The 54,079-nt window shown below is 35.9% G+C and overlaps 8 protein-coding genes across 9 annotated transcripts; 1 reads left to right on the top strand and 7 right to left on the bottom strand.

Annotated features, from left to right (window-relative positions):
- Nucleotides 1-1,418: 1,418 nt before the first annotated feature.
- Nucleotides 1,419-2,149, bottom strand: LOC132793073 (uncharacterized). The gene has a single exon (XM_060802731.1). The coding sequence runs from the start codon at nucleotides 2,101-2,103 to the stop codon at nucleotides 1,495-1,497; it is 609 nt and encodes a 202-aa protein (XP_060658714.1). The 5' UTR covers nucleotides 2,104-2,149; the 3' UTR covers nucleotides 1,419-1,494.
- A 16-nt stretch (nucleotides 2,150-2,165) lies between these two features.
- LOC132793071 (dihydropyrimidinase-like) lies at nucleotides 2,166-6,361 on the bottom strand. 2 transcript variants are annotated; one of them, XM_060802728.1, is made up of 11 exons: nucleotides 6,282-6,361; nucleotides 4,657-4,810; nucleotides 4,454-4,594; nucleotides 4,345-4,394; nucleotides 4,007-4,281; nucleotides 3,798-3,944; nucleotides 3,507-3,745; nucleotides 2,957-3,192; nucleotides 2,762-2,862; nucleotides 2,361-2,703; nucleotides 2,166-2,301 (listed from the first exon to the last, which is right to left on the bottom strand). In XM_060802728.1, the coding sequence occupies exons 2-11, from the start codon at nucleotides 4,797-4,799 to the stop codon at nucleotides 2,222-2,224; spliced, it is 1,755 nt and encodes a 584-aa protein (XP_060658711.1). In that variant the 5' UTR covers nucleotides 4,800-4,810; nucleotides 6,282-6,361; the 3' UTR covers nucleotides 2,166-2,221. The 2 variants fall into 2 exon arrangements, with proteins under 2 accessions (XP_060658711.1, XP_060658712.1); XM_060802729.1 differs by having other exon boundaries at nucleotides 6,289-6,352.
- A 5,821-nt stretch (nucleotides 6,362-12,182) lies between these two features.
- LOC132792585 (proteasome subunit alpha type-7-1B) lies at nucleotides 12,183-13,287 on the top strand. The gene is made up of 3 exons (XM_060802015.1): nucleotides 12,183-12,412; nucleotides 12,464-12,693; nucleotides 12,751-13,287. The coding sequence occupies exons 1-3, from the start codon at nucleotides 12,311-12,313 to the stop codon at nucleotides 13,184-13,186; spliced, it is 768 nt and encodes a 255-aa protein (XP_060657998.1). The 5' UTR covers nucleotides 12,183-12,310; the 3' UTR covers nucleotides 13,187-13,287.
- Nucleotides 13,288-17,155: 3,868 nt separating this feature from the next.
- Nucleotides 17,156-19,932, bottom strand: LOC132791809 (centrosomal protein of 164 kDa-like). The gene is made up of 2 exons (XM_060800891.1): nucleotides 18,861-19,932; nucleotides 17,156-18,808 (listed from the first exon to the last, which is right to left on the bottom strand). The coding sequence occupies exons 1-2, from the start codon at nucleotides 19,663-19,665 to the stop codon at nucleotides 17,274-17,276; spliced, it is 2,340 nt and encodes a 779-aa protein (XP_060656874.1). The 5' UTR covers nucleotides 19,666-19,932; the 3' UTR covers nucleotides 17,156-17,273.
- Nucleotides 19,933-22,356: 2,424 nt separating this feature from the next.
- LOC132792356 (5-hydroxytryptamine receptor 1A) lies at nucleotides 22,357-36,237 on the bottom strand. Its single transcript, XM_060801685.1, has 9 exons — nucleotides 36,142-36,237; nucleotides 33,254-33,482; nucleotides 33,056-33,181; nucleotides 31,012-31,128; nucleotides 26,858-26,930; nucleotides 26,305-26,738; nucleotides 25,888-26,019; nucleotides 25,641-25,766; nucleotides 22,357-24,634 (listed from the first exon to the last, which is right to left on the bottom strand). The coding sequence occupies exons 1-9, from the start codon at nucleotides 36,168-36,170 to the stop codon at nucleotides 23,876-23,878; spliced, it is 2,025 nt and encodes a 674-aa protein (XP_060657668.1). The 5' UTR covers nucleotides 36,171-36,237; the 3' UTR covers nucleotides 22,357-23,875.
- Nucleotides 36,238-46,491: 10,254 nt separating this feature from the next.
- On the bottom strand, nucleotides 46,492-47,148 carry LOC132791127 (dynein light chain roadblock-type 1). The gene is made up of 2 exons (XM_060799933.1): nucleotides 46,988-47,148; nucleotides 46,492-46,929 (listed from the first exon to the last, which is right to left on the bottom strand). The coding sequence occupies exons 1-2, from the start codon at nucleotides 47,026-47,028 to the stop codon at nucleotides 46,623-46,625; spliced, it is 348 nt and encodes a 115-aa protein (XP_060655916.1). The 5' UTR covers nucleotides 47,029-47,148; the 3' UTR covers nucleotides 46,492-46,622.
- A 367-nt stretch (nucleotides 47,149-47,515) lies between these two features.
- Nucleotides 47,516-48,390, bottom strand: LOC132790382 (leucine-rich repeat-containing protein 40). The gene is given in 2 exon segments (XM_060798879.1): nucleotides 47,516-47,762; nucleotides 47,764-48,390. Coding segments are annotated over 2 exon segments (720 nt in total). The 5' UTR covers nucleotides 48,295-48,390; the 3' UTR covers nucleotides 47,516-47,573.
- A 682-nt stretch (nucleotides 48,391-49,072) lies between these two features.
- LOC132792651 (uncharacterized) lies at nucleotides 49,073-50,535 on the bottom strand. Its single transcript, XM_060802088.1, has one exon. The coding sequence runs from the start codon at nucleotides 50,428-50,430 to the stop codon at nucleotides 49,225-49,227; it is 1,206 nt and encodes a 401-aa protein (XP_060658071.1). The 5' UTR covers nucleotides 50,431-50,535; the 3' UTR covers nucleotides 49,073-49,224.
- Between the last annotated feature and the right edge of the window lie 3,544 nt (nucleotides 50,536-54,079).

Genomic DNA, 54,079 nt, shown 5'->3' on the forward strand with positions numbered 1-54,079 from the left:
TTAAGAGCAATTGCCAACAAACTAAGAAAACCAAATAATTTCTCTGTAGTGAAATAAGGCAAATAAATATAACCACAAATTGTGCAAAAACTTAAAAACTTTGTAGCCACTGGCTAGCAAGTTTTTATTGTATTGTGAAGTGAGAGGTAGTCGAGTGAGAGAGTTTTGCATAGTGAAATATTTGTTGGTAACACCAATCATTTCGAATTGAAATTTAAAAAATGCATTCAAAAAAAGACTTCAAAGAAGCATCGATTCTCACTTGATACTCTCTGAATTCCATACATACTAAATCTGTGAAGCTCTCTTGATTTTGGTCTGGCGAAAACTAGTTGACTTAAGCAAGTGCACAAATACAAGACAGTAAATGTGTGCCCTCATCGATATCCAATACAAATAAAACTCGGAATGTGTTTAAAGGTAAATAAAAGTATGAAAAATGTGAAACAAACCAAATAATAATAAACTTCAGCACCATTGGGATCTGTGAGCGAAGTGGGAATTGTTGTTCGCAATCAAGCAAAAGCCAACATGATAAAGGGAAGCGAGACAGCGCTTGAGGAGTTGGTTAGAGATAGTAGAATGGAAGGGAGGTTGTGGGCTAGAAGGAAACTTATAAGTCTCGGACAGAGAGTCAGAGTGCGCAAAACGGGCGACAAACTTTGTCCAGGCAAAAGTGCTTGGAATGCAACAATGAATTCCTTAAGATGTATTGGATTGCAGACAATCAGACTCCAGACAGCAGATTACAGCCTGCAGACTAAAGTAAATTCAAAGTGATGCCTCATGAAATAAAGTTAATAAAGTGGATAGTGCAAAACACGCTCCATATGCAGACGTTCAGTGAATTACTTACAACTGAGTTTGTCTTGAACAAAAAGACAGAAAAGTAAAAAAGAAAAACAACCATTGCAATAGGAAATGTTTCGGCAACAACTTAAAAGTTGATGACCAGACCAGTTGATTCACCAGTCAATCAAAATGCTTCAGAACCGGCAATAAGTTGCTTCAAACTTGGGCGACTTGCAGTCGACTGACTTCCCACTTAGATGGATGGATTACTTTAAATGCCAGACACATAACAGCATCGCAGCATATAATGCAACATGCATACTAAGAATCTCGGATGTGGTTATCAAAGTCGCTAGCAATGTAAACGATTAGGATTATGCAATTTGTACTTGGGCATTGGCAATCAGAGTGTGCTCATTATATAAATATTTTATTCCTGGTCTCCGTAAAGAACAATTGTATTGGAAGTCAAAGTTTTTGTCAGATTATTACTCCTGATTTGTGTTTAACCTATGACATATTTTATATAGAACATTATTACTTCGTCCGCTAAACAAGTTTCCAATTTCAATTGGTAACACACATTAGAAAATGGTGAAATTATTATTAAATAATAAAAGAAAATGTTTGAAAATCCTTGGAAACTGTAATTTATTTATCAATGTTAAAAAGCTCTATTGAGTTACCAATTATAGTTAATGCTTATACACCGGTACGATGGAACCAACCATAGCGCCAGCTGGTTGCTTCGGGATAGTTGTATCTTTTATCTGGGGAGCGGTCATAGCGCGTCTCTAAGTATGTGACCCGATGTCCATTCCGTAGCAACTGCAGCTCATCATTTGGTACAGACTTCATGGGATTGCGGCAGTCAGCAAAGTGGCGTTTCTCTTCCCGGGATAGATCATAATCGAAGATTTTGGAGGAGGAAGGTCGAAAGACGCGAGTGGTGGACACAAAGGGACGAGAATGTTTGTTAACTGTAACAGTTCCCTTACGGCCATTTGATGCTGAGCAACCTAGCTTGGAATTCAATTGGACGTTACGTCCAGTTGAAGGCGGGGATTTGTTCAGCAACTTTTGTGTATTTTGTTGATCGGGTTTGGCTGAGTGCTGCGTTGACTTTGGCTCCACCTTCTTTGCATTGGACTGATTTGGAGACGGCAGCAATCTTACTCTGGCTGTTATTTTGGCACACTTGGCTTTACAAGTTGCTGTTGATGTGCTTCTTGGCGGGATTGCTTGGGAGGAAAAGCTGCTACGTCCATTTTGGAATTTCGTCGTTACTTCTTTATTTTGAGATTTAAACATTGTTCGATTGCTTGGATGTGTTTAACATATGTTGTATTCATACAAATGAAATAGAATCTCAATATTTTTTAAAGATTTATTTTTGCCATAAGAGTAAACAAATATATGTATTTGGTAACTACCAAAAGCCGGAAGATTTACCCCCTGGTGGATTGTGTACTTTGATAGAGGAACGAACTCCTGCGGTGTCCAGTTCCTCTGCAATAAAGTGACATTTTTTTACTTACTGTATTCCCAATAATTCACAACAAACTCACGGCTAATCGAGAATGAAGATTCCTGCAAATCCCGTTTACCATCAACACGCCCACGGCTTCCTTCAGGGGTGGTGGGAGTCGTTTTTCCGGAGAACATAACGGCAGGTGGTAGCTGAGAAGATACCTGAGCATCCAAATCGGCAACCCGACTGTTCCCATTGCTATTTTTCTGGTCCACCTGCTCCTCTTCCACCTTGCCCTCAAGACTATCATAAACAAATGCAGGTCTTAGGGGCGAGGGAATAAAACGCCCGAATCCTTCTGCGACACGAACTGAACCATTCTCAACGCAGATGCGTCCTCGTACCAACACATACTCTGGCACACCATGCACTGTCATACCCTTGAAAATAATAAAACAATTAGGAATCTGATTTGTTTAGTATTAAAGTGTGTGTTACCTCAAAGATATTAAAATCGCATGCATGGTGATGGGTATCCTTAGAAATGGTGCGTGTGGCCTGAGGATCCCAAATAACGATATCAGCATCGGAGCCAACAGCTAAAAGATAGTCGAAAATTTGTTATTAACATTTCTAATTAAAGGAAAAAGTTAACGGAGTATATATATGTATATACATATATAAGAATCATACCAATTCTTCCTTTTTGCGGATATATATTAAATATTCTTGCCGCGTTTGTACTAGTTATGGCGACGAATCGGCAGGGATCGAGGAGTCCACTGTGCACACCTCTTTCCCATACCAGCGACATACGATCTTCAACCCCGTTGACTCCATTCGGTATTTTCGTAAAATCGCCAAGGCCAAGCTCCTTCTGGCTCTTGTTGAAGGTGCAGTTATCGCTGCCTGTGGTTTGCAGATCATCGCTGTGAATATTCGAAATGATAAATTAATACAATTTAATAGTCAAACCAAATAATAAACTCGGCGTGAATTGGAATGTGTTAATATGAATGGGAATGGAAAGTAAATTATACAGTACGTACATACTATGATGAACTCTTCTGTGAGTGCGGCAAAGGATTTTCTGAACATTTCGGTATTTCAGACATAGTCGTTGCAGTAAATAGTGAATCATGATCTTACGTAAATGTTATAACAAAATGTTAACTGTAGTTAGGTTAACGTGAGCCAAAGTTAGTTCGAGTGAAAAGCTTAGGATTCCTTTGGACATCCTCACCTGGCCAATAATTTCATCATAAACTCGGGAGTTGTTTTGTCGGGTCTCAAAGGAGGACTGAGCACATGGGCAGCCGCATGTCCAAAGTGTTGGCAACGATAATGAGTGCCATCAGTTCCAAGCGCTGCCGCAAGGGTTTCACCGAATATGTATTTCTTGTTATAACGCTGACGAGCCCGGGCTAACTCGATGCCAGCCGATTTGCTCATAACGTGGACCACATAGAGTGGACAATCGACCTAAGAGGGATATGAATTGAACTCTTGTATCTTTGAGTTGCAACACACTTACTTGATGAGCCAAAATGCAGGCACGATGCACGGCTTCAGCCTCAACTTCCTCTTGACGCGATAGCTCGTGTCCTTCTGGACCTGTGACACCCTCGGCAAGTAAACGCGCGGCGTTCTTGGCGATAATATCTCCGTTCTCAGCATGTACCTGATGGGTATATGAAGTACTTTTAGTCGTAGTATATTTTGCTAAATACATCATTCACTTACCATGGCTACAGCTTTTAGTTCTCTAATGCGCTCGAATACATCCAAGAGATCTGAATCATTGAGCTGATAGAGACCCTTATAGGCCATGAATGTTTTAAAGGAATTGACGCCAAGCTCATTGCAAAGTATGCCTAACTCTTTGGACACCGATTTGGACCACCAAGTTATACCGACATGGAAGCCATAGTCACAACAAACCTTTGGATCGGCCCAAGAGCGCCACTTGTCATAGGCTTCAAGCATGGACTCGTTTTTATTTGGCAACACGAAATCAACTATTATAAGCCAAATTATTATTACAATTTCTAGTGTATATAGTGAAGTTTATATGCTCTTACTTATCATAGTTGTGCCACCAGCCACTGCAGCCTTTGTTCCATGATAGAAGCTATTTCAAAGGAAAATATTCTTAGGATTGTAAACCAAATAACTTTAAGGAGTACTTACTCATCTACAGCCACCGCATTGCCGAAGGGAAGCTGCATATGAGTATGAGGATCAATTCCGCCCGGGATAATTAATTTTCCACTGGCATCGATCGTACGCACTCCGCCGGGGACGGTTATATCTGCGGCAGGACCTATAAATCTGTACGAAACACATTATTTAATAAGATAATTGCTGAATCTTTGGATTTGTTGTTTATTTACTTTATGATGCCATCTTCAATGTAGACATCGGCTTTGAATGCTTTGTCATGATTGACAATCTCGCCGTTTTTAATGTAAACTCTGTTCTGAGCACTTTGCAAGTGTATCGGCACTTTTTTGACCGGGTTCGGACTACTCGCCATTATTCTTGACTCTGAAATTTACAAAAAAATCCGGTTTTTAGTATTTCGAATCATTAACTGGTCAACATTGAAAATTAATTTGTTCTTTTCGTGCTATTGTCGTTACTGTGATCAAAGTGCATAAGTTTTAGTTAGCTTGACCTGCTTGACTATATTATAGAATCATTCGTGATAACGTTGATTTTTCTACGATATTTGCCTAAACTTATTTTTGCAAACATTAACTTAAAAATAAGTTTTAGAGAAAGCTGAGGCAATATTTTATTCTGAGCAAGAATGTTTCTTGCAAAAACAATTTTTTGTTTTTAAATAAGTTTTGGCTCTCTAAGTATGTGTATTAAATTACGCATGAGGCTTTTTCTTTTTATTTTGAAGTGATTATTGTTTTATGTAGTAGCTTAACCCAGAAAAGGTCCAATCTACTCAAGCTTAATTTTACAAAGATTGCAGTCCTTTAAATTTTAGTTTTTAAAAATATGCATTGAAAGAAATGTAAAACATGTGCAGAACTGCAAACGTGGAAAATTAATTTCATTTTAATTTTTTTTGTCGATGTGGGACGTCTGGCGGAATTGTATTTTTCGGCATTGCTCTATATTGCAGAAACATAACATACATATATTATATACATATACATATGTATGTAGTATGTATTCGTAATAACAAGTGTTTGCATATGTATAAATAATCCCAAATTCAATCCAAATCACAAGTGTAAATTTGTTCAGTCATAGGTAGCATTTTATTAGATATTTGAGCATATAAATACATACAAATAAATATATGTATAGAGATATATAACATATGTACGTAGATAGATAGATATACTATGTATATAAATATAGAAATTTATTTGTATATACTTTTATTATGCTATTCCAGCTATTTAAAAAACAAGCGTAAAAAGTTTGTTTATACGTCAATAAATACACATGAACATAACAATTTCGGTATGGCTAAGCTCAAGAGCACTACAATAACAATTCTGGAAATATTGTGTATAAAAATATCTTACAGTACGAAAATGGAACTAATTTTCACAGTGCGACCCCATGCGAATGGCTTTGAAAACCACACGCAAACGTATATGCATCCATACGTAACATATAGTATATAGTATGTAATAAATACCTATGCATTTGCCCATTCGTTTGTCAAGTAATTGCAAAAAAATGGTTTTTCGCACTGATTTGAGCAAAACAAATTTTCTTTTGCTCATAAAGATTAAAGTGTATGACATACATTTATAACACTATGTATTGAAGCTATATATAACATACATATGTTTGTGAACACCAATAAACAATTTTACTGCGTCTATATATGCACGCATAGAAGAACTTTGTCGTATATATACTTTAATATACTATGCACATATAAAATTGATTGCGAAATTGATTAAACTACACTATAAAATGCACAGTAAATCATAATTAAAATTCATAAGTAATTAATTGCAAAAGATATGTTTTTAAAATTTACCGTTAACCTCTTATGATATTTTTTGATATGGATATTGCTGTGCACACCTCCACTTCGCTTTAAAATATGAATCAAATAAGACTAGAAGTGAAATGTTATTAACAGAAAACGATATTGTGCTCTAGGGGAACTGTTAGCCCTCTGTTAAATAGAGTGATCAACTCAACGGCGATAAGTCGATAATTTATCGAATTCAAAAGCTAAATTCAAATGTTATGAGGTTTATATTATGTGTAAACATTCTTCTCGTTAATCATTGTAAATGCCATTTTACATGTTACCGCAGAACGATAATCTCGAGAGAAGACAAGATTTACTTTTATATTCAATTTTGGTGGTAGTGTGAAAATATAAAGTGGATTATAAAGCGATAGCAGCCAGGCCACAGATACATTTTCCTTCAGTTTTTGTTAGCTGTTTTCATTCCATTGTTTGTTTATTTGTGCGCACAGCTTGAATCCACACAGGAAGCACAGAAGCACAAACTCAGCCAAGAACTATGGACCGCACGTCTGCCATAAAAACATCGCAGATATGTCGCCAGCCGTGAAATGTTTATATGCATGCGGGTCGGGTGTCGCCGTGTGTCCGACAGTTGCAATTGCTATGTTTGAATATAAAAAGGAAACTACATAAATGTAATGTGTTGTCGTCGTATTGATAGCTACCGAATTCCAAATCCAAATCCCATTCCATGCCATGTTTCTGTTGGCATTCAGTTGTTGCCAATAGCTTTAAAAGTTCTAGCAATTAATCTTTAAATAAGCTTTACTGACATTTTATTAAGGCAATGATTTAGTAGAATGCAATTAGTTTTTTTTTTCAATTACTTTCTGCGCTCAGGAGCAGAAATTCATTGAGGAAATTTAGATGTCGTCGCTGCTGTTGTTTTTGTTTTCACCTGTTCTCCTAGTAAATATAGAGTCATCATAAATTAGGAGTTACGTTTATTCTGTTCGCTCTTATTTTGTCTCAACGAGCGCAAAGCAATTTATGGTCATTCGAACGCAGCTTTAGCATTGCAATAGCAGCATAAAACTGTTCCCTTCTCTCGATTGCTTGCAAGTATTAAATAATAAATGTACAGAGAATTACTTAGCTGATTGTTAATTAAATTTCTATGTAGTTGCTTTTATTTCAAATGAAGCAAACTTCGCATTAATTTTGTTTTTGATGAAATATAATAGTAATTTACATTTTAGTTATTGAATTCAACTTTCTTTTCTTATTAAAGCAGTTGTCAAGTTGCAGCTGCAGTGACAGCTGAACTCACAATTTACTTGATGCATCTTGACCATTAGTAAAATTTATTTTCTCCCTTCGATTGTCTTGACACTCTCCCTGTTCATTGCTCAATTCACTCTCTATTTGCCATTCCCTTCTTTCAGCTTGCAATTTCCAATTTTAAAGTAACATTTTTATTTATCAAGAGCGTTGAAGCACCGCGCACCCATTGCCATTAATTTGTGAGGCATTTGTCGCCATTTGGCTTTTAGCTTGCCATCCAGATAACGAGAGGAAGTGGAACGGGAGGGAAGAGAAAGAGAGAGAGAGAAGAGGGAATTGAGCGATTCGTCTGTCTTACTGATTGCAGTTTAAAATGCGTTGCACTTTACAGCAATTGGATGCACTTTACTCTTCTCGTGGATGTTGCTCAGGAGCATGGTTGTAAATTCTCTTTAAAAGCGCAGTTTAATGCACATTTAGTCTTTAACCTTTAAATTTGTATATGTCATTAGCTATTATTAAAGCACGTTACAAGATTTTCTGCCTTCGATACTCTCACTCTTATGGTTAAATTGAATTATCGCTTAGAAGAGACCCTCGCCCAAAAAGGCAAGCAGAGGTTGGCGCCTAATTAGATTGGGTATTAGTATTAGTGAAAACCAATTTAAGAAGGCCGACACGTTGCAGGAAAAAACTTTCGATAGTTTTTGGCTAACTTTGTCGGCAAAGCCCGCGGTGCTTAGCTCAATAAGGCAATTGGGACGTATACATGACTGGACAGTCGATGAATTGGCATCCAGCTGCTGCTGTTGCTGCTACTGCTTCTGATCCTGAGACGTGTGCTCATAATAAGCTGCGTGTCTGCACAGCTGCCATGGGCAGCCGGGAACGCATCACGTCTGCGTCTATCAACTTGGATAACCAAAGCTAATGCTAAAGCCAGAGAGTCAGAACCAGAGTTACAGCCGGAGTGTAGGGTTCTTTCATAAACACAAACGACTTAATAACTGGAAAGTGGAATGGAGAAGGAGCAGGGAAGGACGTTAGTCAGTTCGTTGACACTAAATGGCACTTTAGTGGCTGCAAGAGTGCCTTACTGCAAAAGTACCTGAATACAGAGAAAAGTCAACAATGCCGTGCGTTGCTCGCTCGGTTTATTAAAAGGGCTCAGGCGAATGTCTGGGCGCTATTTGCAACAGCAGGTGAATCAGTTTCAGGCGCCATCCAATGTCCGCTTTTTGCTATCTCTCCTGCTGCGTTTACTTAAGTGACGCCTACTTTTTGCCTCCCTTCGCCATCTCGCCATCCAACCTATGAAAAAGCAGCCACTTTGACCCCGGCTCACCTCAAACTCACAGCCAAACATCGCATCTGCATTCAAAGATTTCTGAAGCGTATCTGTTGTTGGATGATTGTCGCGCTGCCAGCTGTGGAAAAAGTTCCAACCAGCGCCAAATAATGTTCTTGTTGTTCAACTCAAATGGAAATACTATTCAAAATATGGAGATGTAGTTTAACCAATGAATATTTCAAAACATTTCAATATCAACACACAAGTTGTTAAATGCACAAACTTTTGTCGTAATCTAATGTCACGCCAGCTGATAATTTTCTCGCAGTATTTGGCAGATGTTGATAATAACAAATTACAAAAGGCTTTTAATTAATAAGCGAATTTCTCCACACGTCAAGCAAAACACGAAAAATTTCGCTGCGGGGAAAAGACATACAATAAATGGCATATACTTAATTGTCACTTACCATTTACAGCTTCGCAATGCTGATCATTAATTTCCAGACAAAACGTTCAACTTGGAGTTGTGGAGTGTGTCTAAAGCGCTCGAAAAGAATACTTGAAATCGTGTTTATCCACTGTAGCACCCTTAACTTTTATTGGTCTTTAGTTGCGTTGACGGCAGCTTTCAGCTTTCAACGATGTGGCATGAGAAATGGAGATACAGCTGTATCTGTAGCTGTAGCTGAAGCTGGCGATAAAGCTGTAGTTAGAGGAGAGATAAGATGTGAGGCTAAATAAAGAAGGCGGAACAAGAAAAACAATAATCAACACCATTTGCCGCTACAAATTAAGCTTCGAGTAAACAAATCGAGCAAACTTCCATAAGACTTTCTCTCTTTTCATTGCTTTTCGTTCATGTTGCTGCCTTGTTTTATGTCGATAGCTTGTCTACACTTGCCCATGCTTTTTCCATTGTTGTTATTTCCTTTAATTTATACAGGCCTCAAGCAAATACCACGTATTATCTAAGACAACAATACAAATTCAACTTAAACACCTCTGATTAATAGGCATAAGACGTCAAAATATCAATAATCTAATAGAAAATAATAACTTAATGAATTCTTATCTTGACACTTGAATTTTTAAATTGTTTATTCTGTGCTTTTATTAAGAAGGGGAAAATTGAGTTTATTGGTTTTGTGTAAAGTGAAAATTATTTTACAGCTTGAAGCAGCGACTTCCGACCCCAAAAAGTAGTACAAACATTTTTATAATTAAGCAAAAGATTGTAAAATATACTATAAGAGCTATGTATTCCAAATTCGCTGTAAAAGTTACTGTATTCATTACGCAGACTAAGTTTATTTAGCATTTTAGGTTCATAGTCTTTACGTCCATAAATTGCCAAAGTCCTTTCCAAGAGACGTTTTAAATCAATTGAACAGTAGGTGACTATGATATTATGGTTAATTAAAAACGTTATAGCTTAAATTACTGCAAAGCAACTCTAAGCTTTTAATGAATAGTATTATTTGCTTCTTATTTATTAAAATGGAATATTATTAAAATCAAGGATGCCATCTCGTATCTTTAGTTACAGGCGAACTTTTGAAGAGTAGCTAATAATATTAAGTTCATTCCTAATTTGTGCAATACTTGTATCTCGGCAGTGTGTTCAAGGAGCGAAATTTAAAAGTAATTTATATAATTTTTGGTATAATTAATAATTTTTAATAATTTTGTTTCATTTACCACGAGTGTGTTGAGTTGTTTAATCTGTAAGTCGGTAGAAACAGGTTTAGATATAATACAAATAGAAATCATTTCCATGATAACCAAATTATTATTGCTCATTTCGTGATTAGGACAAGCTAATGCAGGTTAATCCCCAGTTCTTCTAAAAATAAACACAAAAACCTCAACGGAGAGAATAACTACGAAAAGTCAAAAATGAGAAGTGAACAGACCCTAATTATCGTAAACTCCCAACCGGAGTAAATAGTAAATACACCAATCAAAATTACAGCAACAATTTTAAAATGTATTGCAATGATTTTTTGCTCTGGGCTTAACAAATGTAAACATGAATTTAGATTCTATAAATTATTTTTATTACTAATTGATTAATTCCATGTTGATATATGAAATGCTGCAGCTTATTTAATTATAGCCACAATGAAATCATCTCATTAAATGAATTAAATAACCAATCGAATCGATATGTTGACAGTTATTTCATTTAATTGTCGATTTGACGTCGCTTCGCTTCGAATGCGAGAATGTTTAATTTATTCAGCTATTGCCTTCAAGGGAAAAGTACGCAGAGCGCATGGAAATGCGGAAAAGGTGAAAAGGTGCAATCTAACCGCATTTACCATTGGTATTGCGAAAATGTTTAGCCGGAGGGAATTGCAATTTATTTAATATGATGGGAAAAAGTTTGAAATAATTAAATTGTGTAGAATTATATTTATTGTTCATATGCGTAGCGCTTTGATGCGTTTTGCAATTTATTTATTTGGCAGTTGAATGTTGGACAGAATGAACAGACGTGTTCAGGAATCGGGGATACAAGCATTTCATGACGCTGCAGCCAGGACGTTGGCACGTGTTTAATCCTACTAAGTATGCCGCCAAGCATTCGAACCTTGGTCACACGACCTCAGACACACGGTTGTCATAAAATGTTAAATATAAATTTATGGCGGGCAGTGCGTTTGTAGCATACTAAACACAATGATGCTGAGGGCTCAGGATTCAGGACTCGAAAGCACATTAGCCAAATGAAGCTGTTTCGATTATCGTTTCAATGCTTCAGATTGGTTCTATTGTTATTTGTATTTTAGGGAACATTTCGGCACTAAATGTGCCATGATGACATGATTTGGTTACAATTTTCACAGGTGATGAAATCTCATTTACATGGCGCGTACACTGAAAAAAAACAGTTTCTAAGACCAAGAACATTTATTTAAAAAATTATGTTTTTAAAATAGCACAAGATGTCTTATCATCTTAGATGAAATTGCTAAATCTAAGAAAATTAATCTAAATATACGAAATTCTTACAAGAATTCTTGAATCCACCGAAATTTCTACATTCTAGCTATCTTTCAGTGCATTCATTCGTAGCTCAGTTAGTCGATCTAAAGGTAACGATCCTGGGCTGAAATCCTCTGAGATTCAATAAGAATTTCGTAAGTACAATGTTCAATAATAAAATATATATATAGTAGGGAACGGCATAATTTCGCATACTTAGTCAAAAAAAAAACTATCAAATATAATATAAACATATTTTGGTCTTAAAATTATATGATTTTTACCCCTATTAATAAGAACTAGGCTTTATATGAAAAGTTTTTGAAATCAAGATTTGTTCTTTTATTTCTACATTTTCATGTTGTTTACACACTTTTTAGAAGAAAATTCTTAGTAAATTTTTTTTCGGTGTAATGTCAAATGTTGTGAATTAGTCGAATTCTAGTTATTGTTGAAATTAAATTCAATTGCAAATCAAAATTCACTCGTATAAATCTAAATCCAATGTATAGTTATTGCCATGTCAAGTCGCTATGATGGTGCCGTGACAATTTTCTCCCCCGACGGACACCTGTTACAGGTGGAATACGCTCAGGAGGCAGTTCGCAGGGGTTCAACAGTGGTATTTATTCGTGTGATAATCATTTGATGGTTACTAATTGGGTTCGCTTAGGTCGGATTGTGCACAAGGAATTGCATAGTGCTGGGAGTGGAGAAAAAGGCTGTCGATCCACTGCAAGTCGAGAGGGCGACACATAAAATTAAAAAACTTGACGATCATTTGATAATTACTTTTGCTGGTCTTACGGCCGATGCTCGAGTGCTCATTAATCGTGCCCAGATTGAGGCTCAAATGCATTGCCTAAACCGGGAGAGACCAGCGTCTGTGGAATACATTACACGGTAATGGGAATTAATTCAGTTTGGTGTTCATTATGCTAATGGCATCACTCGCCACAGATACATTGCCAAATTAAAACAACAGAATTCCCATACGAATGGACTGCGTCCATACGGTGTCTCCTGCATCATAGGTGGCTTCGATGTGGATGGAAAGCCGCATTTGTTCCAGACCGAGCCTTCGGGAATCTATTACGAGTGGCAGGCCAACTCAACGGGGCGATTGGGCCAAGCAGTCAGAACGTACATTGAGAAGAATCGCAGTGCGATGATTAACGCCCCCAATGAGGTAGAAGCCGTCAAGCAGATGGTGCGCACCTTGCATTTGTCCACATCATTGGGTCCGAGTTTCTTCGAAGTGGTTGTGCTGAAGCACAACGAGCCGATGACCAAAGTTGCCCCCGAGATGATAGCCTACATGGTTCAGCTCATTAAGCAGGAGGTTGCCGAGGAGGAGGCTAAGCAAAAGCAGCAACAGCGCACCGCGGCGACTTGATTTGGAGAGCGATTTAGTTAACCTTTCGGTCCAATCAAGACTTCATGAAAGTTCTTTTTTTTTGTTCTCTCTCGGCAATTTAATTTTAACCTCTCTCTTTCTCTTTCCGTATTTGGCTCATTCTCAAGGGATGCTTGCGGAATATGCCAACTGCAAGCTGGCAAGGGTATGGGAAAGGTAGATGAGGGAAAGTAATCAGCACGAAAAATGTGTAAAGTGAGCAAATCACTTAATTTGCCTCAAGGGCATGTTTATATACTTCATCGCATCGTCCATCGTCCATCGTCCATCGTCCTCACAACGCTCAAATTCCTTGACCATTTCAGATGGACGCTATCTTAACTTGGCCAGCTTTTATGTGCAGGCAACGGGATGGCAAAAGACGAGTTAGAAACTTTTAAGTGAAAATGGGAATTGAATTTACGCCAAAATTGAACACCCAAACACACACAATTATACATATAGTATATGGATATATATAGTGCGAGTATTGGCAGTTTGTGTTGGCTTCAATATTTTCAACCTATGCTTACTCACAACTCACAAAATTCAGCCCGAAGTGCCATTTGTAACGTGTTTATTTAGTTGAAGCAAGCGTTTTAATCAAATGTATGCCCTGGGTAATGTCCGCACTATGACTGAGAGAATGTTCGAACCCGAAATCTATGATGGAAAGTTTGTGTTCGAGTGCGCGTATTTCCAATTCCGTGAAAATTCAGTTAATATTATCGAAGTTGCTCTAATAAACTTTAGATATTTATCAATTATCTGGCAGCAACAGAAAACTTGTATGCATTAGATTGATATCTGACTCTGCAATTAAACTGTTGTCCATCTAATAGTGAAACTTTAAGTGCGCGGATCATACAAAGTTTCTTAAAAATATCAAATGTTAAATTATAAATACAAATTTTTAGGGCTGAAATTAAATTCTTCATATGTATTTTATTTGTCTTTTAATTTCACATCCTTACGGTTTCGTTCCCCTCGTTAACTAGGGCTGTAACCTATACTAACATTAAAGTTTAAACTACAGTTCATATGAAAAAGAATACAAACATACCTACCCATAGTAAATAAACAATAATTGTGAATTATCGATCTGACACTGTTCATAAATATGAATATTCAGAATACATTTTGCTGGCATATTTATGAACAGTGAGTGAAGCTTTTACCAAAACTTTAATTTTACATTCCTTAACACAGGTTTCAAAAATAATATTAGAAAGGCTTTTGTATAGTACATAAGAAAGTAGTTATGTTTCTTCATAAATTCTAAATTTTTAATTTGAAATAATTAAATTCAGGAATCACATAGACTTTAGTTATTAAATTTTTTTAAAAAAATCGTGGCTTTAAAAACAATTGGTATTCCCTTATTTTTATTTGCGTGGGCGGAACAATTATGGTGTGCAACAATATCGTCTCTGATCTCTGTAGGTAACGGCTGTTAACGCTCATCAAGAATATTTACACGGAGATGATTCCTTCGGCCTGCAACATACATTTCCTGTTGGGACAACACTATAATACCCTTTATATGGCATGGGTAGCGGGAATTTTCATACCGTTTTTGCCGCCTTGCTTACGTGAGCATACCAACGAGCTAGTGCAGAGTCTGCACTTCAGACCACAATATAACTTAAATCATATAGTCCAATACGTCATTCCTGTATTATTATTTAGAGTACAGAAACTCCCTTTGACTCTGCCCTTGCTGCTCCACTTGCCACTTGCCACTTGCCACTCATTTACTTTGTCGAGTGTCAAGTGCCGAGTGGGGCGGAGTAACAATGTTGAGTTTGCAGTGGAGTTGTGCTCTGCATTCCCGGCTTTCGGTCGCCTGTGAGTATTTTGCTTGGTGTTTTCTCTTCCTGTTTCACTCATACTTTTCACAGTTAATTTCATTAAGTAATTTTTCATACTGGAACTTTTATTGAGTTTTAAACAGGCAGAGGCACAACGTGAAGGGCACAGAGAAGGAAAAAAGGGGAAAGCAAACAGTTGGTCAGACTGAGAATGAGACTGAGAAAATTCTACCATTACAAATGCGGAGTGCTTGGTTTTACTCGTATATAATGTACTTTATACGTTTTGTTCCCGTATTTCGTTCAACTTGTTTTCCTTTTCTTTTGTCCCTCGAGACATTTTCTGCACTTCCATTCACTTATTTTACGCCTTTTGTTTGTATGCACTTGTTGCGTTTGCTTTTGTATTTGCCATTTTAATACCCTATGTTCTTTTGCTAAGATGAGGATAAAGGTTTATACGAAAGAAGTTAAACTTATTTTATAAAGGATATTTTTTTGTCAATGGCAATATTTCAATTTAGGGGCATATTTTTAATAAATATTTAAATCAATATAACTATTTAAACAACTTGTGTGAAGTGGACCAAAACAAATCTCTACTAAGTATTGTTAAGTCGAGAACACACAATGAGAACGACGTGTTATTCTTGTCCTTGTTTAGTTCTTCTTTGTTGTTATTGTTGTTGTCGTTTAGTGAGATTTACTTTTATTCATTATTTAACCGCTTCATAGTTAAACAATTTGCATTGTGGGCTTTTCATTTCAGTTTTGCCATTTTAATTAATAAAACAATAAATAAAATGAAATTCATAATTTCTTTGTCAACAGTTTTGCACTTAACTGATTACGTATTAAATCGTATCTACACTATTTGCACAAACTTTGCTGTTATATTTATCAAGATTCGTCAGAGCGAAATTGTTCAAACTAAAACTAAAATCAATAGCAGAATAATATGAGAACATGCTACCACGATTCGGATTGCAATTTACGTTTATATTTTGAAATGTTATTTACGCACATTTCGTTAGGAAAACAATGAAGCTCGCTGTGGTTTGCGATTTCTATAACAAGAAATTGGATTTACGTATTTGTTTGTCTATCAGTAACATTCATTTTGCTCTATGTCAATAAGCAATGCAAAACTATATAGACCAAGAATAATTTCACCAAAATGTTGGTGGAATATTGGATAAATGCAAGCTTTAAATGAATTCAACTGAAAAGAAGTAAAATCTGGTTTAGGTAAAGAATACACAATTTAAACATCAATCGTCTGGCACAAAGTGACCACTGCAAATGAGTTAACTTTGGCGGCTGTCTAAACTTTCATAACTTTGCAAAGTCGATGCGGATCGCTGCGTTAATTGGAGCTGTGAGCTTCACTAACTGCCAAAGCGCTCAAAAAACTCCGCAGAATACAAAGTCCAACAACGTCTGATTAACCCGTTGGGGAGCTCGTCTTCAAGTTTGTGGAAGAGCAAAAAAAAATCGGAGCGTAATTACGATGATGAGATTCGCCGGGGCAGGCTTCAAATGAGAAGGTGACCCGTCCCCTCTTGGTCCGTCTAAGAGTTTATCAGCCGCATTGGGTCAAATTAAGTTAGGTGCAGTGGGACGCATCGATGTGGCGCCCTCTAATAAGCTAAATGAAAACAAAAATGTCAGCCGCTCATGAAGCGTGTCAGTCTGTTGGTTAGTTAGTCATCCAGTCAGTCAGTCAGTCAGTCAGTCAGCCAGTCGCCGATGGGCGTCAAAAGCAACCTAATAACTTGACTCACGTAATAATTGGAATTTATGAGTCATTTTCCTTTGGCACTTGTCCTTTGAGCCACTTTGGGTCTTTGGTCCATTGGAGGAGGATGTTCGGTTACACTTCACTCACAGCTCTTGAACTTTGACTTGTGCTAAACAAAGCGCGTAATGCACACCGCATACCGAGTGCCAAGGCAAGGGTTATATTCCTAGACCCTTTGCCCAATACTATGCTCTGTCGAGCGGTGACTAAATGCCAAAGAGGAGAGAGAAAGGGAAAAGTAAAAGTTTGCGCCAAGTTAAAGTGCTTTTAAAAAACCATTAACGTCATTTCCTGCACTGTCTCTGTGCGAACGTCACAACTTCAGGTCAACTATAAATAAAAATCAGTATGTGTTGTGGTTTAATGCCATCTATATTGTGCTTTACTGATATTGGTACTAAAAGGTACTATCATTTGAGATTGTACCATGAATTTGGGATACGATTACAAAAATATTTTCCAATCGAGTTGATTTTTATATCTTCTGGTTAATGGGCTTATCTTGACCCGCAATGGTTTTCTGTTTTCGCTCTACACTAAGAAGATTTGGTGTCCAATATTGTGTTAGATCCGGCAATCTGGTCGGTTTTTCTTGTACAGCAATGGATTGTTTCTCTGGATATTCTATTTTCTTTACAGAATCCGATTCATTTGTATTTAAATAGCGAGTCAGATCGGGTAACTTTGAATTCGATAATTTGGAAGATGGCACTTTATGGCTTTCTTTTGATTGTAGAGTATCCTCTAGTGTTGAGTGTGATCTTACAGCCAGACGGCATGCAGAACCCGGAGAATTCGCAGATCTCTTTTGTAGTAGAGTATTCGATTTTTTATCAGCTCGATTTGGTAAGCAGCTTGGAACCGATATAATTGAATGAGTCTGTAGCTTTCTCGATCTTTTTTGCTTTGTCGAGACTTTTGCAACTAATGACCTGGAAATTCCATCCCGCTTTGAGTCCGGCAAAAGATCTACACCTCCAGGTTCCCTTTTATTTTCAATACATGATGTTGATTCTTTCTTTGCAATAGAAATCGGCTCTTCTAGTTTCTCAGTATCAATATCAATATTACTTGGTGATTCTGAAGGGATACATGACAATGAGGGAATTCCTCTGTATTGCTGACACTTAACGAGACCACTTTGGACACATGGTTTAAATGGTTGCTCCTCGGATGCCATTTTAGTTATTGTAATGCAGTTGTCAAATATAGAATGGCGCTTCTTCTCATTTTCCTTTCGGCATTTTTCCCTATGTTCGTATTTCCTGTAGGCTAACTCCGCCTTGGAGAAATAACCTGGCCAGCAATCGTCACGACTTGTATTTCTGCGAATCATCTGACCCTCGGGTGTCATGTCTAATTGATTATCGCGTTGATAACGCTCCGCGGCCTTGGCCAGAGGAAACATTGGTCGTCCAACTTCCTGGCAATCCTTCATAGTATCAACCATTTCGTTAAAGAAGTCCACATCATCCTGAAGATGAGGATCCTCCTCACAAGCAGTCATACGCATAAGCTCATCCTGTCGTTGCTGTAGGAATTGCTGTCGCTGACCATAAAGAACCTGCCGCAAATCGGCGGTCACTTTGTCCTTTTGCACCTTCTCAGCGTCAAAGAACTTTTTGTTTGTCTCATCGTTTTTGTATCGCGTGGCGATTTCAAAGCGTCGTACCTCCGCATCGCGAAGTTTCTTCTCGACTCGTTGTCTTCGTTCTTCTTGCTCGTAGGCTCGACGCTGTTTGGCAAGTTCTTCTTGGTGACATTTGCGTGCAGCTTCGTCCTGATTCTCCTTTGCCTGAGACTCTGCTTCTATTGCGGCTTGTACCTCTTCTCTTTTCCGTTTGCCCTCTTGATGCAGCCGACAAACTTGCTTAGCTCGCTCTTCTTTGACTCGAATATGGCTGGCACGCATGTTTAAGATTTGTTTGTTATAGCGCTTATCAAGATTGCGCTGTGCTACCCGATTAACACATTGTATTCTATGATCAATTTGATCGCATATTTTCTCAACTATGAAACAGAATTTATTATAATACATTTGTTGACATAGATATTTACTTACATTTGACTTTCTCTGCTTTCTCCTTGAGAGCATCCTTATAGGCAAGTCGACAGAGCTCGCGTTTTCTTGCCGCGATCGCCTTGGCAGCCCTGTCCTCGATCTCATTCTGGCACTTGAGTTTTTCCCGCTCAGCCATTGCGTCGTTAACCTCCTGCTTCTTTTCGTCGAGCTTGCGTTGTCGTCGCTCTTCGAGATCCCGTAAGAAATATGTACGCAAGGCGAGCGATTTTTCCTTTTCCTGAGCTTTAATCTGCTCTTCGGAACTATGACCGAAAGGAATTAACACCTCGGGGCACTGCTGATCTTCCAAATGCTTCTGGCGCAATGCGTCCTGAGCAATTTCCTGTTTGATTGACTCGTCATAATGACGGTGCTTGATTAATTCGCTCTCGAGAAGAGCCTGACGCAGTGCACGAGGACCGGGCTTCATCAGATGCAATATTTGATTGGCACGCATAATCCTTTCCTTACGAAGTTCATCTAGCAGAACTTGTGCCCGCAAATCTTTGGTCTCTTCGGCAAGAGCTTTATCTCTGGCTGCCTGCATCACATCATCGTCATTGGCCTGGTGACTCTCGAGGTTGATGAAGCATTTACAAAGAGCATCATTGCCATCCTTGAGATACTGCTTATATCGCTGCTCCTCCTCGACGGCAGCCAACATTTCCCGTTTATCGTCCTGCCTCGATCTGGATAAAATTGCTTCGAATCGCTTGGAAGACAAAACGGTGGGCCGAAATCCCAAATGTTTTCGCACAAATTCTTTGTGGCCGGCTTGGGCCCTGCATGCCATGTTGAGTTTCATGATGAATTAATTATTGGAAAAGTGTTTCTCGGTTTTTACGAGTGTTGGCCTTAAATTTTGCAAGTGCGCAGAAATGTCAATTAAAAATGTGTTGTTATGTTTGTTGTGTTCTTTTTTTTATTTGTTTAACCAATTAGTACAGGCTTTAATTTACGCAAGTGTGCAGAAAAGCCAAATAAAATTAACTACAATAATTGTGTGTAATTGTGTTGTGTAGCTTTTTTTTTCTTACTGTTATAGTGTTTGTTGAGCATGTGTTCTGTTTAAACATGTTGATTTGTTTTGCGAATCCTACTGCTTCCAAAAATTTCATTTATTTTGGTTGCGAAGAAACTGAAAGATCTTCATGGTATATTTTTGTATTTTATTATATCAAAGATGCTATTTGTAATATTTATCCATTAACAAAATACTACATACAATAATACTACTTATACTATATTCATTATAAATTGGTATATTTTTGTGTGAAGTCACTTTTCAAATTGAAGAGCGATTATCTCAAACTTGAACACACTCGACTGAAGCTTACTTATTTGTCAAAGAGTGGTAAGAGATATTTGAAAGTCGAGCACATTCGACAACAGCTGAAATTGAAAAATACCCGTAAAGTCCTGGATACATACTTTACTTAATCTTTCTTACTTGTTCATTTAAATAAATGCTCCTTAAAAGTCACCAAGTCAATTGCTTCAGACAAGGCAGAGGTAAAACTTTTTCCTTTGGCTGTTCCGTTTGTCCATTTACTTGACTGGCCCCAAAATTGGATAAACCTCAATTAGTGTTTTTTGCCTGTTTAATCAAATTAGGTAAAACCTTGGCAGGATGTTCGATTGGTAGAGTGGGAGATGGCAGAATAAATGTAGGTTAAAGTGCAGCTGGAGGTAGACTACAGCCAACGACAAAATGCTGCACAGTCCAATTCCCAGCTGGCGGAAAATTATACAAAAAATAAAGGAAAAAAAAAATTAAATGAGAATAAGAGGCGGGAAAGCTAAGGAAAAACAGAGAACCGCCGAGCAAAGTTGACTTTCATTCGAAAAGTTTTTGTGAAAATCGCTGGGCGTGAATTTGTGCACGCAAAATATTGCGTTTGCTCCGATTCTGTTCCAGTTTCTGCTCGGGCTCCAACTGCGGCATGGCAAAAGCCGAAGGGGAGCGTTTGCCGTGATCCTATGCCAAACACCGGCGATTATTGTTACAAAATGCAGCGGGCCATGTAATTTTTTGGCAAGGAACACGTAGAGGGACTCAAAAATGAGAATTCAGACTCACATTCTGATTCAGATTTAGATTCAAATTGCCCAAAGAAGCAATCGTCGTTGTTCTGAACTTTTCAATGTGAAAGAGAAAGGGAATGGAACCTGCGGGATTCAAGGGGCGCAACATGCTGTGGAAGCTGTTCTGCGCTGTGCTGAGTTGAGCTGGGCGTCATTGTCTGCCACAGGCTTCTGAAAATTGTTTGGTGAAAATTAGTTTTTCAACTTTTCTCCGGTTCTTTTCCTTTTATTTTCATCTTTATTAATTTTTTCTGGCGTTGCCATTTCGTATGGAAAATGAAAATCTAAACGTAGCTTGCGAAATTAATTTGCAATTCGGTTTGGTTTATACATTGTTACTTTCCTCTCATTTAAGGGGCTAATAAAAATCAAATTTGAATAATTTATTATTAATTTAACCTTATGTATCTGTTGCGTGAATCCAGCTGCGTTCCGATGTGTTTGTATTTGCAATAATAATTGATGTTTTTTTGGTGGTCTTCTTTTGAATTCAACAGTGTGCAGCAGCGAATTATTTGGTATTTAGTCAATGTGTCATATGTACCACATGTGTACATGTTATAATCAAATAATAATTTGTACAAACTGTTTCTCTTTACAATAAAAAAATGTGGTCTATGTGGTTAGTTGAAATTTGCAATACGTAATTGTTTGCAGTTATTCCTGACGTTTTTATTGTACACTTTACACCTCAAATAAGAGGACGCTTTATCCATGAATCGAACACAAATTTCTGGAAAACATACGATGTCGTATAAACATAGTTAATTTATTGAAGAAGTTAGGTAATTAATTTTTGATCAGTGAACTAGGTCGTTAAATTTTGTTCACAACATGATTCATAGTTCGATTTCGTTCATAATTTATTTTAGTTATTTTTTCGATATTTTTAAACGGGATTTGTTTTATTTTAGTATACCACTTTTTTATAAATCTGTGTTGAATTTCTACTTCAAATTTGAAAGATACAAAATAAGTATAAGTAATCCATTTTAAAGCTGAAGACAAAAAAATAAGAGCAGCCACATAAGTTAAAATATCTGCACAATATAAAAGGAAAACAGACCGAAAAAAACAAGTTAACATATTTAAATCGAGCATGTTAGCTAGTTCAAACTAAAGAAATTAAGTGAACAATTGAAAGAGAACGACAAAAAAGAACAAAATTTGTGAACTACTGCTAAGCTTTTTAATTGGAGACAACAGTATTTTATTAATTGTTAATATGAACAGGAAATAAATTATTATTTTATTGGCATTGTTATACTTACTCTGCCTGTATATACAAATCATTCCGCTGGTTGAAATACAGAAGATTTGGGTCGAAGAAAACACAGTTTAAAATGTAATTTGTTTTTATTTAATTTTTATTACACTTCATAAAAATCAATTTCACAATTCATTATGGCATATTGTTGAATTATTTTGTAAACTATACGAGTATATTTAAAATATTTGGTTGTCTAAACTAAAATTGTCGTTGATCTTCAAATGATTTCTTGCAATTAACAATTGTTTTTTAGCTACTACATACTTCAGTAATGAACTATTTAATATTCATTTAACTCACTTAAATTCATGGCCATCACAAACTTGGGTTGATTTTGATTTTACATTTAGTTTTTAGTTGTATTTAATTTAGACATGTTTTATTTCGATAGCTGACTGGCTGGTTTCGATTAAAGAGAACTAGATCTATGTATAACCACAACACGTTTAAAACCATTTATATATAATCTGCACATCTCGCACTAGGGAGTATATTTCCTTAGTAAATTAAAGGGTTTTGACAAGGTTTTGTTAACGAAATTAAAATGGCTTGCATAGCATTTGGGGGAAAGAAGTAGTCTACCATCTCTATGAATTTAAAATGTAAAGATTTTTATAAAACTATGTGATAGATTTTCGAAATAGATTAGATCCAATAGGATAGTATTACATACTAGTACAAATATCTACACTTAGCACATTGAACGATCAGAATAGAATTTCACTTACACTTGTATGTATGGTATACATGACTTTTGATTTGTCATTGTCACATATTGTATTAGAACTTCTTACTTACGAGTACACCTTTATTTATTACTTATTCATTCCATACGTCCATTTATTATTTTCTTTATTCACACCCAGAAAAATGTTAAACTGTGCTATTTTCAACACATACGAGTACATATAAAAAGAAAGAATTCTTGCGATCAGAAGAAATAGTTAATTGATTGTACTTTATTGCCACAATACTATGAATGTTTTATGCTATATTTTGAGTTACTTCTTTAGTGATTATTTTGTTGTAAGTACTTGGATTCTTGTCAAAAAAGCACAGTATCTACAATATAGTATTCACAGTCTCTGATCTTGAAGGAAATATAGAAATCGGCGCAAAGAATGAAGAGGATATTATCTTAGTAACGGAGAAAATATCATTGAAGTTAGTTGAATGGAATATGCAACATCATTTTGATGAAAAGAAACTGAGAAACCTCTTTTAATTGTTTGATTTATCAAATACCACACCACTGAAATATTCAAGATGTAGCTTACGTGGCAATTGGTTAGAATTGGTTTAGTCTAGAACTTGTTTTGTAAGTCGACGCAGTATTCTTTGAATATACACACACATATTTAGACCTAAGATTCTTACACATTCTCGTAGATTGGTTTAATACCGTATCGGAATATCTCTATCTGTAATTAGAATTCTAGTTGCGATAATCGGCTTGGGCGTTGCCAGTCAGCGCCATCGATGGCGGAGGACTGTGACAAGAGACGCGGATGCGACTCAGTCGCAGACTGCCCGTATTATGCCCACCATCGACTGGCGCATGCAAAAGAGTCCTGGCATGTCCCTGCTGGTGCAGCGAGTGATGGGCACACATGGCCCGACGAGCCTTTTGACTGTTGGCCAGAATGACGTCCTCTGCGTACTAAATGTCCGGTATGCTGTGACCTATTGCCAGCTTGGCGGCCACAGTCGAGACTGAAGTCGAGGGAGCGGCGTCTGTGGTGCCAAGTAGTTTGCTCTTGGCACAATTGGCATCGTGGAATAGATGTTCGCAGAGTTTTGGCTCCGATGTGGAGAATTTGCTGAGCTCCGCTGCTGTAACTTCCTGTGCTGCACTGGATATGTTTAAATGTAGATCACTGTATTTACTGAATGAGGTTGTTTGATGCTGCTGCGGCTGATGGACCTGATGCATGTGGCCATGGACACCGACGCCGCTGTGCTGATGATACGGAAAGTGGGGAAAACTCTTTTGCATTGCATGCAAATTTCCCGAGCTGACGGTCCGCTCCAAGATCTCGCCCCAATACTTCTCGGACAAGCCCTCAATATCGGGCCGCACTGAAGTGTAGCCATCTCCTGTCGATGGTTGACGCGAGTGCTGACTGTGCATCCTGTTGCCGCCCAAAGTGCCCCTTATGTATTGTGAGGCGCTGCGACTTAAACTGTTTGCTCTGGATCGCGCGCAAATGCCAAGCACCGAGCCGCCAATGGAGCTACCAATGCCTCCAGCACTTCCTCCTCCTCCTGCTCCGGATCCGGCACCGCTTGTGCCATTGTTGGCCGGAGGCCTCGAGACGGGTGGCTCGGGCGGCATCGGAAGCGTTGTGATTTCAAAATCATTCGCATTGATGTGACAACATGCTGATTTGTGTTCTGGCGTAGCCTCATTGGGAAAACACTGGAACGAGCAGAGCACAGAAAGAAAATGAAAATTGCATCATAAATCTGATGTTAGTTTACAAAATTAATAAGCATTTTAAATTCGCATCTATTGGTGGCAGTCTGCCAGCTTTATACACAGCTTTGGGCAGAGCTGAGTTTTAGTTCCGGGCTGCTGCCATAAATTTGCCAAACATGACCTCAGTTTTGCTCGTTGTTTGGTTGTTTGGCTGTTTGAGTTCTTTGGAGCTACGCTAAATCATACAACTTCGCCGCGTTTACTAAACGAGCGTATACTTATTTTGGCAACAGCCACTTTCATCCTCCAACAATATTCAAAGAACTCGGGGGATTTTACAAAATGAAATACGAAATTTTCGTGATTACGTTTGCCGCAGAGGGCGTCATGTTAACGCCGCTCTGGATTTTCGCTTTCATAATTCAAAATCACTTCACAGCGCGTGTTTTTTTTAGTGGTGTTTGTTGGTCGCTTTAGAGTGTATTCTATTATACGAAGTATGGCGAACACGGAGGTGCGACCCTTTTTTGAAAAGTTTGTTTACTCTTTCCCATCGAAATGTTTTGAGCTTTTTGATTGCGTATTCGAATAAACAAGACTAAAAGTGTTGAAGCTGAATGTATGTAACATTTTTATATCCGCTACCCATAGGATAAAAGGATATACTAACTTTGTGCTTCCGGGAAATGAATGTAAAAGGCAGAATATATATTCTTGATCAGTTAAAAAATGTCGAAGTTATTTCAGCAATTCGTTTGTATTTGAATGTATTACTATTTCAATATATCAATTGTAGTCTTTGGTATATTTTAGGTTTTTGTGGAATATTAATTCGGTATATTCTAAGAATGAAAAATGGGTAACGGGTATCTCACAGTCGAGCACACTCGACTTTACTTGTTAGCTTTGAGCTTATGAGAATTGAAATTCAAGTTTATTTATGTAACCCCAAACAAATTTGTTCAAAACTTTCAACACGTATGTATGTATGTAGTTAAACACTTACTTTATTTGGCATAAGTTGACGACTTAGACGTCTAAAGTCTGAGTTCAGCAGCCAATACATAAAAGGATTCCACAGACTGTTACTCAACGATGTCCAGGTGACCAAAAAATCCAGGAATGGAGGCAGCTGCAAGAAAAAACACCATCAAATAAATACACCGTTGGTAGTATAGAAGTGTCGGTGTCGTATACGCAATATTATTACACATACGATGCGTTATCTCTATCGTGTGTTTATAACTACTTGCCTTTGAGCCTGTGCAGGCAGTAACAATCTCCTGAATGGTCCACGGCGTGACCATAACAATGAATCCAAGTGAAATTGCGGCCATGGAACGTGACGTGTTGCCGCTTGAGTTCTTCTCTTGTATGGGCACAATCTGTAATTAACGTAGATTCATTTGATGATCTAATTAAATCAAAGCCACCATATTACGAAGCAGTAAGTATAACATTTTACTCTTAAATATTTAAGTATTAATATAAGAATTTCAACTGTTTTGATTATCTTCAAATGAATTTGGCTGCATATTTAATGTAGATATTCTTTAGATTGCGTAATTTACATACAATTCATATTAAAATACTGCATTTCAAAATGGAAATGAATTAAAGCATTAACACAGAAATGTAGCTAAAAATGTTTATCGAGAAGCATTACTCACCTTTTTGGTAATCTTATTAGTCATGCTGGGCATTCCAACGAGGCCCATGCTCATGGCCATGCTTAAATGGTTCATAACGGGTGCCCGATGATGATGATGGGGATGATGCGAGTGCCTGTGACTTCCATGTCCAAATATGTGTGATGATTGCTGTTGTTGTTGCTGCGCCTGATGCTGAGCCTGATGCTGCGACTGATGCTGATGCTGATGCAGATGCTGAGTGGGATGATGTGGATGGGGATGATGGGCGGCTGCTGTAAGCGGCATGGTTGGATCATTCAGGCGAAACCGACTCATATGGAAGCTGGAGCCGTAGCAGTACATCAGCACCATCGTTGTGGGAAAGTATAAAGCACATGTGGACAAAATTCGATAAGAGGGCTTACTGTAAAACGGTTCGCAGGCCATTAGACCCGTGTTGTTGAAGTAGTAGCCTATGTTTGGAGGATAGAGATACACATAGATAAACGCCAGATGAGCACAAGTTTACTTTCATTTAATTTTCCCTTTTCAGTATGTGTTACTTTATGGGTATGGCAATAAGTCAACTCACCTTTGGGCAACACGAGAAATCCGAACACCGTCAGGCTGATAATCCATGTTAAGCTCAATATAGCAACGCAGCCCTGTAAAATAAGCATACAAACGAGTATATTACACATTTCCCTGTATATAGTTGCTGCTCGTTAAGTTGAGTTTTTGTTGTCACATTTTGATTGCCTACTCCTAGCTTTGGTTGTATCTATAGCATTGGCCGTTTCCACATTCTTGGACTGCCCTTCACATCCTCTCTACTTCATACGTGTCCAGTGAGTCCAGCTGGTTATGTGATTTATTGCCGAAGGAGTGAAATGAGCACGTATCTGATTTGAAGTGATTTTTATGCGGAACATTGCAGATGCACGTTCATGTTTATTCGAATTTTTCATAACGGGACACATTTTTGCTGCATCAGGCGTCTTTAGCGCTTTACCAAATTTACATTTTTAATCATTTAGTAAGGTTTATTGATCATTTAAATTAATTTACTTATAATGTTTCTTTTCTCTTATGAAGAAAAATCTCCAAAATACCGGAGTGAAATAGAAACAACTGATCTCCCAAATACGTTGAATAAAGTTGTAGTAATTATCGAAGTTACTCAATATTCTATTTTGAGGGCTTAGTTAGATTTGTACAACACACTGTAAAAGCACGATGGTCATAAAATGTATAATGGAACACATATTTTTTGGTTGTATGTGGTATAACTTTTAAAGTATAAAAATTTTTAAGCAGATTTAAAGCAGCATTTTTCGTGATAGATTATTATAAATATATTTTACACCCTATCGTATATTTTAAATGTAGTACTATATTATTGAATGTAGTAACACTCCTTTGATATATTTTTTGATAATTTTTTGCTTTTATTCTAAATGGGTAGCGAGTACTTTACTTTTCGCACTACTTCGCACTACCACAATACTTAAATAACTAAAATTTAAAATATCTTGAGATATTAAAATAATCTCCCAGACTGTTTTTACACAAGATGAAGCTTCTATGGTTCCATGATTTCATTAATAGTTTTGGGGTGTTGTTCAGATAAAGTCGAATTGCCAGCACGACGAATATAGCACAGGCAAATATAACAGGCCATCCACAAGCAAATCAAACGACTCACCTTGTATATAGTTAAACAAGCTTGTGCGGTCAATGATGGACTTAACTTTTTTGGGTAAGCGCCGAGTGCAACTTTTGGGAAAAAGATATATTTTGGAAAGCTAGAACTGACAAGGGCTGAAAATTAAATTTAAAACTTTTGATTTTGTTACGAATATTGGACAGACTCGACCGCAAACAAAGCAGAAAACGGAACATTTGCGAGACACCACCAAAATCATTCCAAATTCGCGAAAAACTGATAGGCAAACTGTCTGCCCAACATTAGCTCTGTTGGAATTTGAATGGCAGCATAAATAAAAACATTTTCGCTCTGATATTATAACAATCTGTTGGTGTCTGTGTGTGAGTGTGCTAACTTGCAAAAAGCTTTAGTGGTTTTCATTATTATTTAAATTAGCATTCGCAAGTCAACGGACTTCAGTGCTGCACCAACTTCGAAGCTCTCCGGCCTCATTAAGTGCCAACTAAATAGGACTGAATATAAATTGAATGAAGTTTTCTGTCTAGCAAAATAAGTTCGGAAAGGTCAAGAACCTTTATACAGGGGTCAGTTTATTTAATGAAAAAGCAATTGCCATCAACATATAAAAAATATTAAATCTTCCACTGACACGAAACATTAAAGCCTAATTATTATTCAACTATTTCGATAACTTAATATAACTTAAATGATAAACTGAGGCTTTGCATCGAGATCTTAAACATGTTCGTTTTGCGTAACAAATAATCTTTTAGCTCTGGAATTTTTTGTATTTCAAATAATTGATTTCATGAACTACTTATTAGTATTGAGAAAACTTTTCTAATACTTTCACTCATTTTGTATTTCAATGTAAACTAATTTGTTGGTCAAGTTCAATTTCATTTAACCTCAAGATAAACAGTTTAACTGAGATTCACTTCAGAATTATATTATTCTAAATACTTCAAAAAAGATTAAATAATAAACCATTGTTAATGTAATATGAAATGGATTGGAATTTAGTTCTTCGTTGACAAAATATGTGAGTAACTTTAATGAAATTGAAGAATTTTCATGATTTTGTCGTCGAAGACGGATCTCAACAATAAAACTGTTTCTAACAAGAATTTCCTAAAAGCCTTTCAAGCAACTGACCTTAAATAATCATTAACTGCAACGTATTACCCCAAAGCAAACAGCGCTAAGTGTATTTGTAAAGAGGTCCTTTGTGCATTTGTACGTTCATTAGAAACTTTTCGTTATCATAAATAACATAAACAGCAACATAAAGTTTTGCTCTTTATTTTTCCCGAAATGAGTTGCAATTTATGGTTGATTCAATAAAAAACGCACCAACAGCTGAGCTGAGAAGTGGCAAGTTCTCTTTTTCGCTATTATACGAGAGTGGCGAAAAGTGGGCCAATAAATCGCATAGCCTGTCTGTCAGTCGCCTTGGGTTGCGTCGCCAGTTTTCCTTTATTAACTTTTTTTACATAGAAAACTCTATAACAAAATGGGCGAGGCAGTGCCAAATATTGTAAAGCGTAATTCCCCCAGAAAAAACAAATTTTCAGCTAAGCAATCAAATTTATGCAAATATTAACATAAAATATTATTTATATGCTCTTATTGGAAATATGAATTAAATCTAGTCTAAACGAGTCATCTATTTTATACGGACACATTTTGTTGGATATTGCTGAAGATTAAACAGTAACTTGATATTGTTTGATTAGATATTTGATTGAACTGTAAAAATGGAAATGAGCTAAACTTAAATTTCTTTAAAGTTTTATTTTAGTAGACTCTTTATGCATGCCTCTGAAACATAAATGTTTTTATGCTCTGTTCTTATTGAAAACGAGCAAATACACAGAAAAGAAGTACTAAAAAAGACAAGTACCTAAAGTGGTGAAATTAATTCTGTTTGAGGATTAATAGAATGAAATAAATCTGAAATTCTAGACTCGAATCAATCAAATCCCTTTTTGTCATAATTTGCCCATTATTTTTCAGTATCCTGTTAATTTTGTGTGACTCTCAATGGTAAAAACAAAAGCCATTAAAACATTACACTGATTTTACATTTTTGATTTAAAAAATGTAAAATTTTGTCGTTTAATAATCGTCTTTATATTAATGTACATTTGCATATTTCAACACCAGTGAAAAGAAAATATTTATATATATAACCGGATGGACTTTTCTCCCGTTTTGTAAATGATACGCGACTTTTTGTTCTTCAAACCAAAAAAAATTCGTCTTTTTACTTCTGCACACAAATTTCGCTTCTTATTTTCCTCTGGACGTCGTCTCTCTATTTTTTTGGAGGCGGCCAAAATGTTTACTTGCTCATAAATTATGATGTCAGTGTGTGTGCCAAAGAGGGAACTGCAGAGAGAGGTCTTAGGCTGACTGCCTATGCTCGTTTGCTGCCCCTTTTCCCCTTTGCCCCCTTGTTGCTTGCGGTTTCCGGGGTGGTCGCCATCGCTTCATTTGCGTGTGTTCTATCGTTTGTCCTCCGCGGTCCTGGGCCAGTACTATATAGTATATGTATGTATGTAGAGGGACTTTTCTGCGGTCGTCGTATTTACTTCACGAGGGAAAAATGTTGCTTTCCTTTTTTTATGCGTATTTTATACACTGGACTGTGTTTATGTGCTGTTTTGGTTTTTTGCTTGTCTTGCTGTTTCATTCTTCATTTTTGGTTTATTCTTCGCTTTTCTCCTTTTCTGGTTTACTTCTTTTCGCATTTCTCTTGCTTACTTGCCTTTTGTTTTAATGACTGGCAAAGAGCTTAGAGCCCATTATCCTTATTTATCCCAACGTAATTGGCTCATAGATACAACTGTTGTTGCTGATGATTTGGATGATGTTGCGTTGGTGGCATTGGTTACTAGATTTTATTGGCGCGTGATTTCTTCGAATTTCCCATACGCTTTGTTCCATGCAGTTTGTCCTTTGTAATAAATTCTTATCTTAACTTGTCGCTCGACTTATCGCAGCAGACAACGTGCCTTATCTGTCTTGCCGCGCATTAACAAGACCTCCCCCCAACAGACTTATAATCCACTCACCTTCTTGCTAGAGTGCTGATAATAGCGTCGCGGATGTAGTGCACACATGTATCTGTCCACGGCCATGCAAACGAGAATAACGGCGCTCTGTTGCGAAAGTGCACCTCGCAGCAAAGCCTGCGCAAAGTAAACGAGTGCAAGAACATGTTTGCAGTGGGTAAAACATGGAGAGAAAGAGAGAGAGGGAGAATGGAAAGAGAAAGTTAGAATGCGACAATATTTTTATCTGATCTCTTGTTATTCTATTATCAGCAACAAATCGGCCATAAATTATAAAAGCGATATGAGTATAATAACTTACGTTAAAATAAATATGGTTGAAAAAGCTGATGGACCAAATTTTAAATTGCTTCTTCTGTGTATTGTTGTATTGCAATGACATATTCAACAATACAACAACGATACAATACAGCATCGCTATAAAATTCAGCTTACATTTAGTTTTGTAATCAGTAATAATTTTTTCGAATATAAACATTTTACAAACATTTTATGTGTAAGTAGTGCTAATTAAAAATGGAAAGTGAACTTGCAGCCTCTTAATGCTATTTGACGGAAAGTGGATTGTCCATCTGGTGAATTAAATGGTTGTTTGGCCTTATTATTATTTTATTTAAAGCTAATTTTGTTTATTTACATATAGTTTTATTAGGCCATAGTATATTTTTTTAAATACTATTACTTAAAAACTCAAAATTATAACCTTTGACGTTTGTGTACTTTATTAAAATAGAAAATCATATTGAAACATTTGTAAAGTCAACCTATAAAATAAAATTTGTCTCAACTGAAAGCTGCTATTTGTATGACTCCACGCTTAGAACAAAAATTAAAAAGTTTTGTGCACTTTCGATGTTTTGAGTAAACCTATTTAATGGTCAATTTTTCAACTACTAAAAATTTCGATCCAAATTATGTCAGACTTATATATCATATAAGCATTAAAAGTTTACATATTGTTTATTTTATTTTGTGAAGTGGATTCTCTATTGAATGAACACAAATGTATTACCTAGTTGTTTAACCCTCAAAATGAGTGTTTAGCCGTTGGGCTATCAATGTAAATATTGATTTTATGCTAACAATATAAAAATATTTTGAATAATTTTAGATTTTGTGCTACCTTTTATGTTTTTCATGATATAAAACTACTACAAAACATTACATTCTTTAAATGTTTAAACCCATTTGGAGTATGTTCGATTTTGCATGACAATGCTTATTCTTTTTTAATTTGTCACATCTAGCAATCGAATACATATGTAGCTCAACGTAGCAAAATAGTACAATATAATGCGCAGAAATAATAAACAAAGAGCTTAGTAATAGTTTGGTTACCGGAATCTATTTTTCCTGTCTACCAAAATTTAAAAATATTAAAAAGAAGAGCAATTAACCTAAGGAAATACAAAGCAAATATCAAACTTTTTTTTGTATTGTATATTTTATTAAATTTTATTAAATAAATATATCATTCATTCGAAATGAAAGCAATGACGATACATAACATAAGTGATGTACATATTAGAATTCTTGAATTAGCAAAATTATCAAAGTAATAAGACTTTTTTTTTATAAATACAACTTTGTATACTTTGAGTACATTTTTAAGTTCTAAATAATAATTTGGAATGTAGATTTTGTATTCTTGGCAAATATCCGACAAGATATGTGTCTTCGATTCAACGAAAGCGCACATAATGTTTTCGACCCCGTTTGTTCGGTTTTCGCTTCCATGTGTAGTTAAATTTTTATCCTGCCAATAGAGGTCACGTAAAGAGTTTAACATGTATGAAATCCAAAACGAATCGGGCAACCTGATACCGCTAAACATACATATCATACACCTTTTAATGTCGGATATGCCTCCATCTGATTGTTTGGCAGAAATCAATATTCAATATACTACAAACATGATATTTGATCTATGCGATTATTGCTTCAGTTTAGGCTATTGTTTGTTATCAGGATTCCTTACTCACGTGCTTAACATACACTTAGGGTAACTTAAGTTGTGATGGTCAGTCGAGTCGGTTAATCTTACCTGTATCTGACAGAAGATTTCACCATAAGGCCAGCAATGAAACAATGCAGGCATTAGCCCAAACGGTGTAATTAGCAGACCAATTGTCAGGTCATTCAGAGCCAACGAGGTAAGCAAATAACGTGGCTGAAAGCAAATTGCGAGAATAATAAGTGTCTGTTTGCTTATGATGAGTGTGTGACTATCTATCTGACTTACCTGTTGATGTATGTAGGCGGCGTAGCGACGATTGTTGATGACAAATATGACCAGACAGTTGGCACCAATCACACCCAAAGTGAGCACCAAAATGAGCACCGCTTCGATGGTCTCGGCAATGCCAATGTGTAGTATAAAATTGTGGCCAGAGTAACGTGGATGCGAGCAACTGGAATTCTTAACAGCGGGAGCCACGAGCAATGAGCCAGTCTTCAGGTCCATTGCAAAGCTGAAAGAGATTTAATTTATGATATATATTTAGTTGCATTTGAGTTACTTTTTTCGAGTGGAAATTCTGCATTGATTGTAAACTCATATTTACATTTTGCTGAAATTCATTGTCCCATGTGCAAATATTCAACATGGCCGCAATTTGTTACGCCATAATGAAGTCAAAACATGCGAAAGCGTCTCGTCGCCTGGACAATTTATCAGCGTAAAAGGAATTCAGATTGTGGCTGAAGCAGCACTCCCAGACAAGTGATAAATAGAGACAATGAATGACGAAAGAGAAGAGGGAAAACAGTGTCCATATGACGCCAGACACTGACGAAACAACGTGCCGACATAATGAACCTTTACAACATAATTGGATGATTTTGCTCGGTTTTTGTTTTTTTTTTTTCTCTGCTATTCTAGATTGCCTAGTATTTTAGTGTCTTCACTCGCAATAAATCAGAAATGCTTGCCCAACGTTGATGGCTATGTCTCTGCGTTCCTTTTTTGTTCGTTGTTCTCTTTTCCACGTTGACATTGAGAAATGTTTCAAAACATAGAAACGTTAAATATATTTGCTTTAAACAATGTACTTAGGCAAAGCCAGACAGAACAAATTCTTTGCAGTTACAGTTTCTTTAGTCAAAATATGTTCATTGTCATTAATCTGAAGTTCTGTGATTTATTGTACATAATACTTGAGGTCGCACAGCCTTAGTTAAGTCTAAAATCATCGAAAGAAATATGACCCAACTACCAACTACAATCAAATATGTCACTACAATTTTGTGAGACCTTAAAGATATACTAAATGAAGACAAGTAAATAGTTCTTTCATTCTTTTTTGGCTACCGCAAATCTGCATTTTCAATTCTGAGTTGGGAGTATTGAAATGCTTTGAATGGATAATAAACTGAAAGACAATAAAAGCGAATAATCTGCGGATGGTTCTGTGTTCGCCCAAAACCAATTCAATTTCCAAGTAATGAAAGGAGAAAACTCGCTTAATTTCGCGAATTGTTAAGTCCCTCGTAATCGAATCGGCAACTGCAGTCACAACCCCAAAAAACCTAACTTGAAGCCAAAATAGAAACTGAAGCGGAATCGCAAAATGGAGTTGCTGAATCGGGGCATCGGCAAATGCCGGAAACCAGTGTCAAATGTAAAACCACGTAATTGTTTTAAAATGCGCAATAGCGAATGCGATAGAAAAGCGAGAGAGAGAGAGAGAGTTAAACAACATTTCAGAGTAAAACAAATGAATATCCGATGAGATAGAGAACTCGAACCGAATTTGAGAATCATCAATGTATTCTCTCTCGTAACGAGAACCCAAAACAAGAACAGCAAACAACTACAATGACAACAATAATATAGTAATGAAAATGAGAAATGTAGCCGAACATTGGCAAAGACAAATGCGGAATAAATAATTTAGTTGATGCTGGATTAGAGAGAGCCACAATCAGCTTTTGAATTTACACTCAAGTTACTTCCATTAGTGGCATTTTGTGCAATTCCATTGCATATCATTAGGTGTTGCCACCGGTGCACCGTGCAGCAGATGAAGCTGCAGTTGGCGACCACCGCACGTTGCTTGCATAATCCATGACCAAACTTATGTCACAAGCTTGGCAAACGATTTGGCCAACGATGACAATGATGGCAACAACAAGAAGCTTGTGTCCACCAAATGACTGCACAACACATTCAACATTCTCCATTTAACAGCTGCTCAAACCGAACTCGACTATGAAATACCTTGTGTAGAAGAAATCTGATGCATTTTGGGTTGCCTAAATATTCATTTACAATCTAATTTGTATAATGGTTCGAAAATCAATGCTGTTACATCGATTCTGAGAAAATGAATATTTCATTTTCATTCTTTTCTTTGATAAGATTTACAATTTTAAAGCTAAGCTGTAGCACAACACAATGGAAAAACAAGACAGGAGTTTTGAACTGGACTAACAACTTTGTATTCACATTGCATTTTGTCCTCGTTTGTGGTCGGTCCACAGTCGCAGTCACAGTCACAGCAACAGCAACTGCCACGCCCAACTTCCTCCTGCCTTCATAAGTTCTAACACTCCCCCTTCTGTGCTCTGCTTTCTAAGGTCTGTGCGTGCGTGTTAATGCACGAAACTGTAAAGTCCGCTCCTCCATTCAAGCCACATTCAAGCACAAGCCGCTCAATGCAATTCGTGAACATTTACACACACACACACACACACACACACAATCACAAATACACACACATACGCACACGCATGTAAAGTAGTATGAAGGGCTAGTTCTGTGGTTTTGTTCTTAAACGGGTGTTGACAATCCCTCCTGCAAGTGTTCGCCATTGTGTCTGTATGTTTGTGTGTGTGTGTGTGTGTATGCATTTCAAATGCAAATTTACTGCACTCGGCTTTGCCATGAATTTTTGTTGTTGCGAGAGCATTTTGGAAGCATTTGCTGGCTTTGCCTTATTTATAAGATTTGCTTTGAAGCCTTGCACTTTCCACATGGGTCAAAGCTGATTCCACTTGACAAAATGGCTAAGTTGCCAGAGACGCGTTGACTGATTGCACATCGGCTGCCCCAATACCACTCTAACAGAATTCGTCCAGGTTTAGGCAATTTCTTCAACATCTAATCAATATGTATAATTATTTACTTACGTAAGAACATGTTTAAATTTGGTGCACATGTTTTCAGGTTATATAATTGTTATATAACAAAGCAAAAATGTGTAGGAGACGCAAATGCAATTAAGTACTATACATATTTAATGTTGAACTACCTGCCCTCCAATTATTAAAAACCGTTTCAAAAACATTCGAATTTCTATAAACGTGTGTGCGGAATTTTGAAATAAAGACTCCAAACTCATTGGATATGTATTTGTCATATGTGATGTAAAGATTAGTTGACGATAAGCTAATCCAGATTTTAGGATTTTACATGTTCCATTTCAAATTTATTAAAATATTATATATGAAGAAAATAAGAGTTTTTGGTGCTGCGCAAATTGGACATATGTAAATGTTTTAAAAGTCTGAAATATTTTAAATCATTAAGTTTTATTATTAATTATATTTACACTCTTTATTTTAGTAATTATTTAGACCAACGACGAATACTCATAGAATACAACACATGTACAACAAGCACAATAATTCCAATGTGAAAAGCGGGCTTAAGAATAACAACACATGCGACTACAAGTGATCATAGGTACAAAGCTCTAGAAAGAGCTTTTTGAATATAAGCTTTTTGTAATAATAGCGTAACAGCAGAAAACAAGCTAAATTCCTAAGGAAATGGTGGACGGCGACCACATTGAAAGAGGGAGACAGAGCGAGTGAAGTGAGCGAGAGAGCGATATGTTGAGAGCTTGTACATTGAGACGAAATGATGACTTTGTCTTCAATTTTGCACTTTTTGCATTCAAATTGGGCTTGGCACCAAAGTGCAGTACTGCCATTTGAATGCCAGTGCTGCCATTTCGTTAAGCTGGCGTCGCTCACAAGGGAAGTTAATCGTATGATTTTGTATTGGTTATTATAAGCACGTGATAAAATACAGACAAATATACATACGTACATTAGTGTACATTAGGGCGGGTCAATTTGTTCCTGTCCAAAAAATCCTGAAAATCGTCCCCCATAATCGGAATCTACGAAGAATTCTAAGAAAATTTCACCATGAAACCATGTGTCTAAAATGAATTCCTAGTCCGCGCCGTGAAGCTTAAAGATTGCACTATGAGGTACATAAGGCATTTCGAGGTATTTAAGGCATTTTAATGTATTTAAAAAAAAAATACGCATTTTCCAATTATGTTGGAGTCAATTCTGATTCATTTTTTTACAACAAATTTTATAATTTTTTTTTAAATTTATTTAACTTATAATTTTTTTGTAATTCAACAAAATGAGCCAAACTAGCCATGTACTGAGATTCATATAAGAAAGTAGGAGCAATGCGTCTGTAACTTTTTAACGAAGTAAGGTATCGGTCTGAAAATTGAAATATATATTCAAAGGCATTTTAAGCAACTAAATAAAAGTAGGCGTGGCATGATAAAAGGCGGAATTTAATTTTATTTTTTATTTTATTAATTGAAAATGGGTCACATAGTTGAGCAGACTCGATATTAACGCCATTTTCTATTTTTCCCCTTTTGAAAGATTATTAATCAACAAAAATGTTTAAAGTAATTTTTAAAGCCTTGCAACATCAATCATTCAATTCGTTGTCAGCTATCAAGTGTTTCAGCAAAAATGCAGCTTTAATATATGTATTTTCTTTGTTTTGTTTGCTGTCAGTCAAAAGTTGAGTTTTCACTTCGATGTTTGAAATCGGTATAACAAGGTGCCAGGCACAGATGCGCTAATTGATGTCTAGCAGCTGCTCTTGTGAAAATGTTGAAATTCATAACGTATACGTACATTCGTGTTAATTTGCGTCTGTTGATTAAAATGAAAGACTGACAAAACTTAGTTGCCAGATGCATGCATTCCACAATTTATGACACATTATTCTTGCAAAATATATGCTAATTATTGTATCTTTGAGAGTTAAGTTGAGTGCAAAGTTTGCCCGGGATGAGAATGCAGTGAGAAGCTTCTCCATTGAAAAATTCAGATTTTCTGACACCTGCATTAATTAATTTAAGTCTTCCGGCTTAAGCTCTGACAGTCGATTAAGTTGTATTAGCTCCTTGAGTTTGCTAAAGTTGCGCCATCAAATTTGCTCAAACGAAGTTTTTGCTGCAGATTCTGCTGCAATGTGCACACATTTTAATAGCGCATATAATTTAAGTTATAACGTTAAACACGTTAATTTTTTAATAAGCAATTTTGTGGTGGATTCTTACTCTGAACAGCATTTGGCTTTAATACCATTCATATAAAAGCCGAATTGCGCGCCGTCAAATCAAAATTAAAGATCTACGTGAGCTAACTTCTAAAATGTGGCTTGCCATTGAAATGTGAAAGCAGTTATAAAATTACTGATTGAGTTAACAATATTTAATTTAAATATCACACATTATTGCCTCAGCTTGAAGTGAAAACTCGATTGATATGCTAAGCATAATTTAAGCAAGGATGCTTTAGATAGTGATCGACAATATGATACTGTGTGTCCATTAGTTTGTAATTATCTAACAAGCTTTCATTCATACATTCAATACTTTTTAAAGTTATTATTTATTTGTTTCTATAAAAAGTTGTTCAACATAATTTATAATCCACATAATTTATAACCATCGCTGATTGTTGACTTAAAAGACTTTCTACTGCTTAGCAGATACTGCAGGGTACACAATATAAAGGATGAAAAGGTGAGAAATACTCATGCAAGCAGAGCTGAATGAAGTTTCCATTCGAAAGCGGCACAAACAGTGTTTATTAAATTCATATTTGTGAACGTGCAATACATTTTGATTTTGATTATGTGCTGATAAACCTTTAAACAGGCATTTGAATGCCGAAAACTTTTTACTAAATTATCACCTGACTGCAATTAAGTAGGTGTATGCTCAGCAGATACTGGATGAAGGCAATTGGCAAGCAGGATGGGTCAGGAAAAAAGACTGCAGAAATTATAGTGATTGTGTTTGCGTTGCGTTGTCACGTAATTGTAAAAATTGGCGTAAATGTTTTAAAAGTTTCATCAAAGTTGTTATGAAGTATTTTTGCTTCGTATGTGGTGTGGTGGAAGGCAACAAATGGAGGAGGCTATGAGCTCAAAAAGTCATTTAAGAAACTGCAGCGTCCGCAGTCATATGAAATTAGTAACATCATTTTTGGGTGGAAGTTGAATTCAACCTTTGCGTTTCTTGTTTACCAGTACGATGGGAGATAATTGCTATAAAGTCGAGCAAAATTGCAATTGAAGTTTTAATAATATTGCGGCTTTTGCAAGTTTCATTAAAAAGAATTTAAATTTAATAAAAACATAGTGAGAAACTTTAGTGAGAAGTGCACGAATACTTATTTCCCAATTTCATTCACGGATGAAAACAAAATCCTTTTTATGCTTATATGTGGAAGCAATAATGTAAGCGAAACCCAAATGATTGTTTAATATTTCATTTAAATCAAATTTTTAATTGCAATTTTTTCACTGCCACTCGCGACATATCAAACTCCACATTTTTCTATCTTATTTTTATTTATGTATGTTTCTGTTGGTATATACATACATATGTATATAAATAAATTTATTTTATATTAATGGCGCCGTCGGAAATTTCTTAATAATATAGTAGGTATTCAATTTGTCCAGCGTTAAATGTGTTGTGCAGTGTTGTAGACACTTTTTATTCGATACTCGTTTTACTTTTGATTAACATTTAACTCCTTCCGAAGGACATTCGTAGTCGGACAAAAATTGTACATTACTGGAATTGTGCATTCTCTATTGTTAGAGACTGTTATTGTTAGAGACTTATGGAGAGATTTAATTTAATTTGTGTTTGCACCAATAATTATGATATGTGGAGAATTTTAAGGGCAAGTAACGATTTTTATATATTAGAGTTAAAAAATTTCATAAATAATTGGAGTAAATCTGAGGGCAAAATGAGAAATTTGAAATTATTTCCAGTTGAGCTCCACAATCTATTGAACTTGGCTATCGGTTGGAATTTAATTGGTTTCGATTTCCTCATATTCTCAAGACAGTTTTTTTTATGTTACATGCTCAGCTATAAATTAGTTAACCTATGAGTACTGGAGGCAAAAAGGTTATTATAATTAAAAATCTTGTAAATTCCACTGTATGGAAAAGTTGGATTTTACTTTTCAAACTTGTCTGTATCTTGGCTTGGGGCCAAAGTGGGACAACTCGTGTACCATAGAATGAACCAAACTACCTTCCTTTGTGTGGGTGAACTCAGGTTTATAAGAATCCCAACTCACACCCATGTACATACATGTGTATGTAAGGTGGAGTGGGGTGGTTTTGGGGTGGGGTGTATTTGATAGGCACAGCTCATTTGGACTGTACAGTGCCTGCTATTTACATGCTCCTAGCCAGTGCATGTAATTATAGTAAGCCCGTTGGCATTTTTAGCATTGCTAAGAAATGTTTAGCTTAGACCTTCGCAAATGCCAGGCTTTAGCATTGGCTTTGGCCATGATAGTGTTTGTAAGTTGGATATTCAACACAGGAGCATGAGATAAATATCCAGTAAAAAGAATACTCTAAAGCTTTGTGGCTTTATTACGGTTTCATTGCAAAGTGTATTAACAAGAAGTTGTGCGCTAGTAAATCAGAAATTCGGTTCTTCACTCCGGTTTTTGTATTGATAAACTTCACAAAACTATATAGTAACATTTTCTTTTTAATTAAGTCTTACCAATGCGAGTTTAGAGTTCATATTGTGATTATTTCATGTCTACACCAGCTCTATCAGTTTCCATTTTATTAATTAAAAACAAATAAGATAGTCGAGCACACTCGTCTGTGAGATACCCGCAACCCATTTTGTATATAAGTAAAACAGTGCGACATTATTATATTTGTATATATTTCTTTAACTTCTATAATTTTTATGTGCTAGCAAGATGCCTCCTTCTGCCTATAATACACATTTTATGAAGGCACAATGTTTTAATATCCTTCTACCTTATTTACCTTCGTACTGTATGTTCTTAGTAGTGTAATTGAAATGATTTTATAAAAGGTTTTGATTTTAGGAAATTCAACACTTGAAATCATGCTCATACACGTATGTACAAATAATAAATGACCCGGGAAATGAGGCGTATGTGTGTCAGTCAACTTATCCGCTGAATTAGTAGCACTAAATAGTCGTTTGTTGAATTTTAATTGCTTTCAATTCAAACCAAAAGCTTGTTAAGACTTTGCACAGTGGATCATTTTCTCAAAACATGTCCCAAAAACAACAAGCTGAAAAAATAATCTATTATTCGCATCTGGGCAATGTTTGCTTGGTATAATTATATTTGAGACTTTTTTGGGTTAAAAACAACATTTAGTTGGAACCCTTAAATGCTCATATTTCAGAAAACAACTTTTTTTTATAGGATATACAAGAAAATTTACAAGCCTTACAAAATTGATAACAATTTTTGTTGATACCAACAACGAAATTTGAGTTTTGCTAAAAATGTTTGTTAAATATGTCACTGTGCGTTGCAAATCAATTACGCTCAGAAACGATGTTTAATTATGACTTAATTGGAAAGTAATTAAAATTAATACGGTAGTGTGAATTGCAGACTTCAATTGTTCTCAAAGTATTTCATCAATATGTATAATAAATTAATTATAATATAAAATCAATGTTCGTAGCTTTTAACATGCAAACTGAAGTCAACTTAAATAATTGAATTAAAATTTAAACTGTTTTGTTCACTAACCATTTTGTCCCCAAAGCTCTGCATTGCATTTTTCGATTATTTTCATTAGGTTGTAGTACTTAGTTTTTTCAACAATATTTGTCAGAAGAAGTCTTTAATTTCTTTTGAGTACATGCAGATTGAGATTTGGTCAGCTTCCTTTGATGTATCGATGTTATTTATTCATAACCATTTATTTTCTGCATGGAAAACTCTAACTAAGTTTTATTTTTCTATGCAAAAACTATCTAATTATATCTCTGACTATACTAATTATGTATATTTTGAATCATCATTAATAGCTGTCAGTCTTAACATCTACATATTATTGACTATACAGCTACACCAAACTTTTTGTATATGATTAAGTAATGCAGCATTTTAAAGGTGTTTACTTTAGATTTCATATCTCGTTCCAAGTTCAAAATATTCGCATAGTTTTTCAATAGTAACTACTACTTCTTATGGTAATGTTTATTCTTATTTGTTTTTAATTTTTTTATTTTAATGAACAAAATTTAAAGTCAAGTTTGCCTTTCTGTTTTGAAGCGCGTCAGATTTACTTTATTTATTATTATTAATTTAAATTTGATCCTATTTTCGATTATCTATTAAATGAATATATAAAATAAAAAATTAAAGAGCAAGTAAAGAATTTATTTTTCAACATTTATTTTCAGTCATTATTATTATAAAACTTTTGGTGTTATGTTGGTGATTAAATTAACATTTGCTTTATTGTTATATCTGTTATTAATGATTTTTTCATAAATGTACATTCTTTCTCTAGCATCATCAGAATCGTCTGCGTGAATGACATGTTTTAACCAAAATAGATTCCGTCATCATTTATTAAAATTACATATTTTTTTGTTCTAAACTCTTCTACCGTCGCGTAAGGAATCGCGTCATGTTTAAGCGGGATACGTCTGTAGTAATTATTTAGCTCAAACTCTGTTTGGTTGGCAGAGTTTTCCCTTCTATATCGATAATCATTACGCAGGGGATTTACACTTCGCGGGATGAAGTTCCTTATTTCCGAACGGTCCACTTGACTAATGCCGAGGTCTAGAATATCTTTATCTATTCTATTAAAGCTCATGATGTTGACTTTGCCCGGCGTGATAATGCGGTCGAAGATGAACTCAAAATTGTCGTTTTGGCACATGGTTGCTGAGGGTATTGAGGCTGCTTGACGATGCTGCTGGTAACTCCTAAGACTGGTTGCTGATGCTACTGGCAGCTAAGGTTGCTGGTCACTGAATGATATTTTACTTCGACGAGCTGGCTGCTTTTATACCCACCACAAGACAATTTTCATTGCTGTTTAGGATCCCTATCTGTGAGGATCTTCAAAGGAAACGACATATGGCTTCCTAGGTCAGCATAACTAATCGCAATTTGAACAAAATCTAAAATAGACGTCGTCGTATCTTTACCCTGCCAGTTTTTTATACATGACGGTCTATCCTGTTGCTTATTCTCTACCTATTCAAACAATCGTGCGCACCTTTGAGGCTCCCCTAGAGCACCGATCCTTGACCTTTTGCGTCGCATCGTCAGTTATCGCATTTTACCGATCAGTACGTGTAATTCCTTCCACTTATTTGAAGTTATGTTGGAGTTACGCACTGTACTGAAATTTGTATCTTGTTGCAATACAAATTAAATTTCCCCTTGTTGCATTCTCATTCTAAAGTCAGGTTTCAGAGTATATAAATTATTTGTATATTTATGTTGCATTTGTTTGTTTATGCTACCCATGGGCTAGAAGCTTCATGCTAATGAAAAATGTATTTACACACAGATATTTTTGATTCAATCTTCTAAAGAATTTAAACTAATGATAAAAACATTATTATTGTGTGTCTCTATTGTGTGTCAATCGTACCAACACAAGTTTTTGTAATGCGTAAATTGCAATACAAGTTTGGGTATGTTTTACAAAGAAAACGTTTCATATTTAGTTTTAGATATTGAAGAGGCTTCCCTTGAAATCATTGAAATAGTGCAATATGAACATAAAGTTGTCTAAGTCAATACAAACAATACTTAATATGGCACTGCAGGTGAAGGTTTCTAAGACCTCATATATTTGTAAAAATCTTCTCATATGGACGATGTGAAAAACATGGCACAAGCAGAAGGTCGCTGCATTGACAGTAAATATGTATATCAACCAATTTGTAACACCAGCCTTCCACAATTAAAATAAATAACATAGACGATCCAAAGTAGATTAAGTCAAGTTGTTAAGAAAAAAAAAATGACAACTTTTATAAAATTAAAGAGTACTTCATCTTTGAACTATTGGTTAATCAATATCGACATTCATTTTTCATATGTATTCATTAATTTCCGCCATTTATTGTTCTCTTAAATATTCATTGAAAATTAACATAGTGTCGAATTGGGTGTTCTGAACTCTTGGACACGTTATTGGCTCGAATTAAAACGAGTCAAATAAATTAAATGTCAACATATGCAGTTGATTTCGGTCACTTTATCACGTTGTTACGACTTCAAGAGTCAACGCCCTTCAGCATTAAATATTTTATGTATAATATTGGTAGTCCGATTGTACAGAAAAATAATTACACTGTAATTTTCTTCACTGTCTCAGTAGTTGGAAAATTAAATTTCTATACAAATCTAATTTTTGTGCAAGGAAGTGTCACTTGTGGAAATGTCAAGTGTGGGATAATGAAAATTCAATTTAATTAGGATCGATAATGGATTTGTGTGACGAATCGTACGTGTCCCGAGACGAGGCGATGAAGGTATCGGGATCGGGGTCGGTGAAGATTCGTCACACAAAGCCATTATCGATCCTAATTTAGGGATCGAGGTTGCGAGTCCCAAGACGGGACGATGAGGGAATCGGATCATTTCTATTATCTCACACTTGACATTTCCTCAGGTGACCCTAATTAAATTGCATTTTTATTATCCCACACTTGACATTTATGATAGGTGACCCTAATTAACACTTCCTTGCACAAAAATTAGATTTGTATAGAAATTTGATTTTCCTTGTCTCGAGTACCTTGCTCAGACTTAAGAGGTGGCTGACATGCATGGCCAAAAATTAACGAAATGAATGAAATAAACTTCAAGCTTCCAAACCTTGTATGATAACTGATATTGTTTTATATCCATCTTTTTAAAATATTTAAATTTCTTAGTACACAATTACATTTAATAACAAATTAACATATGTAAATGCAGAGCAAAATTTAAAATAGTTCTATCTTTCACTCATATTTATAACTGTTGATAGGTTGTTATAAATTTTGGAATATGTATATATTTTAAAAACTTATTTTTTATATATAATCTTTCTCTTCATTAAAGTTAAATTTGGATGTTAAATTTCGCCTTTTATTTTTGAATGGCAATTTTTTTTTATATTTAAGTGTATAGTATTGTTTGTTGGAGCTACATGCCAGACACTTCAGATTTTGACTGGCATAATTAATGGCTACCTACCAATTATTAATCACTCACGCAGCGCAAGTTATTTGTCCTTATTTATTAATGTCGTTTAGTTCATTCGTTAAATATAGTTCACAAATTTATATTTTTGAAATTTCCAAGTCTAACTATATTAAGGGGACATTTTTAAATATCCAAGCAACTATTTTTGTAGAATACAAATAGAAAAGAAATTAATTGTCAACGGAACAATATATGATGTTTTGAACGGGACTCGGAAAAATCTCAAACATTTTTTATATATATAGTTAACAATTCCATCACACTACAATTATTATCAAAATACGCAGGGGTGATGTCACGAAACTCTGCCTATTATAAAATATTGTATTTCAAAGTAAAAAGCGTGAAAAGCAGAAATTGCTTTATTTTTTTGTATTCCAAATTATTAAAAAATTAAATTATATTTTATCTGTATTGGCTTTTATGGAACTTTTAACATAGGTGTTTAATAATATTGAACGATACAATAAATTTGTGTTTTTTAAAAAACGAAAATACACATTTGGCGCTTAGACCATAAATTCAAGATATAAGAAAAAATTCGAAAATCTGTATATGCGACAAACGATATAAAGTGCCAAATAAACACTCATAAATTTCTATACACCAAAATCCAAAGTGGAAACGCAAAGCCAAGAATTTTTATAAATTTCCAAGGAAAATGCATCACGCTTTACTGCGTTGTTTTGGCTTTTGGCTGGTCACAATAAATGAATAATGGCAGAAGAGTAAAGACCAAATAACACGGAGTTTTCTACAAAACAAGGTTGGTATGCGGTGAGTTTATGCAGCTGAAAGAGGAAAAAACAAATACCCAAGTCACGAATGAAACGTGCATCATTAATTGCCAGTATCCATTGAGTATCGAATACTAACAAAGTGAGAAATTCACATTAGAACTTTATTGGAATTTCAGCCTCTACGAGGCATAGAAGCTAGACTGCAAAAATTACCAAAGCTTTATGTGCAGATTACCAAATTATTAGCAATGTACAATAGCCAGCAAGTGAGCTTTGGTTTTTGCCTGAATTACCCATTTAAATACACAACATCGAAGAGTGTGAGATGAGTGTTTAGTTGGTACATTAACCAACGTTTCTTTGCCAAAAACACTTTTCAACTTGCCAAGCTTTGACCCAATAAAACTCAAATGTGTATTAGCCAAGTGATTACATGACTTTCAACGCCACATTGTTATGAAGACAATGGATTCATTTTGGGAATTAAGTTTCGATTATATGCTTCGCACACACACACACACACACACACAACATTAGTGTTGCTGTTTATTCCTTTTGTTTCTTCAACCTCTGTATAACAACTAGAATGAATTCCTGCGTTATCGATATATGAACTTCTTGACGATTCGACCGCAAACGCATGAAAGTCACATCATTAGCGGGATCCAGATCTCGGACCACATTCCGTGCCATGATCGCCAATGCATGCAGATGACTAGCGTAAGCATAAGAGCGTCTTTGACTAACCGTTGAGCGCATTGGCCTTCCGTTGGGGTCCATTACAATTATTTCACGAGCCCCACGGACAGCGAAATTATGGACGAAAGCATCATCATCATAGGCTCTGGTACGTCTGCTTTGCGTAATTCACATTCACTATATGTTAAAACCATGAACATTAACATACTCACGCTGACTGTATTTTTGTTGTTCGTCTCGGTGGTTGTGCCATATTTTTTTTAATTGTGATATTTATGTCTACAAATTTAAGCACAAAATTGTTTTAAAATTTCTCAAAGCTTACTTATGTCAGACTTATGTAATTTCGTTTTCTTGTGTATTAGGTTTGTGAAAATTTGAAGGAGCTATGCGTCAGCATCAAATTCCATATCTGTTTGTTCGTCGTCTATGAAAATTTGACTAGCTGACAAAATTACTAGGTTATATTAAATATATATGTATATATTTAAATATATTGAAAAGTAGATTGCAAATCTTGATTACAGATTTTTTTCGATCTTGAATAAGTGGAAATTTTGAAATCTTATAATTTTGGTTCAAGATTTTGTTCTTGATTTTTGCACGTTTTTTTTGCGTTCAGAGTATAGATATTAGATAGTATAGAAATTAAATAACAATACAAGAATATGTACAAATGTTATAATATATGGTATATTTGGTATATATGGTATATAATAAATGTTATTGATCACTTTAGATTTTTTTTTTTAGATTTTCTTTTTTATTAGCATCTAAGGTACAAATGATAAAATAAGTTTACAGGGGAATGCGATTCCGTAGATATTCCATGATGGAAGCAGTGCCCATTGCTAAAATTTGATGACGAGGCTGACGGAAAGGATTTCCAGACAAATGCAGCTCATCTATACTCGTAAGGTTTCCCAGCACTGGCGGTACGATCTGTATATTATTATTGGTAAGATTTAGAGTGCCAAGTTTAGGGAGTGCCCCCCAATCCATTATCAGTAGCATCGATTTCTTGAATTTGATTATCATTAGCAATAAGTGTTTCCAGACTTTCCAATTCGTAGATGCAAGTTGGCAATTGTTCGTAACGATTGTGAGAAATATTTAATTCACGGAGCATTTTAAGACCAGCCAACTCCATGGGCAAGCTACGAAGTAAATTGCCTGATAAATTAATGCGTAAGAGACGCGAGAACTGCGATATGAAGGAGGGTATGAATGAGATTTGGTTCTTAGACAAATTCAACTCTGTTAGCAATTCGCTCATATTTTGCAGTTCCGACGGAACTTTTGTCAGCAAGTTGTCTTGAAGGCTAACAATATCGACTAGCTCATGGCACGCCATCTCAACGATGTCTTCTGGCAATTCTGTCAGATTTTTCGAATTTGCTTTGAGAACACGAGTGTTGCGCATCGAATACTTATCTGGAAATTGCGGATCACTCTTTGCCGATTTCGCTTTTCCGCCCTGTTGGCGGGGACTATTCAAGCCATCGCCAACCATTTTCATAGAGCAATGCGACTATGATATTTAATAGTGAATACTAGAAAAATTTGATTTTAATGAAACAACGATTTTAGTGCGACTGAAAATAAATTTGTATCATTTGCTTGAATTCAAATGACAATTGTTTTATGACAATTTTCGAGAGAGTAAGATGATTGAATATTTATTTTTGAAGGTGTTTCACAATTTGCATATGTACACATACAAGTACCCGTTACTTCGATCTGTCTTTTCAGATATAATTATTAAGATTTTGAAAATTAGATTTTTGCCATTATCATTAAGTATGTCATCGACAAAGACTTCTACTACATTTTTAAATAATTAAATTTAAAATAGGTGTCACGTTTGCTGTAAAAGCTCTTTAAAGTTTTATACACAATTTAGTAATGCTTCTTTCTTGAAACTACCAAGGAAAAACAAGTAAGAAAGTTGCAGTTGGGTTTGTAGCTGATTCTTCAATTTAATGGAGGCACAAAGGAATAATACCCTTCGGCCATGTATATATGCAGTCGAGTGTTCTAAATTAACATATCTAGAAATTTAAAGATATCTATATTTATAGTTGGTATAATATTATATAATACTAATTTTTAGACACAACCGAAGAAACTGCTGTTGTATTTTTGTAAATACTGCAGGCTATTGGTTTTGCTTTAATTGTAATACACATGCAGTATGTCGATATTCAAAAAAATGCGTTCGGTATGTTTTAGTATTACGATAATACCGCTTCGCACTCGACTACAAACTTTTGAACTATAAAAAAAAAGATAAAAAGAATGCGTAATACTATATTGGTAATATCAGTAAACATACAATTTTATATGGCCATTTGGATCTCACAGATTAAAATATAAAAAGATCTATAACAGGTGTTCACAGAGAGAGCGGAAGTTCCCCCATACGACAAAATTGATCATTCGATTCAACTTAAAGAACTCCGCAGCTTTTAATGGCAACGAGCTGATTATTCTTTGCCAAATGAGCTGTAGCGTCTTGAATCTTTTCCAGAAGCTGAAGTCCCTTGCGAACCTTACCAAAAGCCACTCGCTTGCCGTTCAGAATTGACAACGGTTTGTAGCTAATGGTAAAAGTGAGCGCAGTCCGAGCATTACCGCGCACATAGCGACAAGGAAAGGAAAGAATGCCAGCATCGACGCCATGGTTGAGTACCTCGAAATCGTGTTCGATATTATTCATATCGAGATTGCGATCCGGATCCAGGGCAATACAGCCTTCAAGCCAAATGGGCGCAAAATTTCGAGTGAAGCTAATGCTGTGATTACTCTGATTGGAACAGATACGCATAAATTCTAGCACAACTTGGGGACACGCCTCCGTGAAGAGCTGAATGGCAAGACGACCCCGTATTTGAGTGCCAAGGACCTCTACATCAATGTAGATTTGTGGACGTAGCAGCTTACACAGAACACTCACATCGCATATGTTCATAAGATCCTCGTATCGATGGAGCACATGCATTGGCACCTCGTAGCTGAACGCCTTAATCATTTTGACCTTGTGATGGGATTTTCCCATAGCTGGATCAAACAAATTTCCACCTGGATTAAATTTCATATTTCTCTCTTGCTGTTTCCGTTCCTTCTCCCGGGCTACGCTGGCATTCCTCCAGCGACCAGCGGCCAAACGATCCGGCGACTTGGTGAATGTCCGCAACGTATTGTTGCTCTTCCTGTAAAGCGCCGTAAGCATTTCCATATAAGAAAGCTCCATTCCATTACCCTCGCTGCTTTTCATCTTGGGTGGTGGCAAGCAAGTGTTCACCTTGCCTTTAATGTTGGCCAGACGATCGCGATGCTGACGATATAGATCCCTTTGTTCATTCATACCCAAATGGGATCGAGACTTTATTTTAGGCAGCTGGGACTTGCTTATAGGCGTAGGAATCGCACGTTGATGATGTTTGAAATTGTTCTTCATCGCATTCACATCGATGTTAAAAGTGTGGTTATGCATCTTTGCGTTGCTGTCTTCTGGCTCCGGATGATTATAAACTGGATTGGTCAGCGTGTAAGGTCCGCGTTTGACAGCCGCCACATATGGTGTCATTTGTTGGCCAGTGTTCTGAGGGGACTTCTTTACTCGTGGTGGATTTGGGACCTCTCTTATAAACATGTTTGCACTTATTACTTTGTATCTCTATTCAGAATGAAAATTTATACATAAATTTTATCTCAAAATCGCTCGTTGTGGACTTGTCGAACTGACTAGAAGTTATTATGGGGATACGATTATTGAATTCCAAAGGTTGCTAAGACAATTGAAATCAAGTAATAAATCGAAGATATCTGACAATTAGAGTAGACTGTTGGTAATGTTTGTGCATCGGAATGCTTTCGGGGCGAGTTTTTGTTGATCCGCAACTGAATCAACAAAACAAGATTCCCGATGCTGTTGTCATTTTTATGTGTGTTTATTTCGCCGGAGTTATATTATGCAAAAAGCCAAGCTGCTGAAAACAACGGATCCAACTGAATAAATGGTTTTTTATTTAATTTAATTTTTGCATTGTTATTCTTATCTCATTGCCTTTTGATTGACAATTGACTCGAACACAGCATATGAACGAATCATTATGCATTCAATTTAAATAACAATTATGTTGAATGACTTTTATTAATTACATTGACAACTGAAATGTGAGATGTTCTTTTTCAGTTACCGTAATTGATTTGAGCTTGTTTCAATCACTATTTGCTCGATTATAATTGTAAAAAGAACTATCCTAGCCAAATCTTTGCATGCCTTCATTAACTGGCTACAAATATTTCATTACCTATTTCATAGCAATTTTACGCATTGGAAATGTATTCAGTTTACAGTTTTCAACACATTGTCACAATCAAATAATTATATTCTTGTTTCAAACTCCATAAATGTGCAATACCAAACTGTTAATTGAGCTCAATCATGTGGCAAAACTCTGATTTACGACAAAATGGACCAAAAGTGAAAATAAAAGAGAAATTTTATTTTTATTGCACAAAAGTAAAGCTAGTCTGTGCGAGCAACGATGCGTGCCAGGCAACTGGAGGGCAATTGAATCGAACCCGTTGCCATGGCAATGGAAGTGGATAGATTGCACAGCGATTGCAAATTAAAGCTGAGTAAACAAAGACTAGGGCAATATTTACCCATTAGGGAATAGCCTGAACGCAATGAAAATAATATTTAACATTTGGTGTTTTCATTTACAATTCTTAAAAATATTCAGTTAAATACGCAGTCTTGAATAAACTAAACTGGTAATTATGGCTGAATTTTATCAAATTGCATACGGTCATTGAACTTTGAAACTGTGAAACTAAATTGGGAATCAGAAATGAATGCACTCTGAATTGCCAGCAGGTAGATTTAAAGTGCGAGGTTAATAATGGTCAATGTGGTTATCATTTGATTGCAATATGCTCAATCAGCTAAAATCATTTATCGACATTGCATGTGATGGTCAGCAAGTAAAAAAAATCATTCACAAAAATAATATTGCTTTTAAATTACTATTAGTTTAGTTGACTACGCTAAAAAAAGATTACTATGTATGTATGACGTTAAACATTCTGAAATTAGTCCGGCAAACGTCATTTAATTACTTCAAAATGTAACACGAAAAAATTAACATCTGTGATTTGCAAAAGCTGCACATATAATTTCACATTTAGTCTAATTAAAAAACATTTCCCATCTTTTTTTAAAATGCGTGATGTGAAGTGCATTTATGTATGAAATATTTATAACTAAGCAACTAATTTATTACATTAAGCGAACAATTTCATGTATTCTGATTCAATAAATTACTCTTTTGTTTGTTTGTTTTGTCACTGTAACAAACATAATAAGGTCATGTATTAAAGGGTATATTTTGTTTAAATACTTGCAATTGCCAGATATTTCATAATTGGTGGCATAATTATCGGCATAAAGCATCTGGTGCCCGCATAAACATTAAATACTGCATCGATTTGCATTAATTGAATGTTAATATGCTAAAGATTTTGTGGGCACAATTAAATGATTAATGACATGATTTTTGTGTTGAATGTGTGTGGTCCCAATAAGGGCTGGATTTAAATAAATATAAAACAAGAAAGAAAGCCACAATCCAGTGTGCTTGACTGTGAGATACCCGCTTCCTACATATTTTGAACAAGAGGAATACAGTAAGGTTGTTATATTGATATAGTACTACAATCAAAATAAACTATAGAGTACATAACATACCAAATTGTCAGCCAAAGCAGCTAAGAACTTTTATCATTTTTATCTGATTGCATCCACAATTTCAGGAGTCATAAATACCGTAGTTTTTATCTATCTAGGTGTTCATGAGGACATGGTCTCAGAAGTTGACTCTGATCAAAAATATATATACTTTATTGTATATATATTTATAGATGACTTCTTCTGCCTGCTACACATATATTTTCTGTTGGCATAAAGTTATAATACCCTTCAACCCTATGAACAGCGGGCCTAATCACATATGTATGTTAATATGGGACGGTAGCAGCTTCCCCACATAGGGTAAATAAAACAAGGACAATCGTACCCCTACGAGTATTGTCTATCAGGGGCTATCAGCGGCGCCTTATCAATCAATGAGTCAATGATGGCACTGACTTCAAGTATGATTAAAGGGCGCTGGTGAAGAGGGATGGAATGATGCTTGTCGCTGAGTGAGAGCGAGGCAACTGCTGAAGACAGAACCTCTTAAGCACTTTTGTTCTCGAGTGTCACACAGTTGCATCAGCTTTGCCCAACCATGCCACTTGATGCTGTTACTCTGTGTTTGAATGTGTGTGTGTATCACGAAGAACTATTCGAGTTCTATGTTTTTACTTATTTTCACTTATACTGTCAGCATGAGTGAGTGACTGACTGTTCTGACTATTCGCCAGTTAGTCGGGGCTTAGAGTGCGAATGTTGTTGTGTGCACAATATTTGTATGCCCCATACATCGCGAATTCGTGTTGCAACGCTCGACGCTTGAAAATATGTCAACAATGAAGATGCCAACTGAGCTGAGGGACGAACTCGCAAATGTAAATGTAATCAACCATAGAGAAGAGCAGTGGGAGTCACTGGCTTCACTTTGGCAATATAATCAAATTTATAAACGTCGTCGTCGTCAGTCGTCAGTCGTCTCGCATTCGTATGCGCACAACTTTATTTGTTTAGCCTACAACACACCAGTTGCAATATGCATACATTAAATGTCAGTAGTCGTTGTGTTTGACTTGGTTTAATGAAAAATTACATTTTAAAATCCAAGTGCAAGTGCGTCGCTCTGTGTTTCAGTCGATGTAACGCAGAGCGATTTAATCGTCGTCGTGAATGCAGCTGCCATCACCTTAAATATATTATTGCCCAGCTATAACGACATTACTATATTTTCCAGATTACGGGCATCAGACACGACTCATTTCATTTCACTTCTCAAGATGCTTTTAGCCGCCCTTCGATGCTTCCATTCGATTGCCCCAATACACAAAATACTCATATGTTTTGTCTTCAGCCAGATTTTTTTGCCTCGTCTACACATTTATTTTATTTCTTATGACTTTTCGAGGTATGTTTGTATGTAAAACCGTATGGGGCCCCCCAATAATGTGTCTGACCTTGCTGTCTTCTGATAAAACCACCGCTCTCCAGCTCCCGCTCTGGCTCCTGCTCCTTGTCCTATGCCCATACATTGGCTCAGCAGACACACTGCCATCAAGTTTTATGCTTTTATGTTTTCATATTTTTGCGTGTGTTTTTTACGATG

This window comes from Drosophila nasuta, chromosome 3, assembly GCF_023558535.2.
Source record: "Drosophila nasuta strain 15112-1781.00 chromosome 3, ASM2355853v1, whole genome shotgun sequence".
NCBI classification, from domain to species: Eukaryota; Metazoa; Arthropoda; class Insecta; order Diptera; family Drosophilidae; genus Drosophila; species Drosophila nasuta.

Excerpts from the sequence above, each read along its gene's own strand:
- LOC132793073 (XM_060802731.1), bottom strand. The coding sequence starts at position 2,103 with ATGTTTAAATCTCAAAATAAAGAAGTAACGACGAAATTCCAAAATGGA.
- LOC132793071 (XM_060802728.1), bottom strand. The coding sequence starts at position 4,799 with ATGGCGAGTAGTCCGAACCCGGTCAAAAAAGTGCCGATACACTTGCAA. Across the intron at positions 4,595-4,656 it reads ATTGAAGATGGCATCATAAA|ATTTATAGGTCCTGCCGCAG; the intron begins GTAAATAAACAA and ends TGTTTCGTACAG. Across the intron at positions 2,704-2,761 it reads GCGATTTTAATATCTTTGAG|GGTATGACAGTGCATGGTGT; the intron begins GTAACACACACT and ends ATTATTTTCAAG.
- LOC132792585 (XM_060802015.1), top strand. The coding sequence starts at position 12,311 with ATGTCAAGTCGCTATGATGGTGCCGTGACAATTTTCTCCCCCGACGGA. Across the intron at positions 12,413-12,463 it reads TTCGCAGGGGTTCAACAGTG|GTCGGATTGTGCACAAGGAA; the intron begins GTATTTATTCGT and ends GGGTTCGCTTAG. Across the intron at positions 12,694-12,750 it reads TCTGTGGAATACATTACACG|ATACATTGCCAAATTAAAAC; the intron begins GTAATGGGAATT and ends CACTCGCCACAG.
- LOC132791809 (XM_060800891.1), bottom strand. The coding sequence starts at position 19,665 with ATGAAACTCAACATGGCATGCAGGGCCCAAGCCGGCCACAAAGAATTT. Across the intron at positions 18,809-18,860 it reads GAAAGCAGAGAAAGTCAAAT|TTGAGAAAATATGCGATCAA; the intron begins GTAAGTAAATAT and ends TCTGTTTCATAG.
- LOC132792356 (XM_060801685.1), bottom strand. The coding sequence starts at position 36,170 with ATGTGCACCAAATTTAAACATGTTCTTAC. Across the intron at positions 33,483-36,141 it reads AAATTTAAACATGTTCTTAC|CTTTGCAATGGACCTGAAGA; the intron begins GTAAGTAAATAA and ends AATCTCTTTCAG. Across the intron at positions 31,129-33,055 it reads AAATCTTCTGTCAGATACAG|GCTTTGCTGCGAGGTGCACT; the intron begins GTAAGATTAACC and ends TACTTTGCGCAG.
- LOC132791127 (XM_060799933.1), bottom strand. The coding sequence starts at position 47,028 with ATGGCACAACCACCGAGACGAACAACAAAAATACAGTCAGC. Across the intron at positions 46,930-46,987 it reads ACAACAAAAATACAGTCAGC|ACGTACCAGAGCCTATGATG; the intron begins GTGAGTATGTTA and ends TACGCAAAGCAG.
- LOC132792651 (XM_060802088.1), bottom strand. The coding sequence starts at position 50,430 with ATGTTTATAAGAGAGGTCCCAAATCCACCACGAGTAAAGAAGTCCCCT.